The sequence below is a fragment of the Cheilinus undulatus genome, linkage group 6 (genome assembly GCF_018320785.1).
Source record: "Cheilinus undulatus linkage group 6, ASM1832078v1, whole genome shotgun sequence".
NCBI lineage: Eukaryota > Metazoa > Chordata > Actinopteri > Labriformes > Labridae > Cheilinus > Cheilinus undulatus.
Window position 1 is genome coordinate 7,907,096 of NC_054870.1, and position 72,089 is coordinate 7,979,184.

General features: G+C 38.9%; 2 protein-coding genes across 4 annotated transcripts in view; both read right to left on the reverse strand.

The window, feature by feature from the left end:
• Window positions 1-13,152: 13,152 nt before the first annotated feature.
• rel (v-rel avian reticuloendotheliosis viral oncogene homolog) lies at window positions 13,153-46,621 on the reverse strand. Its single transcript, XM_041789659.1, has 11 exons — window positions 46,525-46,621; window positions 46,229-46,273; window positions 40,314-40,453; window positions 40,033-40,181; window positions 37,626-37,717; window positions 25,561-25,701; window positions 21,157-21,261; window positions 20,768-20,986; window positions 20,284-20,349; window positions 19,876-19,950; window positions 13,153-18,074 (listed from the first exon to the last, which is right to left on the reverse strand). The coding sequence occupies exons 1-11, from the start codon at window positions 46,604-46,606 to the stop codon at window positions 17,179-17,181; spliced, it is 2,010 nt and encodes a 669-aa protein (XP_041645593.1). The 5' UTR covers window positions 46,607-46,621; the 3' UTR covers window positions 13,153-17,178.
• A 3,372-nt stretch (window positions 46,622-49,993) lies between these two features.
• Window positions 49,994-72,089, reverse strand: part of papolg (poly(A) polymerase gamma) — a 26,836-nt gene continuing 4,740 nt past the window's right edge. For all 3 annotated transcript variants that reach the window (XM_041789603.1, XM_041789600.1, XM_041789602.1), the window contains exons 5-24: window positions 69,446-69,555; window positions 68,586-68,639; window positions 68,265-68,376; window positions 64,276-64,365; window positions 64,020-64,158; window positions 63,840-63,912; window positions 62,541-62,661; window positions 62,031-62,115; window positions 61,784-61,837; window positions 61,479-61,598; window positions 58,658-58,767; window positions 58,176-58,297; window positions 57,938-58,095; window positions 57,572-57,801; window positions 55,401-55,606; window positions 55,200-55,268; window positions 55,067-55,126; window positions 54,625-54,728; window positions 54,417-54,517; window positions 49,994-51,873 (exon numbers count right to left, since the gene is read on the reverse strand). In XM_041789603.1, coding sequence (XP_041645537.1) covers window positions 51,698-51,873; window positions 54,417-54,517; window positions 54,625-54,728; window positions 55,067-55,126; window positions 55,200-55,268; window positions 55,401-55,606; window positions 57,572-57,801; window positions 57,938-58,095; window positions 58,176-58,297; window positions 58,658-58,767; window positions 61,479-61,598; window positions 61,784-61,837; window positions 62,031-62,115; window positions 62,541-62,661; window positions 63,840-63,912; window positions 64,020-64,158; window positions 64,276-64,365; window positions 68,265-68,376; window positions 68,586-68,639; window positions 69,446-69,555 — 2,294 coding nt within the window. In that variant the 3' untranslated portion in view covers window positions 49,994-51,697. The remainder of the gene's footprint in view (window positions 51,874-54,416; window positions 54,518-54,624; window positions 54,729-55,066; window positions 55,127-55,199; window positions 55,269-55,400; window positions 55,607-57,571; window positions 57,802-57,937; window positions 58,096-58,175; window positions 58,298-58,657; window positions 58,768-61,478; window positions 61,599-61,783; window positions 61,838-62,030; window positions 62,116-62,540; window positions 62,662-63,839; window positions 63,913-64,019; window positions 64,159-64,275; window positions 64,366-68,264; window positions 68,377-68,585; window positions 68,640-69,445; window positions 69,556-72,089) is intronic.

The following is a 72,089-nucleotide window of genomic DNA, read 5'->3' on the forward strand; positions in this document are numbered from 1 at the left end:
AATCAGATCAGGCGATAATTCTGTAGGCTTATTTCTACAGTCTATGGTGTAGCCTACATATCAGTCAGTGTGCTGCTGTCGAAGACCAGAGCTAAGAAGACTTTGCCTGTAATTTATTTTAAGTCGGTTTGTAAGCACAAATCTGGTTTCAGATATATATTTTTTTGTAAACCTTATTTTGAATCTAGTTTCAGTAAACTCAATTTTTTTTTAAGTTTACTTTTAGTAATTTAGTTCGTTATAGTTTACAAAAATAACATTTTTATATAATTATAAATAAAGACATCGAGGTGTGTTTGGAGTTACAAAAAATATATCTTTGCTTGTATCGTGTCCAAATCGGTTCAAATCATCTCAAAAATCCAGTAGGGTTTTCCCTCCAAACTTGATTAGTAGAGTCTTATTTAATTACACATACTTCATTCTGACCAGCAGAGGACGCTGTCAGCCATAAGGATCAAAAAGTTTGCACTATAGCAGATTAATGGGGAATTTCCCTCATCTGATAAACTCCGCGGTTAAACAATCACGTTTCTATATTTGTGATTTTAAACTGACGTAACTCTGACAGCACGTGTTTACATTCCGTGATTTAGTCAGGGACACTAACTCTGTTTTGAGTTTTAGTCTTTATAATGCCAAAGTGTGCTGTCTACTTTGGCTCCATGGTGTTAAATCACATTTATTCATCACCTGCCTATTGCGAGGTGCATTAGACTATTTCACTACCAGCTGTCAATCAGTCAGTCAAAACATCGAACAAAATAAAGTAGGGTAAAAGATCTAAAAAAACAACACACCATGGCGCCATCTAAGGAAATTTATGAACAGATAAGATACAAAGGAAGTCATTGACATCTGTCTGGAAACTCCTCCAATGTGGCTGAATTAAAATAACCCCGAGAAGAAGAGTGGGCCAGAATCCTCCACAGCGACGTAAAACACTCATTGCCAGTTAGCACAAACATGGTGGCACAATCAGTTATGTTTTTTTTTTTTTTTACATGGGGTCAGGTAAGTTTGGAGGGGGCTTCCCCCTTAATAAATGATATAACTATGTAAAAACTGCTTTTGTATTTACTAAGGTTAACTTTGTCTAATAGAAGAGTCTATTTGATTATCAACATATACATGTGACAAATATGCAATGAATAAATAAAAAGGAGGTCAGTGCTTTTTCACTGTTCTGAACATCACGTTGCTGTGAGGAGAGCAGCGCGTGTGTGGTTTTAGGAGGGAGTCCTGTGATGTTATGTGAGGTGTTGAATACGGGGTCGTGCAGGTGGGAGACGACAGAAGAAGCCACAAAGTGATGCCGCTGTATCTATGTGTATGTGTGACATGCTTTGTAGCTATGAGTGGGCAGAGTTTATGATCTGTTTGACCTTTAAAGCTGTGGAGGATCCGTTAATTTAGATATGTGATCTAATGTATACTTTTATTGCCCATCAAACCTGAGGCTCATGTTCACACATGTCCATCACAGCAGGAGACAATCCCTGTCAGATGAGGGGGGTTAGGATAGCAGGACAAAGAAAAGAGGCTGACACGATGATGACATTTTTGTCTTTATCTCAATGGGTGGAAAGTAACTAACTACATTTACTCATATTACTGTGATTTAGCTTTTTCTGTACTTGCTCTTTTTAGATTATTTTTTTAGTATCAGTAATTTCACTTCTACTCAAGTATATTTTGGGGGAAGTATTGTGTTTCACTACATTTTTAAAAGGATCTATTACTGAGTTAAAAAAAAAAGTCTAAATGGGAAGGTCCATGCTTTCTGTCAAAGAAATGAAACTGGTCAGTAGTTTGGCTTTGGCTGCACTTGAAATCAGCAGGGCATAGTGAGAGTGATTCCCCATTACATCCAAAAACAGCTGTTTCATTTCAATTTATTGTACAGGTAAGACTCAACCTCAACAGCCTGGCTGGGGATTAATATTCTCTTGTTGTTACTTCACATCAAGGAAAGATTATATTTTAATGTATAACCTATGGTGGCCTGAAAGTGCAATATTAAATTACAACATCTGAAACACTTTTACAAAGCATGAAACAAATTTGCATTAAGAAATAATTGTTTTATTTCATAAAAAACTGAACTGGCAAAACCCTTTTACAAATGACATAATAAATTAACATTAAAAAAAAAAAGTCTGAAAAACGTGTAACATGTAACTAATTTAAAAATAAAAAAAACTAGGTTTGGAATAATTAATTTACTTTCTCAAAACAAACCTACAAAATAAGGAAACACTCTCACATTAGCTGAGACATATTTGCAAGTTGTTTACACTTTTACAACTTTTTTTTAACTTTATTTTTTTTAAACAAACAATGGTATTTTACAGAAAGGTAATGTGCTGGAAGTCATCCAAAATTCAAGTTTTGTAAAGCCTTTAAGAGTTTTGAATTTTATACCAGACTTCGTAAATTTATTACGAGTTTTTTTAAAAGTGTTTTAGACTTTGTAATTTCATATCAGACTTTGTACATTTGTTTAAAGTTTTGTAACAGTATTTAAGACTTTGTAATTTGGTATCGAGCTTTGTAAAATTGTTTCAGTTTTTTAAAAATGTTTCAGACTTTTTGGTTTTGTATTAAATTTTGTAAAATAGTTTCAAGTATGTAAAAGTGTTTCACAACTTGTAATTTTGTACTGAATTGATAAAATATATATTTCATGTTTTGTAAAGGTGTTTCAAAATTTTAATTTTATACCAGACTTTGTAAATTGGTTTTAAGTTTGAAAATGTTTTCAGGCTTTATAAATTGTATTGGATTTTGTAAATATGTTTAAATTTTTGTAAAAGTGTTTTAGACATTGTCATTTTGTTTTGGTTTAGTTTCGAGGTTTTGAAAGTGTTTCAGACTTTGTAATTTTATATCACAACTTCTGAAAAACTTTTAACATATTTTATGAACTTTTTAATTGTTTCAAGATTTTTTATTTCAGACATTGTAATTTTTTTTATTGCACTTTCAGGCCACTGAACAATCAGCACACAGTCAAATGTTGTCTTAAATGCTGAACTGAAGTCTGCATAGATGGTATTAACCTACCCTTTAATATGATTTTAGCAAATGCTATTAAATTACTGTTCTCTCACTATTGATGCATCTCTGAACAACGTAAAGAAGCTTTTTTTTTCACATTGATGTTGCAGTCTAAATCTGGTCTAAGGCCATAAGCGTTGTACAGCTTAGCAGCGCAGCCTAGCCTGTGAGCCCCTGCTGAGGGCAACAAAACCCTGCACACAAATACACACTCACAGACCTGTGTACATTTTTGTGGATCTTGTGCGGTAGAAGTGTTGCAATAGTCACATGTGAGTAGACAGCCAACTGAGAGGTACTCTTTGGTTGTTACTGATGACTGACGTGTATTTGTTACCACTTAAAGCAAAAAACCCTCCTTATAAATCATTATTGATTAAGTCAACGCATGCAAATTAATCAACCTATCTGCAGATCTTTGCATTTATTTACATCATCATTTTGTAAATCATGTTTCAATCATTAAAACTCCAGAGTCGACCATGTTGGGGGAGTCGGTGAATGTCAGTGGAAACACGTCATTCTTTATGTTGATGGCATTTGCTTCACAGCTTTGAAGTAGATTGGGTTAACTTGGGTAGACCTAACAGGACAAGGGATGCTGTAAACAGTTATGTTGTGTTCAATCTGTGGTAAAGGGACAGTTTGAGCAAAAAAACAAAAAAAATGTAAGGCTAAATTTTCTTCCTTTTTCAGTGCCAAATACAGCTCAGAAATCAATTTGCTGGCTCTAAGGAATCCTTGTAACGCCATATCTGTGTGATAAATAAATAAAAAGAAAATTAAAACATGACATGTTTAACTTTATGAGGTTTTGTTATAAATGATCTATTCGTGTTTCGCTGGATTGTCCAGAAAGTCTCTCTCACTCTCTCTGTCTCTCTCTCTCTCCCTCCCTCTCTCTCTCTCTCTCTTTCTCTCTCTCTCTCTGTGGCAGACAGGAAGTTGAAGTCATAAACAAAAATGGAAGTATGTGTACAGAGACAATGTCTGTGGAGCCGATTCTACAGTTTTTCTTGAAGAGTGTGTAAACTATTGTGTGTAGAACTACACAAAACTGCAGTGTGTTGTTCTGTTGTCTAATGTGTGTTTTGGTGTGTAAATGTGTTGACAGCAGCAACAACACACTCAATCGTAAATGAATGATGTTTGACGGTGAAAATGAGGAAATATCTGTTTAAAAAGTTTGGCACAAACATTTTGATTTTTATCTTTTTTTTAACCCTTTCCTTTTCTGGTTTTAATGATGCCATTTTTATTCTTTGATTATGATCATAAAACCTATTTACCAGTAAAAACATTAAAGATTTAAAGGGACATTTACTATTCTGGGCCGCACCAAGGTGCGGTTGTAAATGCTATCACCTCACAGCCAGAAAGTTCCTGGTTTGAATCCCCAACAGGGCATTTCTGTGTGGAGTCTGAGTGTTTTCCTGTGCATGCATGGGTTCTCTCAGGGTTCTCCAGCTTCCTCCCACAGACCAAAGACATGCTCGTTAGGTTATGTGGCAACTCCACTGCCTGTAGGTATGAGTTTGACTGTGAATGTTTGTCTTCATTGTCAGCCTTGTGATTGGTTAACAGCCAGTTCAGGGTGTGCCTCACGTTTCACCCAGTGGCAGCTGTTGGATAAATGAATTTTTACTGTAATTCCCGAGGGGGAATTGGCTTGTACAATTACAACAGGAATGTCATTTGACATGAACGTCACCATTCTTTGTCAGAAAACAAACACAGAACTAAAGTTTAAAATGAGAAGAAAACAGGAGAAGCAAGCTAAAGACACAGGCTGAAAGGTAATTTATACATAGTCCATATTTACAGGTAAAATACAGAGTAGCAATTAATAGTGTATAACCACACAAATAAACATTATAAATATGATAAAGTAAAAGAATTATATTAATATGTTTGCTGTTAGTGAAGTTATAAACATACAGTTTATCATAAAGAGAGATAAGGGAGTAGAAACTTAAAAGTTATTAAATAACTTGTGCAAATGAGTGATCATTTATAGTTATAATGGGGCTGTCTTCTCTGGGGTATAAGTTTGCACATTTTTACTAATATGATCATTAAAACTTAAAGACACTTGGTGCCATGGACTTTCGTTAAGAAAAAAACATGTACAATCCTATTTTCTTGGGGATTTATCTGTAAAACAACCAATATTGATCTTGATTTTTCACAGCAATGTGTCAGTGTTTTTAACATGTCGGTCTTCAGGCTCAGCTTTTCTTAGACACAGGTGGGGGGGACTCTGAGGACAAAAAGGTTTGGGAACCACTGCAATAGGGTATATTTTCTAATATACAATATAGAACATCTGAGTATACATACATAGAAGTACATAAACTTACCAACCACTTCATTAGGTACACCTGTCCAACAGCATATTGATATAAATATCTGTTCAGCTGATCACATGGCTGCTATCAGTACATTCAGGCATGTAGACATGGTCCTAACAGTCTGCTGGAGTACAAACTGAGAGTCAGAATGGGGAGGAAAGATGATTAAAGTCAGTTGTTCCCAACCTTTTTTCCTAAGCCCCCACTACCTGCATCTGAAAAAGCTTAGCCCCTCCCCAGACCCACTTGGAAACAGTACACATCAATTTGAATTGTTTTCTTAAACAAAATCCAAACATAACAGGCTTGCAGACATTTATATTTGGAAAAAGATCTATGTATAAACCATCCATTGTTATGACAATGTATTAGTGACACGCTAGAATAAAATAAATAAAGATGATCTGCTAACTTTTAAGAAAAAACTCAAAATCCTTGATCTTTAAAAGTCAGTAATTTAGGAGAAAAACTTGATAATTCAACTTCAAAAGTCCGAAGTGTAATGTAAAAAAATTAAATCCAACCACTATTTTCAGTCTGGTTTCTTGTAGATTTTTTACTTTCAAATGTTGTAAATTTATGATTAAAAAAACTTGACATGTTCGAGATTTCAATGTCAAATTTTAAGACTATTTAAACTCCGTGAAATACTGAGTTTGTTTTCTTGAAAACATAGACTTTAAAACTTTAAATATTTCTAAATTTTCCTCTAAAATATTCCACTTTTTTGATCAGAAACAAACAGATCCTCTTAATTTTTATATCTTAAAGGGTGGCCCTGATAAACAGTTGTACATTATGTTCCTAATCATGATTAAAAACATACAGTATATTTTTAAGCACATCTAATTTTGGGGTGCCTGGACCCCAGGTTGGAAACCACTGATTAAAGTGACTTTGAACATGCTGGGGTTGTTGATAATCAAACAGGCTCTCCTGGTATTCGTGCCAAATTCCGACCCTGCAATCCACTCAGTTCAGCTAAATTCAATTCAATTCAATTCAATTCAGTTCAATTCAGTTAAATTCAATTCAATTCATTTCAATTCAATTCAATTCAATTCAATTCAATTCATTCAATTCAGTTCAGTTCAGTTCAATTCAATTCAATTCAATTCAATTCAATTCAGTTCAGTTCAATTCAATTCAATTCAATTCAATTCAGCTCAATTCAGTTCAGTCCAGTTCAGTTCAGTTCAATTCAATTCAATTCAATTCAATTCAATTCAATTCGATTCATTTCAATTCAATTCAGTTCAATTCAGTTCAGTTCAATTCAATTCAATTCAATTCAATTCAATTCAATTCAGCCCAATTCAGTTCAGTCCAATTCAATTCAATTCAATTCAGTTCAATTCAATTCAATTCAATTCAATTCAATTCAATTCAGTTCAATTCAGTTAAATTCAATTCAATTCATTTCAATTCAATTCAATTCAATTCAATTCAATTCATTCAATTCAGTTCAGTTCAGTTCAATTCAATTCAATTCAATTCAATTCAATTCAGTTCAGTTCAATTCAATTCAATTCAATTCAGCTCAATTCAGTTCAGTCCAGTTCAGTTCAGTTCAGTTCAATTCAATTCAATTCAGTTCAATTCAATTCAATTCATTTCAATTCAATTCAGTTCAATTCTGCTCAGTTCAATTCAATTCAATTCAATTCAATTCAGCCAAATTCAGTTCAGTCCAATTCAATTCAATTCAATTCAATTCAATTCAGTTCAGTTCAGTTCAATTCAATTCAATTCAATTCAATTCAATTCAGTTCAGTTCAGTTCAATTCAATTCAATTCAATTCAGCTCAATTCAGTTCAGTTCAATTCAATTCAATTCAATTCAATTCAATTCAATTCAGTTCAATTCAGTTCAGTTCAATTCAATTCAATTCAGCCCAATTCAGTTCATTCCAATTCAGTTCAATTCAGTTCAATTCAGTTCAGTTCAATTCAGTTCAATTCAATTCAATTCAATTCAGTTCAGTCCAGTTCAATTCATTTCAATTCAATTCAGTTCAATTCAGTTCAGTTCAATTCAATTCAATTCAATTCAGTTCAGTCCAGTTCAGTTCAGTCCAGTTCAATTCAATTCAATTCAATTCAGTTCAGTCCAGTTCAGTTCAGTTCAATTCAATTCAGTTCAATTCAATTCAATTCAATTCAATTCAGCTCAATTCAGTTCAGTCCAGTTCAGTTCAGTTCAGTTCAGTTCAATTCAATTCAATTCAGTTCAGTTCAGTTCAGTTCAGTTCAATTCAGTCCAGTTTAGTTCAGTTCAATTCAATTCAATTCAATTCAATTCAATTCAATTCAATTCAATTCAATTCAGCTCAATTCAGTTCAGTCCAGTTCAGTTCAGTTCAGTTCAATTCAATTCAATTCAATTCAGTTCAGTTCAGTTCAGTTCAATTCAATTCAATTCAGTTCAGTTCAGTTCAGTTCAGTTCAATTCAGTTCAGTTCAGTTCAGTTCAATTCAATTCAATTCAATTCAATTCAGTTCAGTTCAGTTCAGTTCAATTCAGTCCAGTTTAGTTCAGTTCAATTCAATTCAATTCAATTCAATTCAATTCAATTCAATTCAGCTCAATTCAGTTCAGTCCAGTTCAGTTCAGTTCAGTTCAGTTCAGTTCAATTCAATTCAATTCAGTTCAGTTCAGTTCAGTTCAATTCAATTCAATTCAATTCAGTTCAGTTCAGTTCAGTTCAATTCAGTTCAATAAGCTTCATTAGAATTGACTGTATGTATTTGCATTGCCAAAGCAGTGTTTAAATAGATGATGAATTAGTAGTTTTTACAAGAGAAAATGAAACAGACATACAATATGGTAACTGGTATAAAAAGATATCTAAGTTTAACTTCACCAAATGGAACATTTTCACTTTAAAGATAAGTAGGAAAAAATCATGGTTTAAAAGTTGTGTTTTTTTTTTTTTAAGCAGAAATTGTGATTCAACAGACCAGGGTGCCTCATTCCAGTCTTCTGTGGTCCAGTTTTGGTGAGCCTGAATGAAGTGAAGCCTCAGTTTCAGTTTCAGGAGGGCCAGCCTGTGCACGCTAACAAATTGCTGTACGAGGAAATTTCACCGATAAGATCCTGTAATGTTTAAATACAGGACAATCCTGTAAAATAACGGTTTGGAACAGTATTTTACTGTATCACTGCTTCAAGGAAAGAAAACAGTAATTTCATGTATTTTTTGCATTACATTTTGGGAACAAGAAGGTGAGAGCACATGCTCAGAAGGAGAGTGCAGTTAGCAGCATTGTTATCCTACTCCATCCTGATAATAAACAGGTGAGTGCCTAACTGCATTGCTAGTTAGAATAGGCAAAAACCATCACTTACTAAGTTTGAGGTCATTTGTAAGATTAGCATTAGCTTGATTTTGACATGACACACAAGCACCGCAGGCACACAGAGTGAGTAAATTTTTTGCCAGCTAACTTTGGCTTGATCTTAACAGTTGCTAAAAACTGAATTCAGATAATTCATTTAATGCATTGTTGCTTTTGTTCCAATGTTGTTCTTTCCCTTTACAGAATCCTTAGAGTTCCTGTCCAGCAAGGAAATTCAGAGTGAGCTACAGTAAAAATGTCTCTAGTCCAGGATATCCTACAGTACCTCCAATAATGTTTCCATGCCAGATCTGTGGACATCAGAGTAGTACTGAAGTGGCCTATGGGAAACTTAAGTTTATAGTGATGCATTTTTTTTACAACCAAATTTTTTAATTTTTATTGTTTGTGTTACAATCTTCTTAGACAGCAACGCTTGAACTAGACTGCTGTTGTCAGTCCTAAACCAACTTATTTTTGTTTTGTTATTTTAGTGTTTTAAGTAGAATTGAAGTTTTAAGCTATTCTCTGTGTTATGAGGAAGTTTGATGACCTAAGAACCATCAAACTCATTAAAAACCCAATATATAAACAAACTAAAAATTTGCCAGTTTTTGTTAAACCTTGAAAAGTTGACCTTTTTGCAGAAGGTTTTGGCACAACAGCAGTGATACTTAACACATACCTGTGTGCATGTTCAATTTTAATAAAGAGGCATAGTTTGAGAAGACACTTTGAAGTTTTATTATTTGTCTTGACATTTTAAGTTGCATATTTATCACATTAAAACATGGTGTTTATAACATGACATGCAAGGAGTAATTTATCAAATCACTGGGTTTAGAAAAATAAATATAAATTGTCAATTTTGCTAGAAAGAAATTAATTAACAGCAAGTGTAATATTTTGCTACAATTCACAGTAAAAATCTGTAAATATACCTTTTAAGAAAAAGTGTAAATAAAGGGTAAAAAACTGTTAATCTTTTTCAACAGTATTTTCCTGTTAAGGTTTAAAATAACAGCTTTTTGCTGTATTTATAAAAAACAGTGACTATATGTAAATTTCAGCTACAGCAACATACCGTTAATTTTACAGTAACTTCCTGGCAACCCTATCGCCAGTTGTTTACTGTTATTTGATGGGGGGAATTTCTAAGACTGTGTGGTCACTGTCAGGCTCTGCAGACAAGGTTGGTTGGGCTGCTGAGAAACCAAATGAAAGGGCCCTCCCCAGTTGTGGTTTATTGAAAATATCAGTGGATGTATCTTGGGTCAGTAGTACTGTACGGGTGTCCTGGAGAACAGTTACTTCATTTTGGAGCTGACTGTGTTTTGGAGCTGTTATTGGGTTCTGATGTTGACATTATTTATATGTGCCAGGATTTAAATCACTTTTTACCCCCTTTTTTCTACTTTGTTTTGCCAACTTTTTTGCTGCTTTTAATCAATTTTTGGTACTTTTAACTCCTTTTCATGATTCAATGTTGTTTTGCCACTTTTAACCCAAGATTGTAAGTTTTTGCCAATTTTTAACCCTTTTTCAATATTTATCTATCAATTTTTCCAACTTTTCTATCACTTGTAACCCCCTTTTGACTACTTTATCTGGCCATTTTTTCAACTTTTTTTTTGCACTATTTTTAACTATTTTTTTTGCCAGATTTGGTTCATTCTTTCACTCTTTTTTTTGCCATTTTTGCCACTTTCTGCCCATTTTTTAACCATATTTTCCAATATTTTTTTGCCAGCTTTCTGTTAATATTTTGTTTTCATTCTTAAAGAATTCTCCATTCCTTTACATAATTTTCTGGCATTCTTACATTTGCATACATCATGGCCTAGCTATGAAGTCTGACATGACTTTTCCTCAGTAGTTTGTCTAGTGTGCTCATCCACATTGCGAACATTACCATGAAGGGTAACTGGGTTTTAAAAAAGGGGGTTTATTTTTTCAAAAAGGCGTTATTTTACCAAAGCAGTATTAAAAAGAACTGATTTTCCATTTCACTGAAAAGAGTGGTTTTTATTTGGGTTTAATATAAAATGTGGTTACCTCAGAGTAACTTTACAATGGACCATGATTTTACTGACCTTCAAGGGCCCCACATTTGGCTGGGCCCCATGAAGCTCCCTTTTTTATCCCACATTATGGACGGCCTTGGTAATGCTGCATCCAGCAGCAAGGAATTTTTACTCAGAGAGCTGCCACTCACTGGATATGTTCTGTTTTGGACCGTTCTCTGTAAACCCTAGAGATGGTTGTGCTTGAAAATCCCAGTTTGTTCAGCAGTTTGTGAGATACTTAAACCAGCCTGTCTGGCATTAAGCAACTGTGGCACGTTCAAAGTCACTTAAATCACCTCAAAAGGGGGTTTCCCATTCTCTCTGACCTGGTAATTCTCTCTCTGCTCTGAAATGTCTATCCAATAACACCTGTAATTAAAGCGAGTTGCAGGAAGCCTTCAGGTGTGTGAGCAGGGAGAAAGTGTGTGGGGAGGGAGGGAAGGTTCTCTACTGGCACTAGAAGTGGATTTAGATGAAGTTTGAACTGTTAGGAGATGAGCTGCAGGAGGCGGAAGGGGGAGGTAACAGCATTCATTCATTCATTTATTCACTCAATTCATTCATTTATTCATTACAGCGCGTGATAATGCTCCGTCTACAAGGAGCTGTGAGTAGCAAAGGGGAGTGAGTAGATGTGGGTCGGGTTATGGGTGGAGCCAATAGGATGGGTTTTACTGGAAAGAGGTGGTTAAACAGGTCCAACTCTGCTTTTCCTGGAAGTGATGAGGAAACACTGCGGCTCATTCTAGTACATAAGATACACAAACGCAGAGAGAGCTCTGTTGGTGAAGTGATTAGATGTAACTCCTCAGTGAACTATAAACTCAATCAGATTATTCTTATTTGTTAACTAATAAGTTATAAAAAGGTTTCACCCCTTGGATATTTTACCGTTTTAACAATGTCATAAATCAGTCATGGCCAGTATAATGTAACTTGTTTTGACAGAAAAAAAATCAAAGTAAATACAGATTTCTGTAAAGTAATGTCAGTTGAATAAAAGTATTTAAGGTAAAGATATTGCATTAATTTTCACTCCCTTTAAAGTGACTAACCTAATTCAACAGAGGTCCAGCCAATTGGTGCTAGTAGTCTCACAGTTATTTAAATGGGGATCACCTCAGTGTAGCAAATGCGTCTCAAGTGATTTTAGTATAAAAACACCTGTGTCTGGAAGTCCAGTCACTGGTTTATCAGTGTTCCTGGCTACCATTACACCATGAAGACAAAAGAACACGCCGAGCAACTCAGAGAGAAAGTTATTAAAAAGTATAAGTCAGGGGATGGATACAAAAACATTAAGAAATGGAAGGAATATGGCAACATGTGTAAATCCTCACAAGAGAGACCACCAAGACCCCTATGACTACTCTGAAGGAGTTAAAGTTTCAGCAGCAGAGATAAGAGAGACTCTGCATACTACAACTGTTACCTGGGTTCTTCACCAGTCAAAGCTTTATGGGAGATTAATTAATTAATTGACATTACTTTTCAGAAATGTGTTTTCGCTTTGACATTAAAGTGTTTTTTTTTCGGTCAGAAAAAAATTATAGTGATTATGATTTATTTATAAAACCAATGAAATGGTCAAACATCCAAAAGGGTCACTACTTTTTATAGGCACTGCAACTGATCAGTAAACATGGGTCAAGTATTTGTAACTAAATTTCAGTGTGAAGAGTTACTATACTGTTTGAAAATCAACCCTGGAAATGACTCTAGATCAGGGTTTGTTAACATACTGTTAGCCACATGCTAAACATCTACTAGGCTAAATGCTGTACATCGAAATATGAAAATGAACCTGAACAAGAAGTGAAGCCTGAAAATTTGTTGCCCACTAAAAGTGCTGCATTTACAATTGCTCCCAGATAAAATATATGTGGTTGTTACACACTAGACACACAATAATAACTACGACTTTCAGCATTAATGCACTGATCTCAATTGAGTTCCATAATAGGTGTATTATTATTTTTTTAATCACAACTAACTGCATGATTTATTATCCCTTTCAGCACACTTTTGTTAGGCCGCTGCACCATCTCCCCACAGCCACAGTGTTAAAGCAGTCACCTGCACCTTGGGTTATGAAACATTTACCTTTTTAACACCTTCCTTATTTCCTTTTCAATCCATAAGTTCCTTTTTAAAATTCATGTCATAATATTGGATCCACCAAAGTTTCAAATTTTTTTTCAAAATAAAAGCAGGTCTGTTTCCAAATGCCCAAAACGAGGGGGATTAAGTAACTACAGATATTCTGATATTAGTCCAGTTTGAAAAATTAAATCATTTGACAGCCCCGATGATAGCAAAATAATAAAATATATGAATAAAACAGACTCTGTTTATTAAGAAATAATTGTATTGTAGTCCAAAAAAATACAAATCTTACAATGAAGTCATCAAAATAAAAAATCACTTTAAAGCAAAGAACATGTACAAAGTAAAAAGAGGACACATTAGGGTGATTTAGGAGACAGGTGTGGAACCTATCAGATGCCCTCTGTCAAGCTAAAATAAAACATTTCTTATTCTTACAACATCTGGTTTAAGTACTGTGATTAGCATGTGATCAGTGATATGACATAGTCATTACCAAGGGAACACTCATTGTATTTCCTCTCACTTCCTCTAGGAAAGTTTCAGACCCCACCACATTAAGAGTGTTTCAGAAAGTTTCACTCAGAGCTGAGGCTGACACACATACAGAGAACAGCTAAATGACAGAGAGACCTCTGCTGAAACAACATAAAACACAACAATATGTACCAAGTCTTTACAAAGAAATAAAGAAAGATTCATAAAAGTTCTTTTTACATGCGGGAATGTAAAAATCATCCCCCCCTCCCCCTGCAGAAAATGTTGACAAAGGTTGTCAAGACATACCTGACTTTGACATAATTATAATAAAAAATAAACAGTATTGAGGGGGTTTGACACATCAGCAACAAAAGTAAAATTCCAATACACCCAATATTGGGTTTTTATTCTAATCAACAAAAATTGCAGGTAAAGTCGTGCATACTATGAAATATGCACATTTTTTTATGGAAATGTCTCCAATGTTGTTGCGCAGTTTAATCAGTGAAGTTTGATGGATAAGCTTTTCTCCTACACACTTGTCTGATGAAGCAGATATAGATTCTCTAAGGTCCCCAACTGTTTGATACTATTGATCATTAAAATAACAGGGAATGCGTCATTTCTAAAAAATGGGATATCCAAAAGATTCAAAGTTTTAGACACCTTATTGACAATCTTAATGTTGACAGTGAACAAGCTTCACCTGAGAAACAAGGGAAAAAAATACATTCACTTCTTAGAAACCAGCTGCACATTTCATAATTGTCAAGTGACCTGATTCGTATCGCAAACAGAAACCAGCTGGACTCATGAGCTCAATCTGACTGGCTCACCTGAAGATAAGACCAGTGAGTTAAAGCAGCAGCTGGACAGCAAACACACCTGCCAGTCAGCAGGAGGGGCTGAAACAGTTCACTTTAGAGAATCATGATATGAATTTTTCTGTGAAAGTGAAGTCATGTTACAGGCTAACTATGCCCATCTCTGCCTGTGATATCTCATTTTTTAAGATTGGAAATAAACTTGCTTTTAAGTTGCATCTACATTTATGACTGTGTCATATCCTCCGTATGCATTTGGAGCAAAGTGGCAACCTCTACAGAAGTTTAAAAAAAGCCTGCACTTTCCTCTTTAAGCTTGACACAGAAGCCCTGAAGTCACATATTCAAAAATGCACATTGTTACAGCAGAAAAAAAAACATTATTACAGCCTGGTTTAAAAAATACATTGGCTGGATAGCTCATTTCTTGATCAACACATGGCTGAATTCTCTTTATAACTCATCATAAGAGCTATGCATAATTAGAGGCGTGGCTTATCTGTAGTAGCTGTCATCTCTAACACGGTCTATTTCTAGGTGTGCCAAAGGCTAGTTTGGGATAACAATTCCAGTAAGGAAACCTACACCAACCAAAAAGCCTGGGTGACATCACTCAGACTACGTCCATGTTTTATACTGACCATGATTTGGCTGTACATTCCTTTAAAATGTAGTTTCAAGCTACAGTTTACGCATGAAAAGTAGGAGGCAGTGTCTTGAACCACACACTCATTTCCCTACCCCCTATCCACTACACAGTGAGCTGTCTATATTAGAATATGGCGGACTCAAGTGCACAAAACAAAAACTATTTCAGATACTACTCCAGCCACGGACTATGAGGCCATCAACAACGGCTTATAGACATCCATGACGACAGCTGGGAATCAAAACTAACAGTATGAGTGCACTACATAGGGTCTAACAATACTCACTCAGCACCACAAAATGTCATATTCCCTAACGATGCACTACACGGTTCACTACTAGGGACACAGCAAGACGCTCTACAGCAGTGGTAAAAAACTTTAAAGACAAACAGATGGACCAAGACTGCAATTATCCACATATGTATGATGTGCCATCTCTACTGCACAGAGAAAACCGCGTCTGTAAATATCTGGGATGGAGCAGTTCTGTTTAAGAAGTCAACATGGATACTCGACAAAACAATGAAAATCAGATCATTGTTTCAGTTTATTAAGGATCATGTAAATTGATGGGCTGACACCTTCCAGTTGGTTGGTTGATTAATTGGTCAGTATGCTCTCATCCAGCCAAGACCCTGCTCATCAGTTGGCCACACTGAGAGATGTGCAACAGGAGAGACGAGCAATACAGTGCTGGGCAATCCAGGTAGAGAGGTGCACAAAGGGATGTAGAATATGTCATATATTCTGATTTTTTTTACAGCTATAACTAACTCAGAAACAACATAGCTGAAACTTGACTGATGCAGGATTATGTACGATTGGCGCTGCTGAGTGTCCCTGCTGCCCTCCATCAAAGAATCAACTCCTAAGGTCTTTTTAATTCACAGGTAAGCAAATACAAGTAATAAGTCCCTTTATCATCTCATGTACATGTTAGTGTGAATGTCTGTTACAGACAGACACGGAGCAGGAGAGAGAAAGACAATGTCTTCTGGTTGTTAAATCCCAGCTAAGAGACTTTTTCCCTTCACCTCAATAAATAAACGCTGCAGGTTTTCTGACGTGCTGTATGATGCTAAATAGTTTTTGTTGATCACAGAAATTATCTGATTAAAGCTTGTTATGTTAATTTTTAAAGATCATGTGGTCTACCAGAGGAAGCTGTCACAGATTAAACTGATGTTGAGATAAAGGTAAAGTTTTCTGTCTCTCTTCCTCTCTTTTTTTTTACGTGAACAACCAATCAATTGGTCTGTGTGTGGGAGTCATTTTGATTGACCACTTTTTTCTTTGCTTGACTACAGGCCCAGTAAAGTGGAGACTTTTCATTTGATACACATCTGACGTGTATATTTGAAATTATAATGAAAAACTAGACAAAGAATGCTTCAAACGGACTGTTCTTTTAAGCAGCTCAAATGAAGACATCTATGGATACATGCAGCTGAAAGTCACTGGTTAACACGGTTGCTTATCACACCGTAATACTGGGACAGTTGCATCCGTGCACGAAGGAAAATGTTGGAGAAACAGAGTGTAGTCGCTGCTGACAGTGTGTTCAATACACTGGTCATCAGTTTGAGCTGATCTGATGTCACTATTGACTATAGATGCTAATTTTAGCTTAATTCTAACATAATTGTAACCTCCTGGAGTGTCATCCTTTTTGTAGTTTACATCTCACACATCAGGTGCATGTAATTAGCCTGGGCTCTCTGGTTTTGCCTCTACAAGTATCCTCTAGTAACATATTTGGTATCTCAAAGTATATTTACAACTATGCTTATGACAGGTAGTTGCATTCAAGGCTAAAAAGCAAGTATATCTCCAACCTAAAATTAATTCTGATGTTAACATGAAACCAGTACAGCTGATAGTACAGGTATAAAACAGGTATAGTAATTGTTCTTCTGTTTAACTGGGTTGAGAGCCTCACAACAGCTTAAGGATGGCCTGTAAGCATTGTAAGGAAGATCCATTAAAGCAGGTATAACAAGATGGGAACTGTTCATCATCCTGGTGTGATGTTCATTTAGATGAGCTCTCAGGATAGAACAAGATGTCATCAGTGTACAAGTGACAGGAGATGGTGCAGATCCACTGAGGAGAGTCTTATCACGTGTTTGAAAAAGAAGTGATCCATAAAAAGTAGTCCCACCTACAGCTCTGTGCTCTGATGTAAAATCTCAGTGCTACCCCACTGAGTCTGCAGACTGCAGTTTATGAGCAGGACTGGAGAGGCCAGGTGTCTCCCCCCTACAGGACTAAATAAGACAGGCATGATCCTTGTCAGCTGATCTCAGTGAGTCTGTCGGCTAGATCTGATGTAGTCGGCCAGAGTTGGGTAGTGACTGTCAGGGCTGCTTTTGATTTGCTGTGTGTTGACGCTGCAGTCTCGTCTCATTGGCTCCAGGTTGGAGCCGTTGCTGATCGGTCGGGGCAGCAGGTTGGTGTAGGTGTTTCCTGGGTTTTCTCTTGGGGGTTGAAGAAGTGGTGCAGGAGTTTCTGGGACTTGTGGTTCCTGTTTTAAATGGAAAGTGGTCTGAGACTCTGCCCCCACAAGGCCCTTGAGAAACTCTTCCCCCTCCATCCCATCCAAGAACAAGTTTAACCCCTGGGACCCCCCTCCACCTCCTGGTACTGAGCCATTAAATGGGCTCTGGGTGGGATTGAGGTGGTTGAATGTGGGCCATGGAGACTGTAAACCATGGCTCTGGTTCAGATTCTGGTTCTGATTCTGGTTCAGGCTCTGGTTCTGGTTCCGGTGTTCTGGATTGATCCCCATTCTCTGGTGCTGCAAGGGGAACAGGGTCTGGGTCTCAGGTTGGCCCAGTGTGGGTACCTGTGGGGTCGAGTCAAGGCATTGCAGATCATTCATGGAAAGCTCAGGGAGGATGGTGGTCTCAAAGCCATGCTGTACTCTGTTGGGAAATCCTGGTCCTCGACCTGGCTGAGATCTAGAAGGGTCAGGACGGGACAGGTGGTTCATGGCACCTGATGGGTTAATGGTGACTGTTTCCATGGAGATGTGGGGGTTGGGATTGGTCCACTGATGGCTAACAGGTACAGTAGGAGGCTGCGATGACATCATGACACTCTGATTGGCCGGCTGGTACTGCTGGTTGAACACAGGCTGTTGGGTCATCACTGGGGCGTGCTGCTGCTGCTGCCTCAGGTACAGACCGCTGAGCTCAGCTGAGGGAACAAACACACCTCAGTGTTATTATAGAGTACAGTCATTCTGATCAATGCCCTGCAGGTGTGGAAAAGTTGTGAATTATGATCTGGTGTAAAGTCCACACTAAACTTGACATGTGGACTCATTGGAGTGTACCTTACACTGTGTCATTGTTTGGTTAACACACAGACATTGGGTTCATCGTAACTAGTAGAGTATGGCATCCAAACTAGAGAGTAAACTGGCACTCAAATGGGAGCTAGCCACTGTAGCTCACATTAAAGAGCAGTGTCGTAGCACAGGTGTGTTTGTGGATGGTTCATCATTACTCGGGTTGATAGTATATTACCATTTCAATTGAAAGTGTGTTTATCACAAAATTAAGATTTTTTTTTAATATGTTAAAGGGTCTCAGCTAACTCAGTACAAGACTCTTGTCTCCACCTCATCCAAGAGTAACTGGATGCAGCCGAGGACCTCTAACCTTGCAAAGCAGATGGATATGCCCGTTTCCGTGTTTCTCACTGGCGAATCCATCTTGCAAAGCTCCTGTCTGAACCGTTTGGGCCCGGTTAGAAAGTGACAGGACCAATCAGCGATGAGGGGCAAGTACTTTTGGGTGCAGTGGAGTCGTGACGTAAGCAAGCAGCAACAATAGGCTGGTGCAATTATGGCAGAATACATTAGTGTGGACGCTGCTAAAGCGCCAGTTTTATCAGAACTTGATGACATCTTTTCATTAAAAGAGGAACAGAGAACAGCAGAGTGTTGTTTTCTTTTCAAAAACAACCAAAGTCTTGTACTGACATGTCTACAGTAGCCATGGTTCGCGTTATTTAGTTCTGTCTCTATGGAGTTTATTCCTTTGGTAGGACCCAGCTCGGCAGTGGCTATATCACGTGTTCTGTTGCTCTGATTGGCCCGTAAAGATGTGACAGACACAATGTTCATCCAAACACCCTCAGAGTTTTTTTTTTTCAAAGGCTCTGCCCTTTACCAAATGCTGTCTATGACAGGTTTTCTGCGTCAGGTTAGAGGACCTCCACTTAACACCTAATACCGGAAGTCACTTGAACTGAACGTCTTCTTTGTTGTTTTCTCTGTGGCGCCACCATATTAAAAGAGGCAGGTCTGCCACATATGGTTTTCGGGTTAACAAGCACGATAACATTACATTAATTTTAATGACTCAATTTATGATCCAAATTCATGTATCACTACAGACATAATATACGACAGGAGATTGGCTGGTTGGCAGAACGTCAACGTCGCTGCCATACATCATTCAATACGGCGCTTGTCTGACTTCCGGTATGAAGTGGAGGTCCTTGGCTGCATCCAGGTCCCTCTCCCTTCATCTGGTTAGACAACACTAGGAGGTCTAAAACAAGAGCAAAAAGCCATCAAAAGCTTCTCTTAGTAGAGATGATTTTGCTCGTCTCCTAATAGGCCCTGGCATGAATTTTAGCCGGTGACAACCTCTGCCGTTCAAACACAATGGTAGCGCTAGCCTGTACAGCTCATTAGCACTGGCCCTTAATGAATGTGACCGAAAGAACTTTTGTCCAATACCCTTTGGGAATGTTTTGAAGTCTTGCCCTTACCAAAAACTTTGTATGGGAGGTTACCCAGATGAATGTGAAAAATAAGCATGCAATGCATCTATGAAACCGTCTATCTGGTGTCAGGTTAAAAAATGAGTGGAATTATAAAAAATGGAGATTAATTGCATTAACTAAAGCAATTCTGAGAAAAAAATCTTTATCGTTTGACCTTATCATCATTAAACATTCAGGGACATAAACTTAAATCAGTTACCTTTTCTTATGTGACCCATGGTGCTCTGAGGGACCGCCTTGGGTCTGTTCATGGACAGACCAGCGAATGGACCACCTAGGGGAAAGACAAAAACATTCACAAACTTTAAGTATTTGTGAACAGTATTGTATCACTAGCCTGACCAAACCTTAGTTTTTAATTTCCAGAAACTGCAGGCAAACTTCGGCACACAGTCAAATTACACAAAAACACTGGCAACATTTATGTATGGAAAAAATGTCAGTGCTATTGTGCAATGTAGTTTTCTTGCAGTGTTTGACAGATTTATTCTTCTTCTACACAAGCGTTTAATGAATCAGATATAGTTTTCTTTTAGGTTTTGATATTTTTTATATAATAACAATAACTAAAATAATAAAGACTGTCTCATTTTTTGTTATCACTTACCTGACAGTCCTGATATCCTCATCAGGTTCTCTCTCCTGCGTTTCTTTTCATTGTAGCCATAAGGATCTAAAAACAAAAACATGTTCACAAACATTGCAAAATGAAGCCAATGCAAAAGGGCAAAAACCTGCAGCTCCTTAAATATAAACTTGAGTCACATGCACACCTTATTAGAAAATGCCGATTGCAACATCAGAAATAATCCTGTTTACAGTCTGGTTCATAAACAGTTTTGACTGGAGTAGTTATGTCTTTGTGGGCACATACTGTTTGGGTGTTAAATAAGGATATATCGAATTAAGCATGGCTGATGTAACGACATGCCAGGAGCTCCACTCCATCCTGTCATTAGGCTGATCTACATTTAGTTTGAGATGGTGTTTTCATTATGACAGACACTATGGATTGACCTCAAGAGCTCTTCTCAGATACCAAAAGGCTGACTTGTTTGGTCTCCTTCACATAGAAGGAGATGTCTGCTCACCTTTGTCGTCTGGCAGGTATCTGAAGTCCATGGGTTCACTGACCTCCTGGTCAGAGGGTCGACGTAGCTGCATGTGCACCGTGACTGACTCAACGATGGAGGTGTTGTAGTAGGGCGGAGTCTTGAAGACGATGGCGACCTGACGGTGGACGTCAGCCTGAGAGAAGGAGCCTTTGGCCTCCCAGCCATCAGAGGAGAAGAATCTGACCTCGATGTCGTCTAGAGGGAGCGATGATGGAAAACAATAGTGGAGAACTGACTGAACATGCAAAGAGACTATGCTACAGATATGAACCAGAAATGAAGATGAATGAAGAGAAAACAGCTGTCAGCTGACAGTCCGGTGGGGTTTAATGCTGATCATTTCAGAGAACAGAGATGGTACGAACCTTTCTGGACTTTGTCACATAGTAAGAAGATCTCATCTCCTCCTTTAACGCTGCCACTGTTCCTGTTGACTCGACAGATCCTCAGCTCAGCTGTGTTTGGAGCTCCTGAGGACACACAACAAGATGGGAGCAATGCTGTAAATCTAATACACCAGACCTTACGCATTAAGAACTGACCATGTTACAATAATAATGACTTTCATCTGTCTCAAGGCAATTTCATGCATTCATGCTCTAAATTTCAAGAGCAGAGTCGGACTATCAAAAGACTACGAAATAGTCTTATCTTTTAGATGAAAATCAAACATCAGGGGTGTTTAGGCCAAGCTCATTAATAATCAGATACTTTAACATTGTAGACAGTCAATAGCATTATCTGCAGCAGTAAACAGGTAGTTAGTAAGCAAATAGGGCTGCTGAATGAACTGAATATGGACCAGTTAGCTCCAGTGAACAGATGATAAGTTAAAAATAGGTCATGTCTTCTAGCTAGTAGCGCTAACTCAGCTAAGGTTGTCAAAATTTTAGATACAACAAAAATAAGAGCAATACCAGCTGTTTACGTCAGTGGTTCTCAACTGGTTGAGCCACGGGACCCACCATCAACTCCTCAAGGAGAATTGAGACCTAAATTTTCAGGAATTTTTTGGTCAGTCAGATGTATTTAATAAAAAGTAGTAGAGCTTGGGCTTAAGACAGTACAAAAGGTGTAATAAAACAAAGAAATCGGACCAAGCATGCATGTTTTTTAGAGTCTAATAGACAATTTGGCAATTTTTTGTTCCCAAGCACACATCTGTGACCCACTGAAAAGGTTTTTCGCGACCCACTTTGTAGTCCCAACCCACCAGTTGCGAACCACTGGTCTAAGTGATACACTACTGATACACTAAGGATATTGTAATGATCAATGGTATCATAAAGCAACACAATTTTAAAACAACTTCGAACTGCATAATCTAAATTCATTTCATGAGACAGGCGTGAAAGGGAGGAATGAATACATCTAAAATTGTATGCAAACATGTATAAAAACAGCAATCAAGGGGTTAACATAAAAAATAAAAATGCATTAAAATGTTTAAAACATCTGAGTGAAACATCATTAAGCCAAAAGAAGCACAATCCTGTTCATGTGAAAGCAGAGCTGCAAACACCAAACCTAAAGGGAGATCAAATTCAGTCTCTGTTAAGGAAGTCATTGTATCAACCACAATACTGTTAAGATTAGGCCTGTCAAACAACTTAAAATTTATACTGTCATCAATCTCAGAATTTACAGAGTTAATCCTGATTAATCTCACCTTCCTGTCACATTTAAAAATCCAACTATTTTGCATTCAAAACCTTTTGTTTCATTTAGTTTTTGGTACTATCTTAAACTAAGGCTAATTGACTTCCTGTTTGAGTAAAGCTCTGCTTTTTTTTCAAAAGAAAATAAGGAACTTTGGGTAGATCAGAGATTATGACATGATGTTAACCTCAGAAAAAAGGAACATGTTATGATTGAAAAGCAAAACAAAAGCCAAATGCTTGATAACACAAGGTGTCAGTTGACTTTTGACCCATCCACTCTGCTGTCTTTTCAAAGTGAAATTAGATTTTAAGGGGCAGTGGTGAACTTATTTCACATTACTGTGGCTGCAGGCGACGTTGCAGTGGCTCAACCAAATCATGCTGAAAGGGACGATAAATCATGTGATTGATATGATGTGAAAAAAATAATGAACTTTTATGGACCTTAATTGTGATGAATGCAGTAATAATGACAGCCTTAGTTAAAAAAGATTTAATATCTGCTTGATTAGTGTTAAAAATGTTGCACATTGTCTAAAGGTAGGATAAGAAAAAACATCTTTTTATTTATTTAGTCAATATAAGATTGGAAAGTGTCTTTATTTGATCTGGTTTGCGTGGTGATGTGATTCTTGAGTATTTCAGACCTGGCTCAGTTTTATTCTGAGTGAAGGCGTCCACCACACTCACATGACTGCTGTCAGAAGAGGAAGTGCTCCATGGTAACCGTGTTGTCGGAGGGTTAGTGTGTTTATAGCACTTCCTCTTTCTGTCTATGTGTGAACACTAAACTACTTCTTCAAGTGCAACACGGTTACTGACTCAAGAGCTGTCTTAATACCAGAATTTCAACTTTGATATTACTCTGGTAAAAATCAAATGTTACTAATATATGTCCTATGACACAGCAGCAGGTTCAGAAGCTTTCAAAAGCTGCATGCAAACTGCACACTGCCCAAATTGCAGATATTGTACAATTCAAACACTCCACTGAAATTTACTTGCAGTTTTTAACAGATTATTTCCAATACATACCGGTCATATGAAACTGATGTTCTTTGAATTTTAGTACTTTTTATACATTGAATGCACAACTTGAACAAGGAAGCAACATTAATTTTGACAACCTTAACTGTGACTGTGACTTTAAATCTATGTCAGGGAACATTTTCCAGTTCCTGGATATAGAAGTACAACTTTTGCATTGCTGTTGCCAACATTGGTCAGAAACAAAGTTTGATTTCTTGCAAGGTTTTGTTGATTTTGCAGTCTTTTATCAGCTCTCCTGCAATTTGTTGTTGGATTTATTCCTCTCTGCACACCTGTCTTAGCCATTAAATGTATAGTTTTTGTTTAAGTGTCAGTCCTTTTAGATACCATTGATGATCAAAATAACAGAAATTGTATCAGCCTTAACACACACATAGAAAAGGTGTCGTAACAAACTCTTTCGACAGGTGTGTCCTGCTCAAAATTGTGTAACACTGTTTCATTATTACAGCTTAATTTCAGAGGCAGGATTTAGTATTTCTTGACTATTTCAAGAAACAGTGACGTAAATATTGACAAAGTGTCAGCTTTAAAGAACATAACGTCTCCCACCTCTGCAGCCTGACCTACTGTCAGACGCTTACATGTCAGTGTCAGAATGTTTTCACCTTTTGATAGTGACAAACAGGAACTGATGATCATTTTATTTGTAAATGAGAACAACTTTTCTACTTTCAACATGTCAGACTAGCTGCTGTGGTATCAAACAGGTTTTCATTGATGAATTTTTAGTACAACTTTATTAAAGTTTGAAATCATGTTGTTATGGCAACCCTAGTGTTTAGGTAGCATGCTGGGAATACACAGGTCTATCTCAAAAAAAAAAAAAAAAAATCAAATTAAAGTCCAGTTTTTCCCTTGATTTACTTCAGAAAGTTAACATTTTATAAATTCTACATCCATCTTATACGGCCTGAAATATCTGAAGACATTTTTTTGCTTTAATCTTGATGATTACAGCTTACAGCTCATAAAAATTAAAAGTCTACTATGTCAAAATATTAGAACATTATGGAAAAATCCAATTTATCAAGGTTTTCTCAGCCTTCACTCTCTCACTCTGGTTCAGTACACACAACCACAATCATGGGGAAGACTGCTGATTTGACTTTTGTCCAGAGGAAAATCACTGACACCCTTCACAAGGAGGGTAAGCCACAGAAGGTCGCGGCTGAAAGGTCAGGCTGTTCTCAGAGTGCTTTATCATAGCAAATGCATGGAAAGCTGACTGAAAGAGAAAGAGTGGTAAGAAAAGGTGAACAAGTGACAGGGATGAGCTCAGCCTTCAGAGGATTGTCACACAAAGCCGATTCAAGAACTTAGGGGAGCTTCACAAAGGAGTGAGGCTGAAGTCAGTGGATCAAGAGCCACCACACACAGATGTGTCCTGGAAATGGGCTACAAGTGTTGCGTTCTTAGTGCCAAGTCACTCCTGAAACACAGATGTTAGAAGTGTCTCACCTGGGCTAGGGAGAAAAAGAACTGGACAGACTAACTGGCTCCATACCATATTGTATATACATAGTAATTTGTGCAAAAGGAGCTCCAACCAATTACTGAGGGATAAATGAGCATAATTTTCCAGAAGGTCAAGATTTCTGTATTATAAATCCTTTGTAAGGCTAATGTTTTGTGATATTCTAATATTTTGAGATAGTGGATTTTTTTATTTTGGTAACCTGTAATCATCAAGATTACGAAGATGTTTGAGATGAATCTAGTATAAATAGAAGTTTCACTTCTTTAACTAAATTGCAGGGAAAAAAAAAAAACTTTTTCATGATACTTTATATTTTTAGATGCAGCTGTGTTAGGGGTGCCATCAGTTTACCATGACAGGTTCATGACACTCCTGATTGTCATCGATGTTTCTTTGCAGCATGTTAGCAGCAGCATTAGCGTCGTGTTATTAGCAAGGTGTAAAAGACTCACAGTTGTTATAGATGTGTTACCAGTGTGTTAATAGAGTTTCATCAGACTGGTGAAAGTCCAGTAACACATTCAATCCAAACACATTACTTGTTTTTGGCAGTGTGTTAGCAGCAAAAGTAGACTCACGGTTGTCGTAGATGGGGTTTGTGACGATTGGGTTCAGAGCTCTGGTGAACTGTCCGTTCTCATCCTGTAGGAAAACCTGGATACACAGCCGCACCACGTTCAGGTCGTACTCCTCGATCTGTAGTAGCTGCTCCTGTGGTACTAAACAGACATACAAAAACAAATGTCAGTATCTGATGAAAGGAGACATTATCAACCAGGGATGTTCTGATACCAACCCAAGACAGCTCATGTCACGTCTCTTTTAATCTCTCTACACTGGCTTCCAGTTGCAGCTCGCATTAAATTCAAAACTCTAATCATTGCTTACAAAGCAGTAACCAAAACTGCTCCTGTTTACCTGGAGTCCCTCATCCAGGTCTACACTCCTTCTTGCCCACTACGCTCAGCAAGCGAAAGGCGCCTGGTACTTCCAGAGCATCAGGCTCCTAAGTCACTAGCTCGACTCTTCTCCTCTGTTGTCCCTAAATGGTGGAATGAATTACCCAACTCCATTCGATCTACAGACTCCCACTAAAGCTAAAGACCCAGCTCTTTATAAAAACACTATGCACTTAGCTAGACTATTCTCTACTGTTGTCCCCAGTGATTGAATGAGTCTCCCAACTACAGTTGGCTCGCACTGTCCTGCTCTACTTCGGGGATTTCTTTGCCAAGCTCTTTGTGAATGACCCAGCACTTGGCACTTGGTAATCAGTTGTTGTGAACTCTAATGGATGGCGATGAGAGATCTCACATTCTGCTTGATTCATTGTTGGTGTTTATTAAAAACAAAACAAAACAAAACAAAACAAAACAAAAAAACATAGATTTTAGGTGCTTTGCCTTAAACACTGCACAGCTGCACTTCCGTCCAAATGGACCTGAAGCACTTTGTGGCACTTACTGATGTTGTTTCTTCTCAACTAGATCTTTGCTTGTATTATTCTTGCTCTCAAATGTACGTTGCTTTGGATAAAAGCGTCTGCTTAATGACGTTGTAAATTACATTGTAGCATTGTACCATTTTTTCCTTCCTGATACGATTCCGATACCAAGGTGTTGGGTATCGGCTGATACAGAGTACTGATCTAAAACCAGTGTGAACTTTCTGGACTGACTGTGCAGACTAGCAAATTATTTTAGACCTACAGCGCTTAACAAATTTATTAGACCACCTGTCATATTTGTCTCAAAGAACATCCAGCATCATGAAGCGCTTTAATGTGGACTCTTTCATTTTCAGTGAGCTCTCCACGTTTTACCATTTTGAACAGGAATGAGGAATTTCAAACTGAATTCACCCAAATTTGAGCCGGCTCACTGGGCTTCTCTGAGAAGTCAGAAATGAATCAAGCATGACATTCAACCACTAAAACTCATTTTTCTGTTCAGGAATGCAAGTTCAGTTTTTTGATAAATCAGTACATTTGAAAATTCATGCATAACAATAATAATCATATTTTAGCATTAAAAATTTCATTTGGGTTAAAGAGCTTCTACATATTGGTGCATTAACCATTGCAGAAACATAAAAAATATATATATTTTGGTAATTACCAATGCTGTTAATTTAGGGCAGCTGTGGCTCCATTATGCTCTATTAAGGCAGCATGAGGCGATTACAGAACAGTCTGCTAACAGACCCTCACAGAAGGAAAACAATATGGCAGTTAGCATTCGAGCCAGCGGTAATAAATTATTGTATTTTGATCAAAACGGATAGAAAGACATTCAGTATGAGGTTTACTGGTGTGGATTTAATCATTAAAGTCCCCAAAAGTCACATGAGTTCCAGGCTCACTGAAAAAAGATTTAAAGGCATCTATAGCATCAATGGGAAGGCACAACTGCTAGTTTCAAGAGGAACAACAAGAAAGAGGCATCAATGTGTGGTTAAAAAAGTTATTTGACTTTTGATAAACGGTATCTCTTTTTGTCGTGTACAACAACATCAGTCTGGAAGGCATTTTAATGATCACATTCAGAGAAAAACTGTCATGCAGCCTCCATTCTTTGCTGTTGCAGTGGGTCTTTTGGTTCTTCTTTGCTGCTCTAATAACGGTAGCCCGTTTGTGCGGTGCTTTCCAACAGTGGAGAAGAAAGGATTTCTGGTTTAGAGCGCTAACATTTAGCATGGCTAAACAAAGCAAAATATAAAGGAAAACCACAAACTGATACCAATACTTGCATTTTAAGCAGTATCAGATGTATCTCAGACTCTGGTATCCAAATAGGAAGAACCCTATAATAATAATAATACAATTACACAGCAGGTGTCAGGCCCTTAAAGAGTCATTTTGCCTCAGTAAAAACTGTTTCAGGATGAACTTCTCCATCTGCAGTGGTTTCGGTTTTTTGCACAACAGTTTGCAGCAGAGCAGCAAAATAAATCAAGATATATTTATTGCACAAATCCATCCTTTTTAACCCCACTGTTACAAACGTGGATAAAAAATCAAAAAATTAGGACACTTTGAAACTCATGGATAAAAAAAATTAAGTCTGCACTTCATGCATTCACTCAGCATATGAACATTTGAACACCATGTGCAGCTGCAGCAAGGGTTTTAATTTTCCAGTTTTTATTTTTAATGACTCACATTTACATCATTTGACAACTTAAACTGAGATATTGAGTTCTGATCACCTGCTACCCCTAAGATGAACAGCCCTAGTATGGCATACAGTCAATATCAAATAGATATTTTATACAGACTGAATTATTAACTGAATTATTTGGCCAGGACATTCTTGTGAATGAAATTTTTAATCTCAATGAGGTTTTCCTGGTTAAATAAAGTCAAATAAATAACAGACAGCAAAGCATCAAAGAGTTTAACTTCACTTCAAAACTTTCTATAACTGCTGTGATCAATAAAAAAACATGCCATTAAAGCATGAATACACATATAGGGGGTTAATGATAAAAGATATTTCACATTTCACATAGAAATAAAGGCTTAAGTTCTCTGATGTTCTCATATTCGTCACATCTGTAGGTTGTCTCCAAACCTCAGCTCTGGATCAACGTGCACATATAGACTAACACGTCACAGATAAGATCCTCAGCCTACACTCACACTCACACATAAGCGTCAAACACTCATCCCCCTCACAGGCATCACGCGAGCACACACCTTAGACTGAGAGACGCCCACACAGACAGAGCGTCACACACACCAATTTTCACATCTGCCCACTTTCTCTTCCTCCACCTCTCATTTTCAATCTTTCGCCACTGTGACGCTCTGCAACGCCACCTCAGAGTGGAAAGAAGAATGTGTGTGCGTGTTCGAGCAGAAGGTGACCACGGTGCTCCTGACGTGTGTGAAAGTGGTGGGGAACGTCTCAGCACTCTTTATTTCAAGCATGTGGATGCAAACTGTTGGACCTGCACAGACACAATATTTCTTTCCCCCCTCTGTCTGCAGCGTTTCAAGGTGTAATTCAGAAAGCTGTAGCTCCAGTGCTGCATCAATTTGCTTTTTTGAGTCTGATTTGGAGAGATGCAATCTCAACCTTTCCTCTGCTCAGAGCTGAGGAAAACTGAATGTGCTCAGTTCTGTATGCATTTTGATGATGAGCCAGCAGGGACGAGGAAACAATACATCTTATTCTGAGGCCAGACTTTAAAAAAAGTGTTTCATGGTTTCAACAAAGCTTTCCCTCTGAAAGGAGCAAAAAAAAGATGGCTTGGGTGTGCACATGTAGAGATATAAAAACAAAGACCCCTTGAGCCTTCCAAAGAAAAATAAAACAATCCCATCATTGTCATGGTAACAGCTCCAGATTGTCTCCACACATGTGGATGAAGTGAGAGGCTGTGAAAGGACCCTGCATATTAAGACATATTGATCTCAATGGAATGACATATTGCACTTTATATTTTTGTGGTGCAAAGAAACACACTAGATTTCTACATTTTGAGAAAATCTAAGAAAGAAATTCACATGTAAGTTGCCAAGTTTATGCAATGCATTCTGGGTAATGATGTCATCGACTGCTCTGTTTTTCTTCAAACATATTTTGAACTATACTCACCTTGATCTTCATTCCAGTAACTTCCTCCTTAACATCCTCTTCACTAGAACTGCACTTAAGTTAAAGATTAAAAGGTTTTAGGGAAGGTGGTCCATACAACAGAGAACAGTGCAGCTGTATGACATCACTCCCCAGAGTGCATTGCACAAAAATGGCATGTATGGTGCTAAGGATTCATCAATGGGTCTGTTATGCTGTAACCTGGGCCTGGGGGGGGCAGACAGACTCAAGCTCAACACGAATCGACACGTCTGTCACTCAACAGTTAAGGTCAAGCTTGATGGCATTTCTTGTGTAAGGGCCTTTTCATCCCTGGTAACATGCAAAGACACTGTTGGAGGTTTCTGGGCCCTTGGGAAATCCACAGCAGGACCGGGGGCTCATGGAAACCCTACCAGCCACCCACATGGTACCCTGGGGCATGCTTACTTGCCATATTCACTTCCTACTGTGCCCTAAAGGAGTGGACTTTTTTATTTTTTAACAGATTATTTTATATCTTTTATTTTCACGCCTCTTTTAATATTCAAGGCCATCCAGAGCACAACCTGGGTTGTGTCAATCCTCCTTGTGGAAATTGTTTCCTGATCACCGGAAAGTTTGGTCAACGCTTTTAACGCTGCAGAGTAGTTACAGACGTTATTTACCAGCTGTTTCCCCATTTTGGGAGTGTGTGGGGATTGTGGACAGGCCAGGGGCAAATATTTTTGCTAGAAAAGCCTGAAAAAGTGTATTTTGGGTAATATGTGACCTTTAAGACTTTAAATCTTATTTATTGAAAGCATTCACTTCATACAGAGCCATGCTGATAAACTGATACTTTTATTTTTATGCTTGCATAATCATATGATGTGCTAAATACATTGTTAATAAATAATATAAATGACTTATTTAAAACTACATGAGAAGTGTGCAGCTTGCTTTCTTGTCTGTTATCAGATCAGTTAATTCTGATGAGTCACTCTTATTATTCATAAATATTACATCATCTATTTGTGCATGCAATATGACAAACATCTAAGTTAAGGACACACATTTCTAGACTCAGAGTGTGTCTTTAATGAGAGGGGGGTCAGTGTGAGAACGGTGTGTTATGTGGGTGTGCAGAGGAAGCTAAACCACAAAACAGAGTCTCCACTCTGACTCATATTTTAACTGGAGCATCACAAACACACAGCGCTCATACAGCATGCACACACGAGTATATCAGTCGGTGCCTCAGCTTGTGTGTTTGGTCTGATTTCTATCTGTTTCATCATGTTTACGTCATTTAAACATGCTAGAGGTTAGAGGTCTTTATCTATGTCAGAAAAGTCTGAACTTTTTTCACTGAAGGCCACATGCAGAAAAATATCTGAATTACTGGGCCACTGTAACCTAACCTTATAGATATACAGTATATGTTGTATATAATGCAACAACTTATGCATGAAAAAAGTAAACAAATGCTTGTCAGATGTTTGTTTAAAGAATTAACAGCACTACTGCCAAGTGTCAGGATTTAAAAATTACAAAACAGTCAAACACAAGCCTCATGTTCAATTGTGGGCCATGTTTTATTTTATTTTATTTTCAGAATTTGGTAAGGGTGAAGTGGGGCACTTTGCCCCTGGGCAGTAGTTTGGACACCTCTGATTTATGTCAGTGGTACTCAAAGTAGGGGTCGGACTCCCTGGGGGGTTGCAAGACACTGAGTGGGGGTTACAAGATGCCTTCAAAAAACAAGAATATTTTCGAATGGTTTTCAGATGTACATTTTTCAGAAATATATGCATACATTTAGTTCAATTGGAAAAAACCATAGCCATTTGGTGAGATTTATGCTGAAATCAAAGAAATGTTTAAGGCTGTGATTCTAAACTGGTGGGTTGGGACCAAAAGTGGGTCGTGAAGCCCTTTTTCAGTGGGCCATGGATGTGTACCGGGGAAAAAAATTGTGCCAAATTGTCTATGAGACTCTAAAAAACATGCAAGTTTGTCCTATTTCTTTGATTTGTTACACTTTTTGTACTGCCTTAGGCCCAAGCTCTACTACTTTTTATTAAATACATCTGATAGACTAAAAAAACATCCCAAAATTTGGGTTGCGATTCTCCTTGAGAAGTTGATGGTGGATCCAATGATTTAACCAAGAACCACTGGTTTAAGGAATCCCTAAATTCAGGTCTGGATATGATTGGCACCGCAGCATTCAGTTATGCCTTAAGCACCCTTAGTGACTAGGGGGCCACCTGTTACTTTGGGGGCCAAAGGCTGAAAAGTTTGGGTACCCCTGATCTATGTGATAAAGCACCAAATCCTAGCAAAATTATCTTCAGACTCTCCACTAAAGAGCAGGAGTAGAGTGTAGTCTTTGTTATATTTACTAAAGAGGCCAACATGAATTCACCACGACATAGAAAACTTCCCTTAACAAGCAGAACCTTGATCAGAACCACGCTCAGAGGAGAACAGACATCTGCTAAAACTGGATGGACAGAGAAAAACTGGAGAATGAGCTTGTCTGAGATTTTCAGTCGGATTTTTGTCGTTACATGTTTTCCCAATAAGTTCAAATATACAACTCTTTACTGCCCCCAAATCTTAAACATACAAGAAAATTCAACCATAACATTCTTAACATGTCAGGACATGATGTAACAAAGATGATGGAGAAACCCAAGCCTGCAGACGTAACACTATAAAAGCAGTTTTCTCCTTTATATCAATGCTAATAGGAAATATTCACAATATGAATAGTGGTAAAGAACGTGGTGGTCAAATAAAAAGATGACTTTCTGCATCAATGATCACAGCCAGCTGCTCACTGGTTATGAGAACTACGGTAATCATTACCAACCACTTGCTTCCAGGGAAGTCCTCCTGAATATTTCCAGATGTGTTCACACATCAATACAGCTATGATTTTGCAAACACAAACATACAGACCTCATTACTGAGGTCAGTGTGTATTACTCCTGTGCTGTGATGGTGGTGGGGCAGCTGAGTTTCACAGCAGTGATGAGAAGGGGTCACACCTGTTTCGGTGCTGTTACCATGACAACCCGCAACCTGACCTAATATCTTTTTTATTTATCATTTATTAGTTTATTTGACAAGGGCCATGAAAAACACAACTGTCAAGCCAGAGTTAGCTGCAAAGCTAGTGATCTAATAAACTCTAATAATCTAAAGTTTATAATCTGGAGACCACCAAGCTGACCTGAATCAACAACACATTGGTGTGCTTTGTGGTGTTCAGTGTGACCTCACAGAGTATGGGGCTGCAGATACAACAAGGCTGCACCATCATGCACGTGCAAATGCAGGTCTACCTATTTAAAGACCCTGGAAAGTGGAGTCCAAAGTTTTTGTCTTAACACATTAGATACAATCTTAAATCACAGAGCAGTTCATCTCAGTCCAGGCTGTTGTTAGCTGATGTCAATGCCTTTGTTAAAAGTTAACAGTCAGTTAAATGCTGTTTTTCTTCATTGTGAGGTAAATTAACCAAATCTATCAGCTACAGTGGTCTATGGATCATTTAAAGTACCATAACAGAGATATTAGCCAGAAAACAGACTTTGTCTCTTCTCCGGAAGAGCCAGGCAGCTGGGCTCTGATCATAAGGTCACTGTAAGGTCAAGGGGCAGGCTAATGGCTTATATGCTTTTCTCTATTCAGATTGTAACATCTTTTAACCCCTTAAAGCCAGAAAATAATAGCCGCAAAATTCTCATTTTTTGTAACTGAAATGTTTATTCAAACCTCTGATGAAATAAAAAAAAAAAGAAAAATTGCCATAAAGTTTCACATATAGTTTTTTTTGTATCATATCTGATACACTAGGTATTTTTGACAACTGATAATCTACTGGAGGGCATTTAATTTATCTGATTATATTCAAAAGGTTAACCCTTTGGGTGCCAGATTTTTTTTGAGAAAATATTCAATTTTGATATCATGATTTCAAAAGGCTGTAGCTTGCAAGTGGTTAGAGATAGAGGCATACTGTAAATGAGAAAAACCTTCAGTATGACCCAAAGTTTGTGATGGGAGTAAATTCACGCATCTAATTTTCATATTTTGACATCACCAGGCGGCCTCTGCCGCCATTGGCTGTGCGTTTTCCCCCACTGCTTATAACATGGCTGTCCCTATCTCCGCGGTGTTTTTCATTTCCTACCTACCTCCGCCACTATTTGCGGTGTTCTCACCCCTAATACCCCCACCATGTCCCCTCCTCGACATTTGCTAATTACTCACTTCCCAGCCACAGTGAGGCAAAGCATCGGCCTCGATATGTGCTGCTTGTGGACTATCATGGCGCACGGACTCCCTGTTGCTGCTTACAGACGCACCGTCAGTTTCACCAGACGACTGAACGTCATGCCAGAGGGTGAATATTCCTCCCGCCATTCGCTCTCTTTCTCCCTGTTACGCTCCGTCTACAACCACTACTGCCGCTTCCTCGTCTTCTCAACTGGGGGTGCATCTCTCAAAACTCTCTCTCTCCAAAAATTTGAATAGAAACACATCCACAAATGCTGCTTGGATTGAAATTACTCATGTCTGCCATCTCCTGGTGTAAAGTAGTAACGACATTAGGCACCATAGTTGCAGCTATAGCCTGTTTAATTCAGCAATATTGCCTGACGCAATTTTGCGACTTTGGTGCTTAAAACGTCAAGTAATTTACTGATCATGTTGATTAGATAGAGGTCTTATAAAAGTGTGTCAAATATGATACAGTAGGCTTTATTAAATCTGAGAGGACCGTATTTCTCCTGAGTAGGCGTGGCTTCATCTCATCCAACAGACACGCCCACACTATCCTGGAGCAGATTTTACTGCGTCATTGTTCATTAATTTGGAAGCTTAACTTTATAAACTTAGAGATGCTTTATTTGACTGAAATTTGAACTAGGGGTTCATAACACAGTGACCTGTCATACAAGATTTATTTTGACTTTACAGGGTCTTTAACAAAAGATGTATACCCATGTAACCATGCACGTCACTGACAAATTCACACATCTGGACTTACAGCAGACACAAAGGTAACTGGCCTCACTTTTGGATGCAGACGTCCTTAAAAATTCAAAGAAAATAACAAACCATAAGAAGATCACAGATTAAGCCATGGGAAAGGGAGCTTATTATGGATTGAGAAGAAAATAAGGGAGCAATAAAAAAGATAAATATTGATAACACGAGGTGCGTATGACTTTTGACTTGTCCTCTGAGCTGTCTGTAAGTCTTTCAAACGGGAATGAGACACTGAGGAGCAGTGGTAGACTTATTTCACATCACTGTGCCTGCAGGGAGACAATGCAGTGGCTTGACCAAAGTGTGCTGAAAGGCCCAATAAAGCATGTGAATAATGCAAGTTAAAAAATAATGTGAAAACATTTAAAAATATTTGACCCTTCTTGAGCAGTCTTAGCTCTGAGCAGACGTTAGCTAGTGAAGTTGTGTAAGCGAAAATGCTGCTTTTCCTGTTGTGTAACAGAGTGATTTAGATCAAACCCATTAGATTAAAGATGCAGTAAAAATGAAGGTCTGAATCAGACCACTTTATGGATCTGTAAATCTGTTATCATCGTCTCAGAGAGCTGGGGAACCCCCGTACCCTCCCTTGCCCCCCTTAATGAATCCTGCATTCCCTGGCTCTCACGTGGTGTCCTGCTCTCTGCTCAGCGAGAACTGAGAAGCAGGAATGAGGAAGTATGTGAGCGCCTGTTTGTACACGAGGACAACGTCTCTCTGCACACAAACACTCTGGTATAAACCAAAAGACCAGAGAGAGAAAAAGCCCTCAGCTCAGACTGATGAGAACTGGGTCAATAAGTATTGAGGACCTTTCTCTGGAACTTGTTGACATGTTTTACTGAAAAAATGAAACAAACACCTTTAGAGCTTTACATACACCTGCCCTGTTCACTGGAACACACTCTTTGTATGCAGGAAACTAATCTAACACATCAAACAATGCTCTGCTCGATCAGACACACCTTAGCTATACTTCACACAGACACAGAGAGCTGCTAATTATTACTAACATGTAAATAAAAGGATGCTAATATGTGACTGAATGTAAAAGCTGGAGCTCAGAATTGGTGGATAGTTTATCAGTACAATAAAGCAAACAGCAAGACAAAATATTTGACTCATATTTACATGAAAAAATCTCGGATGTCAAGCTCTGTGACTGAATAAGCTGAGGAGACATAGACAGCTATCAGCTCTCACTTGTCACTCAAAGAGGGCACAGTCCTAATGATAGCCTTGATAGCATTCAAACAGGTTTGTTATGTACTAATCCAGTCTGAGCTTTTCAAACTTCTTGATACTTTGAGTTTTAAAAACGATGCAGTCTCTGAAGTCCCGAAGTTTTAAAGAGCCTGTGAACAAGTGGGTGAAGCTGGAGATGAGGAGGGGAAAATCTTGCTCCTCTGCAGCTTTACCCACATTGCCAAAACATTTGCAAATTTAGTACAGAGTGCAAGAGTTTCTCTGCAACTTTTCAGTGATTAAACCTAAAATCACTAAATATTGAGTGTCTAGCGTGTCCTAACAGAATGCAAGCATCAGATGTTGCTTCACCTCATGCTGTATCAGATCCCCGCCGTCCTCTTCTCATCTGTTCAATATTGACCTTTGTGCTCTTTAAATTTTCTGCTGTGTTATTCCTGTTGGACACTCTCTATCTTGTTGAGCTCCCTTGTTCCTTTTGCTCCTAAACCATGTCTTTATGAGTTTTGAAGAACAATACAAAAGACATGTCATGTTATAATGTTGCATTGCATTGCATAGACACTGTTGTAGGAAACAATGGAATTAAGATGATTTTGTTGCTAAAGTCAGGCATACACTGTGCACATTTTAAGCCAATTCCAACACTAATTTTGAGCCGCATGACTCACTTGGAAATCGGGCTTGTTTCACACATCCATCTGGGAAACTTTCAATACTAAGCGTTTGGGAAAGGGCAGAGGATTTGAAAAAAACTCGGAGTGTGATTGGATGAATGTTCTGTGACATTTTTAAAGGCCAATCAGAGCAACAAAACACGTGGCGTAGCTGCTATCGAGGTGCGCACGCACAGCTACCGAGGAATAATGCAAATAATGTCGTTTTTGAAAATAAAACAACTCACTGCTGTTCTTTGTTCCTCTTTTAACACAGAAATGTCGTCAAGTTCTGATAAAACTGGCGCTTTAGCAGCATCCAGGCTAAGCTCTTATGCCAAAATTGCACCGGCCTCTTGTTGCAGCTTGCTTACGTCATGACTCCGCCGCGCCTAAGAGTACTGCCCCTCGTCGCTGATTGGTTCTTAGCTTCTTTAGCGACACTAGCTGTGTAATCAACGTTACAACATCAGCTAATGTGGCTGAGTAAGCTATAGCAAACATAGCTAATGCTAGCTTATGTAGGTGCTTTATGAGCTTAGCTTTAGCTACATTAGCTATTTATCTATGTTAGCTGCGTAGATATGTCATCTACATTGCTTTCCCAGCTAACAAAGCTACATGAGCTACACTTGCTGTGTTAGAATGTTTGAATGGAAGATGAGCTGTAAAGACACTGTTTACAGAGCTTTATTAAACATTTTGAAATTATTTTTTGCAGGTCAGGTTTTTGGCTTTTAGCTTCTGTTATCTCTACCATTACCTTAACCCTAACTAACCCTAAACAGAAGTTTAATCGTATGTTATTTTGATTCTTGAGCATGTATTTCAGGTTGGACAAACACGGTGTCTCACATGAGAGTGGCCGTAAGAGACCAAAACAGTTCTTTGTATCAGGCTATAAACATGTGCATCTGTGCTTTAAAGTTGAATATTTTAACATAAGTCTCCACGGGGATCAACTCACTGCAGGAGACAGTCTCTAGAAGACACCAGAGGAGCTGGAGTGTAGACAGCATGGTTGAATTTCTCCAGTTTGGAGCCTTTTCATTGGATACTCATATACTTCAGTGTTGCCCGCTGGTCACTTGCATTAAGCAGCACAACCCAAAACTAAAAGAGTCAAAATTGTAGACTGGGATGTAGACTCACCATTGAAGGGGTTGATCTGCCTCGCCATCCTCTGAATGATGGCGTTCTTCACCTCCCTCCTCCTAACACACTGAATCCCCAAGTTCTGAAAACTACAGAAGAAGAAAAATTATCACTTGACTGTCAACAAAATGCACACCAACAAATACACTTGAAAAAGTTGTGGTCTTCCACATCTTCATGTCTGACAGACTTGTTAAAAGTTTCGAGAAACTCAGTGAGAAAAATAATCTGAATTTACTGCAACCAGGAGTTATAATTACATGCACACATACACACCAAACACACTTGGATGATGTCACTTGGGGATTTCCCATAATACCATCCACATCACAGACATGATCTGACAAATATTCTGTGTCTGTCTGTCAGGGTTGTGTGGGTGGGTGTATGTCTGTGGGTATTTTTCAATGATATTTTATATCTCTGAATGTACACCACTGGTTTTTATGTTGTTTATTGTGTTGTTTGTTTTTTGTTTTGTTGATGATTTATTCCTTTTTGTGTTCTTTGTAATGTTGTTTTGTTGATATTTCTTTGTTTTTGATCTTCTTTTGTTGATTCTGTAGTTGTTTTTGTGCCATTGTTTATGTTTTTACACTTTATGGACAAAAGTATTTGGACACCTGACCATTACACCAGCTGGGATTGTAATGATTGTATTCAAATACATGTATTTCAATATGGAGTTGCCCCCCCCCCCCCCCTCCCTTTTGCAGCTATAACAGTCTCCACTCTTCTTAGAAGGCTTTCCACAACATTTCAGGGTTTTTCTCTGGGAATTTACAGCCATTCATTCTGCCAGGCACTGATGTTGGGCGAGAAGGTCTGGCTTGCAATCTCAGTTCCAGCTCATCCCAAAGAATTGGCCTTGGCCTTGGTGATGTTAGGCTTATATAGAAACCCATTCATGAAGCTCCTGCTACACAGTTTAAGGTGGCTTTCACATTAGGGACCCGGTCCCGGATCCGAGTGCACTTGAGCCCAAAGTCCGGTTCGTTTCGGTAGTGTGAATGCAAACGAACCGTGCCTGGGTACCGGGCCTGGGCCCACTTGGGGAGGTGGTCTTGGGCGCGATTCAAGTGGACTCTGGCATGGTTCGGATGAGATGTGAATGCAACTGCACTCAGATATGGCACAGATTGTTGTATCAGCTTTATGACATCATTGAAAAAACTAAACTTCTTTAAACAGCACGGCAGTTTGTTCACATTTTTCCTCAGTAAAGGGCGGAAATCATCAGAATCCAGTCAATAAATGGTCTGCTGTGCTGACAGGCAGGCTGACAAGAAGTCACACTTAGTGGGTGGGCTGTTAGGTTGATCCAAAGTTCGGTTGAGACCGCGATTTCAATATGGAAGCATCCACGGATTGGCTTCAAAAGTCGTTTTACTCCGCCTATTGTAAGCAGACGACTGGCGTCACACGGGGTTTGTCCAATTCTTTCTACAGTCTATGGTCAAAACAAAAACAATCTTCTTCTTCTTTCTCCTCCTTTGCGGGGTTGTAAACCAGCTACGTGCATACCGCCACCTGCTGTTTCACACCGAGTAAATACAGAAGTGCGCCTGGGCACGGTTCGATATTGCTAGTGTGAAAGCAAGCCTGCAGGGGAAGGGGGAGGAATCGCGCCATGGCGCGGTTCGAATCAACTGGGCCTAATGTGAAATCACCCAGTGCTAACATTACTGCTACTGGAAGTTCAGAACTCTTCAGCTAAGGAATCAGCAGAGTGGTGGCGCCTTAGTAGTCGTTGACCATGCTCTGTGATTTTACATGGTCTTCCACCTCATGGCTCAGTTGCTGTTATTCCTAAACACTTCCACTTTCTAATAATATCGCTAACAGTTGACTGTGGAATATCCAACAGGTATGAAAATCCAAAAACGTCTCTTTGCAAAGGTAGCCTCTTTGTTTTTGCATAATCATTGGTTTATTCTGTGTCATTTGTGGTACTGTTTTATTTTTGTTGTTGTTTAGTTGTAAGCTGTTTTGTCAAGATGAATTGTTACTGTTGCTGTTGTTTTGTGTAAATATTAGTTTGCTTATTGTTTGGTTGTTGGACAAGGGCGGTTCAAGGGGGTGGCCAGAAGTGACCCTGACTTTTGATTGGTCCCCCCCAGTGGTCAACCGAAAATCCTACATTATGATTGGCTGTGTGCTTTTTCAGAGGACATACTTGCACTGTGATCACCTAAGTCAAAAACCACTATCGTTGCGTTGTTAGTGTGTGGTTGTCATTTAATCAGAGACCTGAGATGATGCTACCTGGATGTTTAGTCGTTGCGTTGCTATTGTTTTAATTTCTTTGATGCTGTCCTGATGTTGAGTAGTTATTATCTTTGTTTGGGTGTGCAGTATGCTGTTGTTTTATTTGTATTATTGTCAGCTGTTGTGTCAGACTTACGCGATGACTCGCCGATCTGGTCCAAACTCGGCCTCATAGAATCCGTCTCTGCAGTCTTTACCCACAAGGTCATGAGGATGAGGACGGTAAGGCTCATTTTTAGTCACCAGGTACACCTTCACCTTTCCTTTACCGCTGTAGTTCAGGATCTGAGGTGTTGAGGAGTAATGCGTTATTTTAAAAGACACTGCTATTTTTCTCTCCTGTTAATACAGATTTCCTATAAGTATAATGTTCATTTCAGTAAAGTATAGGTGTATGCATGCTGATGACTTCCTTACCTGCAGACTTGGGTAGGTGCGGTTGTTGTCGCTGCTCTTCTCTCCTGGGATGCTGCCTGCTGAGCGTCCTTCACATTTGTACCTGAAGCGCATTCCTCTCTGCTTCGGCTGCTCGAAGATCTGCACTGATGGTTCACACACTGCAGGGGGTTGGAAACAGGGAGAACATACAGTGAGGGCAGGAGGAAACAGACGGTGAAGACCTCCTGTGAGGAACATGGACTAAGCAATGAAACTCGTGGATGGTATTGTGTCTCAGGGCTCTTCGGATCACTGAAATCAATCTCAGACACCTGTGATAATTATTTTGCCAGGAGCCCAATTAAAGGAAAACTACTTAAGAAGGACATTCCACATTATGAAGCAGGCCACAGGTTTCAGCATTATAGGAAAGAGAAAGAATCTCTGCTGCTAAAAAGCATCAAATAGTGCAATGCCTTGGACAAGGAATGAAAACATGAGATATTTCATGAAAACTTAAGCGTGATCATCGTACTGTGAATAAATTTGTGGCTGATTCAGAGCACAGATGGGTTTGTGCAGATAAAGGCATAATGAGGAAGGTTTCTGATAGACAAATACATCAGATTAAGAGAGCAGATGCTAAAAGCTGGTATTTGAAGCTGCTGGTGCCTCGAGAGGCAGAAACTCTCCAAAAACTCACAAGTTCAATGGATGCAAGAATAGTGAAGGTGATATCGAAGAAGGGCTCCTATGTTAACATGTAACTTTGCCTGTTAAGATGTTTTTGATTTAAAAAGCTTTAGACTTCAGTAAATATGACCTCCTAAAGCTTCAAATTCAACAAATGACCAATTGCAGTTCTTAAGAACCTATAAAATTCTTTGAAACTCTGTTGTGCATAATAATGTGGAACAGAGCACTTGAGTTTTTTAATTTTTTTAAAAAAAGGAGGTTTGTTCAATAAAATTTGAATTATGCTCTAATGGTTGATGACTTATTTAGGACAATCAGAGAAACATGGTGTGCACACACTGGACTAAGATAAGGTTCTGTGCCAAGTTAAGGTACACATAGTATTTTTTTGATAACTGAATGCCTTTAATTAGGCAGCCCAAATTTTAAAAAACACTTTTTTTATTTTAATGATCAGAGTATAAATTCAGCTATCAATTTATTCATATTTTATATCAACTGATAAAAAATGTACAAAGTAACTGTCAATCATGCAGTAGTTGAACAGGTAAACCAGGTAAACCCTAACTTTAATTTTTACTTTTTCTACCAAAAAATGTTACCTTTGGCAATTACTGTCGTTATATCTGTCTGAAAATGTTGACAGTGTTGGTGTGCAGTTTGGAGAGCACCTGCAATCTTCACTGGATTTATTGCTCTTAAACAACGTGTCTCATTAATTTAAAGTATTTTATTACTTTTTGTTTAAATTAATCATTAAAATGACAGAGACAGAATCATTTTCAAACATTTGGTATCAAAGGAATAAAAAGAGAGAGACATTATGACAACCTGTTCATATTTAAGAGTTCACATCTGTTTTGTTTGTTTGCATGTTGGAGATAAAGTTTGTGTCAAAGAGGAATAAAGGAGCTGAGCATGCATGTAAGTGAAAGCTTCTCTTTTACAATTCATGTACGTATAGCTGTGTCCAGGTTAAAAACTGAGTCCTCTGAGCAAACAGGAAACATGGTAAATGCTCATTTCTCCTTTTTGTCTTTAATTATAAACTCAGCCTAACTTCCTCTTTTACTTCTGCATCTCTCCTCCCTGCTACATGTTGCGCTTTTTCTCAATCATTTGGAAGATTTTTCGAAACACTCCCTAAACACTAATGCAATTGTTACAACAGTTTTAAGGTATACTAAAACTCTGTTGCATTTTTGCAAAAGGAAGTAAGTCATCCAGAACATTTCAGTAACTGTATGTTTCAAAACTAATATGAGCCCCATCAGAGATGCCAACAAAAGGCATTTTATCACTTAGAGAACGCTGTGTCAAGCCAATGCAGAAATATTACTTTGTTTTTACTGCATGCTGAATTAATTACTGAAATGCCTGCCTTTCTGGTTTTAAGTACATTTCAGAGCAAATGCTCCAAAAATCAGCTGTAAGAATTCTGACAAAGACATTAAAAGAGCACACATTATGCTGAGTTACACCTGTATGTTTTTAGAGTTGATTTTAAGATTATATTACTGGTTTATTAGTCTTGCCCACTCTTATATATCAATTTTAGCTTTTGCAATATGAGCCCAGTAGAGCCCACGCTGCAGGAATAACTACTGAATGGTTTCTTAACAATGCCCAAAGTCCAAACCAACAGTACAAACATATTACCGACTGCTGACCTGACAAACGTCGAGAAGACAATCAGTCACACCCTTCACAAGGAGGGTAAGCCACATAAGGTCACTGCTGAAAGGTCAGGCTGTTCTCAGAGGCTGTATCATAGCATAATCACGGAAAGTTGATGCGAGAGGAAAAGTGTGGCAAGAAAAGGTGCACAAGTGACAGGGATGAGCTCAGCCTTCAGAGGATTGTCAAACAAAGCAGATTCAAGAACTTAAGACAGCTTCAAAAGGAGTGGACCGAGGTAATAATAGCCACAGTAGGTAGTAGTAGGTAGTAATAATAATTATAATAATAATAACTTTATTTGTATAGGACTTTTAAAAACATGGGTTTACAAAGTGCTTTGGCATGTGCAGAAGCAAGTACAAAAACAAAGCAACAACCCAGACAGAAGACAAGAAGAACGTGACATGTAGACAGATAATAATTCATCTACATCGAAAAAGAGCGACAATATAGATCAAAACCTAGATGACCTGTGATGCCATGCAAACTAAGACATCACAGACATCAATCAGAGTGCGGACATGAACCATACTGCACAACGTGAACATCATCAGGATGCAGGCAAGTCACAGACATCAGTACCATAAATGATAGGAACCCAGGCAACGCAGGAACCCAGCTACACAGGCTGAGACCGAGAGGACCAAGATTAAAGACATAAGAAATTAAAAGAGAAACAGTAAAATGTAAATAAGAGGGCAAAAAGAGATAATAAAACAGGATAAAACAACCTCTAAAACTGTAAAAGCAGTAAAATTGATAAATATTATAACAGAGGTAAACAAAAGGGGAAGCAATGAAGACATAAAATCAATAAAGTGAGGAAGACAGTAATGATTAAAAACAGCCAGGGGGCAATGAAATAAAATGAGGTTGACAGGGAGTAAAGGTGAGATTAAGAGGAAATTAAACTAAAATACGTAAGAATCTGTGAGAAGATAAAAACTAAATATGAGGAAGACGACATCACATAAAAGCCAGTCTATAAAATGAGTTTTAAGAAGTGATTTAAAAGATGTCAATGACTCTGCATGCCTTATCTCCTCGGGCAGGTTGTTCCAAAGTTGAGGGGCTCTGATGGAGAAGGCCCTGTCACCCTTAGATTTGAGTCTCGACTTTGGAACGACCAGGAGGTTCCCACCCGAGGATCTGAGGCTGCAGGCTGGGACATAGGGGATTAAAAGGTCTATGATATAATCTGGAGCCAGACCCTTCAGTGCCTTAAAAGTAACAAGTAAAATCTTAAAATAAATTCTAAAACTAATGGGTAGCCAGTGTAAAGGTGCTAAAATCGGGGTGATGTGATGTTGTCTGTTAAAACCGGTTAGAAGCCTAGCTGCTGCATTTTGAACCAGTTGAAGGCGAGAGAGGGATTTTTGGCTGAGACCTGACAGGAGAGAGTTGCAATAGTCCAGACGGGAAAAAATGAGTGCGGGGATTACCTTTTCCATATCTGACTGGTGGAGAAATGGTTTTATTTTGGCAATTGTGCGTAAATGAAAAAAGCATGACTGTATAACTTAATTGATGTGTGTTGTGAAGGTGAGGTTGGAGTCAAATACTACTCCTAGATTTCTAGATGTTGATTTAATATTTGAAGACAATGGACCAAGGCTGTTTCTAATTGTATTGGGAGAGTTTGGAATATTGAAAAGAATGATTTCGGATTTGGAATTACTGAGTTGTAGGAAGTTTTGTGCCATCCAGAAGTTAATATCATTTAGTAGTCTCACAATTAATGAGATGGGGATCACACTGGTGCAGTGAACGAATCTCATGTAATAGTAGTTAAAGACACCTGTGTCTGGGGCGCAGGTGGCCGAGTGGTTGAGGCGTACCCATGTACATGGATGGCCCGCGGCCTGAGGCCCTTTACCACGTCTTTCCCCCGCTCTCGTCCCTGTTTCTGACTCTATCCACTATACTCCTCTATCAAATAAAGGCACAAAAATGCCCAAATATACACCTTTAAAAAATCAAGACAGACACCTGTGTCTGACAGGTCCAATCACTGGATTATCAGCATTCCTGGCTACCATTACACCATGAAGACAAAAGAAAACTCACAAACTGAGTGATCGTGCAAGAAGAAGAAGACTAGTAAGAGAGGCCACGAGACACCTATGACTACTCTGAAGGAGTTACAAGCTTCAGCGGCTGAGATGGAAGAGACTCTGAATACAGCAACAGTAACCCTGGTATTAAATCTCCACTAGAGTTCACCAAAAGGCATGTGGGAGACTCCATGATCAGGTGGAAGAAAGTTCTGTGGTCTGATGACTAAAATGGTGCTTTTTGGCTATCAGACAAGACACCAAACACTGCACATCACTATTAACACACCATCCCCTCTATGAAGCACAACGGTGGCAGCATCATGCTGTGGGGATGCTTCTCAGCAGCCAGCTCTGGAAGGCTTGTAAAGGTAGAGGGTAAAATGGACGTGGTAAAATATGGGAAAATCCTGGAGGACAATCCTCTTTTGTCTGAGACAATGACCCGAAGCATACGGCAGATAAATTTGTAAATATCAGCAGGATGTTTCATATTTGCTGATATTATCTTTTTAAAGTAACACCATGTTAATAATAGTTCACATCCCTAAAGGCCTGTGGCCATTTCGTTAAAGCAGAACCTCTTCAAATCAGGCTATACTTTTACAATATCAGTGACTCTTTGCCTTCTTCCTCTTCCTCTGTTCTGTCCTCTCCTACCACCACGTACTCTTACGCCCCTATTTCCTCTTCAACAAGCATGAAGCTGCTGTTCAGGTTCCTCCATTTTCAGAAACGGTAGCAATGGGAACCATCTTTATTTTGACTACTAGCCCATTATTGTCAGCCAGTGTATCTTTGGCCAGTGCACTGCAGCAGACATGACAAACACTCCATGTCAGAGGTATTCAAAGGTGTACTAACTTTAATGTCAGACAGAATTTGATAAGTGAAAGGAGAATTTTGCAGGTTATGCTAAAAGAGATGATTATAATATGCCAATAATAATATAATTAGAGTGAAATTTTTGCAGTTTTGCTGAGATTTTTTTCTTACTCTTTTGCATAGATGCACCAAAAAACATGATCACTTTGAATGAATGGCAAAGCAGCATACTTGGCTGTAAATTAGAGTTTATATAGAGTGAGCATTTTCATGCTGCAGGTCAGTGAGGTATCTTTAGATGAGCTGACCAGTGTTCAAACAAAGAGTCTGAAATACAGACTTGTGAACGCATCTGAATGTTTGAACAGAGACTGAGAGAGTTTACAGAGAAACACACTGAACAGCAGGTTTGAAAGAGAGGAACTAAAACTGATACACCACACAGTGACACAAGCACAGAGACGTCACGCATATCAAACAGGTCCTTTCACATATCTGACATTATTCTGAGGCCGTAATGATGCTCAGCCAAACCTGCCCAAATATGAGTGCAGCTCACACCTCCACACCCACATACACCCCCAAACACACACTCACAGACAGCTTTAGGAGAAAAAAGAGGAAGTGAAGAGGCTGCGGTGCGTTCACTGCCTGTAGGACGTGTGCAGACAGGCAGCTGTGGTGTGTTTGAGTACTTACTGAGGCTTGGATCCTCGAGCATGGACGGCAGCAGGACTGAGGACACTGGGAGAGATTTAACCAGTCATTATGAGCATTTATATCGACTATAACACCTTTTTAAGCTGGTTCAGGAGTGATAAATAATTCTGACTTTCAATCAACACAGCACTGAGGAGGAAGTATGCAGGTTCATGTAAAAGATTTAGTGAGGAACTAATGCTGCTGTTCATGCAGACAGACGAATAACACAGTCTTAAAACGTTTATAAGTTCACTCATGATCATTAACAGATAGATTAAAGTGTTTGTACTCACCGTCCATGATGCTGAGTCTCTGTTTTACTGTCTCTCTCTCTGTGTCTCCCTGCAGAGGCTGGCTCTGAATGACTGACAACATAGGAGCACCCAAATGTGTTAGAGCACTGTCATGGGGAATTCCCCTCTGATCCCGCCCCTTTTCATTGAACTGACCAATGAGAGGCAGTCTTACTTGTGAAATGCCTGCCCCCTGCCGTACGGAGAGGAGGACACAGGAGAAAGTAAAAGAGGACATGGAAGACGGCAGAGAAAATGACGTGTGCAAGAAGAATTAAACTCTTATGATAAATCAATTTACAACATCCTAGTTCATTTTTATATCCAGCTTGGTTCATTTTAAATCCTAAATCAGTGATACTCACGGTGAGGGTCTTAAGGCACATATAGTTCTTTTTTGTCTGACTTGGAAATAATTAAAGCAGAAAATATATTTAAAAATAGATAGTTTGTTTTCCACACTTATACAGTAGGCTTTAACTTGTATTGCATTAGTTTTTGTCTTTATATTTCCATCAGATTTTTTGCAAAAAAGGACATAAAAGATACATTGTATTGATTCAACGTAGCAGTTGTGTGATGAAGCAGATTTCTAATTCAACATAAAAAAGATATTTTTTGCCCATCATATAATTATTTTTGTCAGCTCTGTCAGATGTACTAAAATATATTCAATTGTATTTTATGAATTCAATATTCAGTTATCTTTCACTGGTATTCAGCAATATTTCTAAGTAAAATGTATTATTTTAACTTATTTAATTTTTCACTCATCTGATGTTTCTCATCTCTGAATTTCATATCAGTTTTATCAGTTTCAAAACATATTAACTATATTAATCTTTTCTAAAATATTGCATACAGATTATCTATTATTGTAACAAACAGGCAGAATAAAATCAACAGTGGATTATGCATTTTTGTAAAAAAATATATAAACTTAAAACAAAAAGTAAGGCAATTTGTGTTTGGTACATTATTTCTTTGTTGTAACAATGCTTCTTGGTAAGAAATCTTATACTGATTGAAAGCCTGTTTATCACCCTTTTAAATGATGCCACATTTGTAAGGATCATGCATTTGTGGGATGAGCAGCAGAGCTGAGTATGTGGGTTGCGCCCATGAAAAATGTGCGGAATCTTCTCTGCCAGTGACAAACAGCTTGTTCTGCTGTTGCTATTGACTCTTATTTTGAGCTTCTGGTACCTCCAGGTGCTGCCAATCAGGTGCCTGATTGGCAGCATCTGTGAGCATGGGCCCTGCTACAGTGGTCAGTAGATGTCTGCTATAAGAATCAGCATGCCACGTTTGACTGATCTGGATGGGGCCCGTTGGTCAGGCAACTTCAAGCCGGTGTTCAGCAAAACCAAGTTTCTGTATTGTTTGGAGTGAACCCTAGTACTATCTCCAGACTGAAGGCCAAGTTCCATATAACGGGGAATGTCAGAGACAGGCCGCGAAGCAGGCGTCCCAAGAAGACAACACCCCAAGAATACTGTTTTTTCACCCTGTCAGCAAGAACTCTATCCTCCAAGATGACAACACTCGCCCCCACAGAGCGGGTTTATCAGAGACTAACTCCAGAATTTGAGAGTGGAGAGGATGGAATGGCCTGCCAGCAGTCCTGACCTTAACCCCATTGAACACTTGTGGGATCAGCTTGGGTGTGCTGTTCATGCCAGAGTGACCAACACAACCACGTTGGCTGACTTGTGACAAATGCTGGTTGAAGAATGGAATGCCATCCCACAGCAGTGTGTGACCAGGCTGGTGACCAGCATGAGGAGGAGGAGCTATGGTTCTTCCACACACTACTGAGGCTCCTGTTTGTTGAAAGAAAAAATTGTTAAATTGTCAATATGTCTTGTTTCTTCAAACTTCAATTATTCAGTCCACCTAACACCAAACAAGAGTCAATGGCAGAATCAGCTGTTTGTTATTGGCAGAGAAGATTCCGCACATTTTTCATGGGTGCAACCCACATACTCAGCTCTGCTGCTCATCCCACAAATGCATGATCCTTACAAATGTGGCATCATTTAAAAGGGTAATAAACAGGCTTTCCAACGGTATAAGATTTATTACCAAGAAACATTGTTACAACAAAGAAATAATGTACCAAACACAAATTGCCTTACTTTTTGTTTGAAGTTTATAAACACACACACACCATTTATTAGGTACACCTTGCTAGTATTGGAACTGCTTACATTTTTTTGTTGCATAGCTTCAACAAGGTGTTGGAAACATTCCTCAGAAATTTTGGTTTGTATTGCTACATTTATCGGCTGCACATCAATGATGTGAGTCTCCTGTTCCACTGCATCCCACAGGTGCTCTACTGGATTGAGATCTGGTGTCTGTGGAGGCCATTGCAGTACAGTGAAGTCATTGTCATGTTCAGGTAACCAGTTTGAGATGATTTGAGCTTTGTGACATGGTGCATTATTCCACTGGAAGTAACCATCAGAGGATGGGCACACTGTGGTCATAAAGGGATGGACATGGTCAGCAACAGTACTCAAGAAGGTTGTGGTGTGGTGAGTTTCTTTTTCAAAGGCTCTGCCCTTTCCCAATCACTGAGTTGTTTTCCAGATGGATGTGTGAAACAAACAACAAATCCATCTGGTGTGCCAGGTTAATATGTAACCTGATAAAATGTAAATAAACTATAGATTATCCAAACACTTAAGTCTGTGGCAGGACATGTAGTTTACCATGGGCAGAGTACACATTATAAATGCAAATAATTGTCATCAATCATGTTTTGTTGAGTGTTGGATGGCCAACTTTGTGACTGGATCTAGGGAATAGGTTCAAGCAGCAAGAATGTTTCATTCCTAGTCATTAATAATCACTAATTCACGTCTCCCTTTTCCAGCTCTGGTCATCAGCTGGTGTCACTTAAGTTCTGAGCCAATCCCTTTCTGCCACCACCTCTCTTGATCCAATCATCCTGCTGCTGTCATATTTTAAAATGTGTTCTCCTCTCCTCAGGAGACTGTTTCAGTGTGACTGCCACAACTTCCTCCACCCCAGCCACCTCATTGTTGTCCAGCTCCAGCTCCTTCATGCATCCCTTCATCCTCACAGGTAAGTCATCTTATCAGCATCTGAGCGAAGCTCCTCAGAGGTCCTTCCACCAGGGTCCAGACTCCACAGAGGGGTTATCTCATCCTGTCGTCAGCCTCACTGCCTCTTCCAAGTTCATAAAGACATACAGTGTCACTGTTTCAAACAGTGTCAGACTTATAAAATAAATCAATGTTAAACTTGCAGCATTGACTCTGCTGAGTGAAATGATTAAAATGGCAATTATGCAGTTTTGGAATGTGGTAGGTAAAGTATCCAACATGTTGATGACCTTGCTAAATTGAAAATGTCATGCATATAAAAACCTCTTCTAAAATATAAGGAGGAAAATACCCACCAGTGCATGTGAATGAAATAAATCAGACAGAGCAGCAGGTATTTTTTGGGGTTTAATGGTGTACAGACTCATTAAAGGAGGTGATAAACACATAGAAAAATACCCTTTGAATACAGTTTAGAAACAAACATCTACATGTCTGTCCGTCTGTCAGAAACACAGAGAGATGAAGAGTTCATTCAAAGAGACCTACCTGCTATGATGCTATTAAAAAAAATCTCACATGGTACAAATATGTCAATATAAATAAAGTGATAAGAAAACCCCGGGCATGAAGAAGAATACGTCTCTGAAAAAAACTCTTCTCTGTACATTTAGTCTCTAATGAAGAGGAGGACGAGGAGGTGGAGCCTCAGCATCACATGGAATCCTACACTTGCTGCAGAAACATGCCCCCTCACCTGTGAAACCCCCCCTGATGAAGTTTAGGAACCTCCACAGGAGGTGCAGAGGGTCAACAAACAAACACATGGACTACTCTCTTTTCAGTCACACACAACCAGGCATGCATACAGTCAGCAACACACACAGGCTGCACCTAATGATTTTAACATCACCAATCAGTCTGGATCCGTTATCTATATATTCTGTTTACAACATGCCAGAGGGCGCTCTAGGATCTCTGAGGTCAGAGCACATCTGCACATTAATCTCCACGCTTTGTTTTTAACAACATAAAAAGAAAAGTTACACATAAGAATGTTGGACCATTTTTATCTATTTGTTACTAAATTATTTGGCAAGTCAAGTTTTCAGTCACTGAATGTTGCAGCTCAAATATCCAGACACAAACACACACACACTCAAAGCCTCCATCCATGTGTTCTCAGAGCATCCTGCAGAGTCAAACAGGCTTTATGGTGAACATTAGGGGGGTTAACTTCAGGTGATCTGATAATCTTTAGAGTAGGTTCAAACAAACCAGAACAGCAGAAACCTTGAACAAACCATGAGATGAACACCTGCAGCTTATTAGGATCAATAATCTGATGTTCTGCATTAATCGTGAACACTGAGGAGCTTCACACCTGTCCATTGTGTGTCCTCTTGTTGCGAGTTCACCTGAGCAGGTATGACGTCCTCCTCCTCCTCCTCTCTCTGCAGTCCTCTGAGGGTCCATGTGAGCGTGTCAGAAATCCTCCTGAAACTGAATCAAACCTTTACAGTGTTTACAAAAAGATCCAAGGATCACACCGTTTCTTTTTTTTCTTTTTTGGACAGCGATAGAGAAAAAAAAAAAAAAATCAATTTTTTAAACTTTTTTTCTTTTTAGATAAAACTACAATAAATGTTCAAAAGACTCAACAGTGATCTTTTGCTTCTTTTTAAGACAAAGTTATGTACATCAACATTTACTGTACAGGTTTGTGTTCAGGAGAAACAAAGAGTCTAAGTGTGTGCACAAACCGTCCAGAAAGGTCTTTTTAAAACGTGTTCAGTGGAAAAAGGAACTGAAACAAAAACGTCTCCGTTTGTATGTTTGAACTGAGAGGAGACGGCGACTCTGACTGGTAAAAAGGTCCTGCAGGGAGCTAACACAGCTAACCGCGCTAACGGAGCTAACTGAGCCAGCCAAGGAGACATTTTCTGTGTCTGTGGGAGGTAATATCCACCGTCTGAAGGCCCTGCCTCTCTCTGTATAATCCAGTTTGTAAGCCTTGCCCTTCTCTGAATGATCCAGTCTGTAAGACCTGCCCCCCGTCTCTGTATAGTCCTGTCTGTTTTTTCTGTTATCTTTTTTTTTTAGGCAATGTGGATCCGGGCCTTCTCGGTCTCCTTCAGCCTCTTGGCCTGCTCCTCCAGCGAAGGGGAGTGGGGTCTCTTAGCGGCGGCTCCGTTTAGAGGGTCTGCCCCTCGGCTCACTAACGTGGGGATGGAGCTGCCAACAGGGGGCGCCACGTGTTTGGATGTAGCATGTTCTACAAAGAGGAAGAAAAACAGGATTGACTTACTAACTTTGTCACATATTGGTTACTATTTTTGTTTACAGGACCAGATACAGCACCAGATACAGCACCAGATACAACCATGATTACAGCAGATAGTGTTTACATGTTATCAGGCTGATGGAGCTCTGCTGTTACTCTGCTTCACATAAAAGCCAGTTCAGACCAAAGATTCACAACAAGATGAGTTAATCTTCTGACTACTTGGTATGGGCTGCTCCATAACTTTCTGGAAGCCTGCAGGTTTGCAAACTGCTGCAAATGAAGAAGGCCATGCATCGTTTTCATGGCAACGACTCTGAGTGACTACATTGAAAGTGACTTCCTTCTTCAGCTACTGTTTAATCTGCCTACAACAAGGACATTCTGCCCATGTCGAGTTTTTAATGTATCTTGACAATACCAAAAACTCTTAGTCGCTGACGTTTTTCTGATGAAACATTTTTAAGGCTGTCCATCGTTTAAACTGAAGGGAAAAATGAGGATGTCCCTGCATGCCAGCCTTTTCACATAGCCAGAGGCACAGACCTTTTCTATTTGGCACACATGGCCCATCAAAGAAGTTATTAAATCTATTAGAAAATGACTCCTGTCATAGCCGGTGGGCTCTATCAGTTACTGAACATGCATCGCTATCTGGCTGCTGACGGCATGCTCAGAGGCCGGAGGTGTTTGGGCTCATCAGTCATAGACAGCTACAACTGCTGTTTAAGATTTTTGGGGTGCTTTTTCCTTTACTATGATAGGGTAGCTGGAGAGAGACACCCAACATGGAGGGAGAGAGTGGGGGAAGACATGCATCAAACAGCACTGAGACCAGGAATAGATCCCACAACAAGTGTGTTGGGACTATAGCCTCTGTATATCTGTATGTAGGCGCCTGCTCTACCCACTTAGATAATCCAATGCCCCTTTGTGCAGAGTTTTAAGTGGTGAGTAGGTTTTAGAAACTGTAGAGAAAATCTCTCAGTTTTAGATCCATTAAATACTTTTATCCTATGAATTATGAGCCATGGCAAATACTCATCGGCACACAGAGACTGAGCCATTATTCAGCTAATATCTAGCTTATAACGTTCTCTTTATATTCAGTCAGATTTTTTACAAAAAGACTGACAACCCTCAGTATTAAGAGATTATACAGGTAAACTTTCCAGAATTAAGAGTTCTGAGTTAAAATATATTTAACCTAAATAAAGTCTGTAATATAACTTTATCCTAATTATTTTTACTACCTTACGAGTTAAATCAGTCAGAGGCAGTTAGCTTTTGACACATATCGCTAAAGTGTGCCGTAATGGTCAGAAATCTAGCAGAAGTGCATACAGTGCAGCTTTTTAACGACCTGTGTATTGGCTATGGTCATTAACTTTCTACATATTGGTATTAAAAATAGACCTATAACAGCAAATGACACCTTAAATGGCACAGCTATAGCTTCTTGCTTGAAGTCAGAGATTGTGCCCTGCTGTCATTGTGGTAAAAATTACATGAAAAGTAATGCTGTGTTCATCGTCCCTCTTTACTGCCATTAAAAAAATGCATAACCTTAAAGATTGCTGTTTGTAGAAAGTGTAAGTTGTGAAAAGGGTTATTTATAATTGAATACTAGTAACTTCATCTTTTCTTATTATATCAAACATATTAAAGTTAAAATGACAGATTAAATGGTATTATGGAATTTTTACGACCGTCTGTCAAAACGACAGCAAAAATTCTAGTGCATCCTCTCCTCTGTCACTAATTCTATTCAATCTCTTAGCATTAGCTTTTCTAGTGTCACACATAATGCTGATGTGTGCAGCTGATGGAGGGCACAGAAGAGTTTATCAGGTTGAGGTTTCCATGTGAAAAGTTTAGTATTAAAAAAGCAAGACACAATAATTTCCAAAACTCACAGCATAATTTCACCTTTTGGCATGAACCTAGCTGCAACTGTCCTCCAGGACGTTCTAAAACAGAAGTTACGTCGTGAATCTTTGGTCTGAATTTGGCCTAACACTGTGGACTGGAGACGAGGTCATCATGTTAATTACAAACTGAGAGGACCTGCTTTCAATGTTTGTTTGGTGAACTCTTTAGTCAAAAAACGCCTTCAAGTTATCTGCTCTAAGTTCAAGATGAAGGCGGGAGAAAAACATCTATCTTTCTGGTTTAATGCTACCTTGACTTCTGCATTTTAAAGAAATAAAAAAAACTGCAAATGTTCCAAAGAAATTCAAGTTAAAAATTGTGATACCTTTATGCTGTCTCCTGAGCTTTATCACGTAAAGCATGATAAGGTTTTAAGTAAATATAAACTACCAAGAGATAGTTTCTGTAAGAGAAAAGAAATGCAGACTCTCTGCACGTTTCTTATGAAAACAGAACATCAAAAGCAAATCCCGCTACTGAGTTTATGTGTCTAACAAGGCTCTGGATAAAGTACAAGTCAGTTTATTTTGTCATGTACTTATTATCATTTAGTAAATAAAAATAGTCAACAACACTCTGAATGACATCCATGAAAAACTCACTGGAGCCGATGACAGGAATGGACATGCCTTTCTCCTCTGCTGGTGGGGGCGTCTCTGTTGGGGGGGTTGTCTCAAACACTGGGGGTTTGGGAGGGGTGATACTGTAACACAGATTTTACACCAATTTAAAATATTGTAACACGGTTTATTAATGCTGTTGAAACATGACAAAATGACACACAGTGTGTTTATGTGAGTGCAGACTGACTTGTGTCGGTTCAGAGCCAGTTTGATGGAGTTTTTCACCACTCGACAGCTGTTACTGGCCGGGAGAGGAGAGGAGGCGTCAGGCAGCTCCATGCTGGGCAGTCTCTGAATAACACACAACACATCTGATTTATTTCCTTTGATCTAAGGGGTTTTATATCTGCGAAGTCCATATTAATGTCAAGTACTATTAGACAAGAAAGCAATAAAGTCGCCATTACGTTCTTTATTTTGTTTTCCATGTTAAAATCATAGTCACACACTATATATAAAGTTATGAAATGTCAGTTATGAATTCACAACAACAACAGAACAAGTCTTTACTTTCTGTCATTGAAATCATGGTCATCAGAGAAAGGGAACTTAGTTTTCAAACAATTCAAATAGAATATCTGAGACCCTGAGGAGTAATGGAGGCTGATGGAGGTGAGTAAGGAGGTTACCTGTGTTCTGGAGGTGTCAATGGTTGGAATGGGTTTAGCCTTTGATCCAGAGAGGGGGGTCTGGTGGACACATAACATGTTAATAATGTTTCACATGTGCACAAATTAAAAACAGTGAGTTAATAGCACTTACTGTATTGTTCCCTTCTGTGTCAGAGGGAGGATACGGCTCTTTGAATGTGCAGTCATCGCTGGATACAGCCTGCAACACAGAAAGTCATTAAACAGTTATGCCAAAATAAAACCAATATATTTTATGTAATGCAGTGACTCCAAGAGGACTTTTTTACTGTTATCTTACACTAAACATATAGATACTGTGTGCTGTACTGACCTCTGAGGAGTCTCTGGGTCTCTTGGCAGGGTCCTCCTCTGAAGGGGAGTGTGGTCTTTTAGCAGCGGCTCCATTAAGCGAGTCCTCCAAACCGTTGGCTTCGTCTCGAGGGCTGCTGGCAGCGTTGGGCTTGACGTCTCCACTCAGTACAGAGCTGATGGAGCTGCTGGAGGGAGGAGAGGGGGGCCTCACTTTGACGTGAGTCTCTACAGAGAGAGAGAAGGGCATCAGGATGAGCACAATTCAGTTGACCGAGCAATAGGAAACAGTGCCAACACACAATTTAAAACACAGGTTAAATATAATATTTCACATGGGAAGTGAGGCATGATTAAAGTTTTTCAGTAGTTGAGATGCTGAGCTCTGAATGTAAATCTGTCTCTGCTTTGTTATTTTCTTGTTCTCTCTTCCCTTTACTAACAATAATAACATCATGCCCCCCTCTAGTGGTTACTCTTTGCTAATACAACTGACAGTTCCTGCTTCAATGCATTAATTCTGAAGAGCGGGGCAATACCAAAAAAAACTGAGATGAAAACCAAGAATCAATTTCCTGTATGCTTAAAAGCTTTCATGTTAGAGAATCAGAATAAAAAGTCTGCTCCTCCAACAAATAACATAGGTATACCCCAAGGCTCAATATCAGGCCAATTGATTTTATTAATGATTTGTCTGAAAGTCGTCTGGGGGCTTGTTGTCACCTGATACAGTAATATAAATTTCAGCAAAGACAACAAACAAGGTAATTGAGAGATTATTATCATATATGAATGGGGTATCTAAATGAAAAAAAAAAAGACGCTGTGAGCTTTTATACCAAACACCAATTCACTCAGCAAAACTCAGTAAAAGTACTGGGAGAAGAACACGAGATGGTAAACGGATTTAATTGTTTTGTTTAGTTTTTTGATTATTGGTGATGAAGTGTGCATACATACAGTAACAAGAAAACAGAACAAAAACAGACAACCAAAAATCAATCAAACCAACAAAACAAATATACAAACCAACAAAACAAATATACAAACCAACAAACAGACAAACAAACAAACAAACAAACGGAAAAAAGGACAATGAAAAACAAGAACAGACATTAATTTGTGGTGTGGTAAGGTGCCCTGGCTTATACATATTATTCCAATTTTGTAGGTTAAGAGTAAAGGGGATGATATAAAGTACAAAGAAATTATAGTTGTCCTAAAATTGGAAAAACAAAAAAAAAGGGGCGGGCTTAATAGACTGCTAATTAAATCAGGAATAATAATTAAAAAAACAAACAAACAATAACAACGATAGTAGACACAAATAGTAAATCAAATAATGAATAAAATAAAATAAATTCATAATAATATCAATTATGTATACTTGTGTACACGTATACCTACATACATACACCATGCATATACATACACGCACACACACGCGTATCCATACATACTTGCACATACGCATTCACACACCACCACACACATTTCACATTTAACAAAGTTGTTTTGATTTTTACATAATTTTGAGCCAAGAATGGACCAAGGGTGGGTTATGTCTCGTGGGTGAGGCATAGAGTGGCTAGCAATGGCCCACAGACCTCCATTGATGTGGTGGCTGAGCCCACTCAGGGCCCAGTTGGAATATTAATATTAGGCTCACTCCCAGAGAACCATTGATTTTCTAATTATTTTAAAATAGCTTGGCTGCCCCCCTGACCCTTGAGGAGGGGGTCTGGCCAACTCGTGGGAGTTGCCTGTTGGTCAGGGTCCTATTTACATAGGACGGGGGCTAAGGGGGAGTATGGGGGTGATGTAAGGCCTCCATGGCCAGGTCCTGCCCAACAGGGGCCGCCATCCCGCTGCAGGCAGGCCAAGAACCAACAAGTAGCCATTGTCAAAACCCCTCCCAGACCAACACACCCACCACAAAATCCAGTCAAGTCTGCCCGCCACCCTGGTGGGTAGTGTTAAGATGAAAAGAGAACAAATAAAAGAAGGTAATGGCTAGTTGTTTTAAGTAAAAGTAAAACAACACATTTTTAATAAAAATTTTTAAACAAATGAAGCTTTTTTTTTTCCAGCCAGAATTGTACTATGCAATTTGCATTGTCCCCATCAAATAAATTTTGTAAATTAAAAATAAATGAATATCTTAATTTTTTGTCTTTGAGACAAAAGACTCACTTGAACAGATAACAGGGATGGACATGCCCTGGTCCTGAGCAGCTGGAGATGCAGCAGGACCCGATGCTGCAGCAGTGGGTGTGGGACCTGGAGCAGGACTGGGTGTTTTAGCTGGAGCAGCAGTGGGAGCAGCTGTGGGAGCAGTGGTGGGAGCAGCGGTGGGAGCAGCGGTGGGTGCAGCGGTGGGTGCAGGGGAACCCTCCACAAACAGCTGTTTGGGAGGACTGACACTGGAGAGCAAACAGAAAACATTAAAGCTTTAAGCCTTTTCAATATTAATAAACACGATGTGTTAAAGAAAAATGGGGTATTTATTACAACAGAGCATCAAATTAAAATGCAAAGACTCAGGTAAGTGTATTTTACCTGTCTTCTGTGTCAGATGTAGGTTTGGCAGGTTTGGTGGTGGGAGAGCTGAACGGGGTCCCTAAGTCTGTGTCTCTGGAACTGTCCAGGTGAGAGCTGTCCAGAGAGATCCGCTTCGAGCTGCCCCCATTAGAGCTGCGGTTCAGCTCTGCTATGCTCTGAGAAAAACAAACAAACATGTTAAAACGATAAGATACCACCTGCTGAAATATGAAAGTCTTTGACAAAGACCTCTCACCCTCTTCTTTTTCTGCACCAGCTCAGGAGGAAGGTACTGATGGAGTTGCTTCTTCTTTACGTGTGTCGCTTCAATCTTCATCCCCTCCTTCAACATGTTGATGTTGTTGGCCTGTCTGTACACTGCACGCATACAACAGAGGTTATAGACGGCATGCAGCATGTCAGAGGTTTAGATACTGGTGCTTCACGCAGTTACAATATTCCCACACACAGAACAGGCGGCTTGTTTAGCATCCCTGAAAAAATGTAGAATCACTCCTGAATGGTTTAAACTATCATGTTTTGAGAAGTGGGGGATGCAAGATTTCCAGCTTTCCAATGGTACAAAAAAATCTCATTCAAACTAAGACATTTTTCTGTGAATGATGTTCACACAGGCTGCAGATGCAGTCTATGACAGTATAATATCTAATGTTTTGTGCAGCTGTTTTACTCCTATAGCTCAGTCCAATCAGCAGGGGGCGCTATGCGGTGACTGACCTGTGTCTGTGAAGGACTGGATGTCATAGGTCAGGTCAATGTTGACGCTCTCAGCATTCTCCACCTTCTTGAAGCTGATCCCGATGAACCACATGGACACAAAGTCGTTCCTATTACACCATCAAAACTACAGTTAGCTCAGGATTATTTGGAAGGAAGGCCATGGCAAAGAGCAAAAAGCAAGCGATAAATAAACAAGTCCTTTTTAAAAAAATATATCTTTTCTTGCACATATTTTTTCCTTCTTGTTGACTTCTAAGTTCACTACTTCAAAGTTTTGATCCAAAACTTTAATATTTTATCTTATACATGCAACAAAATTAATTCTGAAACAAGAGTATGACAGAATCGTCATAATTAACATTAAATATTTCAGCACATTTAATGTAATTTAGATGAGACATAACAGTTGAAATCTCTCCCTTTGATCTCCTGCAGAACATACCAGCAACTCAAACTTGAATGGTTTAGAGCAGTGGTTCTCAAATGGTGTGGCAAGGCACACTAGTGTGCCTTAAGGCAAGTCTTGGTGTGCCATGGAAATTTGTACTATATGTTATTACTACAACTTTATAAACAGGCCTGCCAGCAGATCTGGCTAGACCCCTGAAATCTCCCTAAAGAATGAGCCCTCCCCAGTTGTGATTTATTGATGATATCAGTGTATGTGTGTTGGATCGGTAGCATTGGTGCTATGATCCTGGCTAACAGTTACCTCATTAAGAGCTAAAAAGCATAAGAAGCTATTACTGGGTTGGAATTGGTGATGAAAGGATTCATGCTATTTTTAAACCAGGTAAACCAATTTTTCTACCCACTTTTGCCACTTCTTTTGACAACTAAAAACATGTTGCTGCCTTTTAGCATTGTTGCCAATTCTTATCACTACTTTTGACCCATTTTTTTCCACTTTTTTGGAATGTTTTACCACATTTAACCCATTGTTGCCACCTTTTGCCCACTTCTGCCACCCCCAGTCAGACTGGGCCCCAGCAACCTCTTCCCTTTATCCCCCCTCATGGGCAACCTTGACTGTTATATTATTTAAAAAAGTCTACTTTGTGTTGATATGAATATGGTGTGCCTTGAGATTCTGGCTTAAACTCAGGTGTCCCTTGGGCGAAAAAAGTTTGAAAACCACTGGTTTACAGTATTTTGGCCACCTGCATATCATATAGTCTGGATGTATGAAACTCTATGAGAGTCTTATGGCCTAAGTTTTCAGGTCAAAAAAAAAAAAAAAATTGATGAGTAAGGAAGAATCACAACCCCGATTAATGCCAAAAATATACACATATGAAAAGCTTTATTTTACAGAAAACAGGATGTCAACTAGGTTGACTTTAAATGCTGTTGTCATGTTGTCCAGCAGAGGGTACTCCATAGTTTAAACTCGAGCATTGCTCGCTGTAAATGTAGAACAAAACAGCTGAACTAACCTTAATTTAAAGATTCAAAAAAGGAATGTACAATCTGTATACAGGGCTCATGATTTTCTGCATTTAAAGTGTTTTGAGTCCTGCTTGTAGTACATTTGCCATCTGAGCTGTATTGGCCAATCACATATCAATAGGCTTCAGTGCGTACAGAGAGTGGTGAAAGCCAATCAGCATTTATTTTCCCTAACTTTTAAAAACAAATTAGAATTAACTGATCAAACCTCCATTAAAAAACATTTTAAAGTTTTTTTTACTTCTCTATTAAACAGATGAGTGCTGGGCAATTAACCGAAAATGACATTAAATCACAATGTGGCCTGCTGCCATTTCCAAATTGCAGCAGGTGCAATGTTCCTTTGACCTGAAACTTGAGTCAAAATACAATCTTTAAACTTTTTTTGCAGCAGAGATGTTAAGCCTGACATATCATGGACTCGTTCAGGTGACATTTTTTAGAATAGTCTACAAAAAATCCTGTTCTTTTCATGTTTGCATTTTTTCTTATCAAAATAAGAAGGACAAAAGCCTTTCAATCGAACAATTCATATCCACTTTGCAATACAAGTCAAAATCATCAGAATTCAATATTTTAAAAGATTTGTTCAGTCCTTATTTAGGAATAAAAGAAAGTTAAGGAATAATTGCATATCAAATCGCAATTGCAATGCTGGGGAAAAAAACACAAAAACGCAATAGATTTTCCAAAATCGTTCAGCTCTAAAACAGACCACACAAAGCTTGACATTTTGTCGTTTTTTTAATCTGCAAATGTTGAAGTTATTTGTGCAAACTTTATAACTTGATTCTCCTTAATGGTGAATAAATCACAGGGAAATTGCAATTTTTCCCCCTGGCTTGTACCACTGAAGTGAGCCAGAGTGAAGCTGCTGTATAACTTGCAATCTGCTGTTAAACTGAGACTCAAAGAATGAGTAGGAATGCTATAAAGAAATACTGCTGTATTGTTGCAGAGGTAAAAACCACATTGAAAGGAAACTCTTGCCTGGAAGATGTTTAATCCTAACTTTGACAAAATCATGGAGAAATTCACATCTTTTCCCAGAGGCATAGATCATCTATCAGGCAATGACAGACCATCACTGTGCTGTTCCAAGGTTCCAGCTTAGCAGATACTGGTCTGTTTGTATTTTTTTTTTCAAACATTCCTCAATAAGGTGCATTGTGTTGGGATGCAGATTTCACAGAATCACACAGATTTGGTTTAATTTTATTGAAATCAGACCGTCAGATTTGAAGTAAGTGATTCTATTTTTCCCCAAATTCAGTTCAAGCATCGCACGGAGTGTCAATCTGTTGTTTCACTGATGAGCAGGTTTTGTTTCTCTCTGATCTGTCTGACTGTGAGGATGAAGGGGACTCACTCGTTGCGGTTTTCTTTGGACCCGGGGAAGGACTGAGGGTTGACGTGAGCCAGTGTGATGTACTCGTTCCTCTCCAGATTTCCAACCAGAACTCTGATCTTTGACTCCACCAACCCGATCCTGACACATACAGCACACCATCAAAATACTACACTACAAACTCCTTCTGTTGGTCTAATAATCTTATGTCTTTATTACACTGTGTTCTACTTCCCACTCATGTAAAACTACAGGTTAAACAAAACAAATTCACATCATGAACTCACACTAATGTAAACAGACAGAAGTGGTCTTGTAACACTCACCATTCCAAGTGGTTTTCTTCTGTAGATGCGCTGGCAGTCAGGACGATGTAATGCCTGCAGTATAAACACACAAAGTACACAACTGTGGGCAAACAACTCCACTAACACCATGAAACATGATAGCTGAGATTTAAATATTTGTACAACATAAAACAAAGGGCATAAACATATGATAAAAATAATGTGAGCTCTGAGCTAAAAACAATAAACTATATCAGATCTGGTTCAACTTAACTTTAACACTTACTTGTACTTTTGGAAAAAGTTTGGAGGTTCAAAAAGTTTTGGCCACTCAGCTTTTCCCTGAAGAATCTCATCTGTGACGCTGAGGCCTGAAAGAACACAGACACATATATCACACACACATACAAGCAGCTGGAGACAGAGTCTAAGTGGCATTAATGTCTAAATGAGCAACCGAATGAAAATTTCATCAACATCTACAGTAGATCTGTTTATTCTGCAGCAGTGAAACAGACTGTAAAGAGGTAAAAATGCTTGTTTAGCCAAGTCTGGGGCTTATTTGACAGGTTGTGCGTCCATCTGTCTGGGCTCTTCTCATGTCTGGCAACCGTATACCTCACAGAGGCATATTACAGTTAGGCAGCAGTTTTATTCTGCAGTGTAGTCTTTTTGGTTTTCTATAACTGCTTTTTGTGATTAAAAAAAAATCTTTCTCTTTAACAAAAGGTTAATCTCTGTAGGGATCCTTTCAGTAAAGTTGTCAGACTTTTCAAGAACAAAAATTAAGTTTTACCATATTTGAACTCCTCGCTCATGATGGTGCGTGTTGACGTGGAGACGTTGTATGTGGAATTCTGCTGGGGATAGGCAGGTGTGATGATGGGCATGAGGTGGTATCTGTCAGAGGGGTTTACCTAAAAGAGAAAAAGCCATGTTTTACTAACATGTCACTTACATTTACAAACAATATAGACCAAACAACATTCAGAACCTCAAGGACAGTGTCCTGAACTTGGACTTCCTTCACAGTTGTCCATTTTAAATATGTCTAAATCTTACAGATCTGCTGAGTTATGTAGCTGCTAGGGATGAGACCAGATGCACTAGTTTAACATCGTTATCAGCAGATACAGATAAGGAAAAAATGACAAGCCCCCCCCTTTGAAAATGTCACGTTTAAAGTATTTCCCAAGTACTGTTAACAGAGCAAGCGGCCTTTTTGCAGCTTTTTCAAACATCCTAGTTTTATTTTGGATGCTTAAATTATTTTACTTTGTACACAGAAACAAAATCATCTCACAAAAACAAAAACGAACAGTCAAAACTATTAGCCCCTGATGCTAATAGTCAATAGTGTCTCCTTTTAGCTGGATAACAGCCTGCTGTTTACAAACATCCAAACTATAAGTTCTTATCTGTTGTGTCCAACCAATTATATGCAGGCATATGCCCTCTAATTATTTTTACAGGGCATATAAAGTGACTTGTTGGACAAAGTGATCTGATTTAAGGGTCAAATGTGAGAGAAATATTGACATAATAGAGCTTAACTGAAAGAGGTATTAAAAACATCATTATTTGCTTTGGCTAAATTCATATTTAATCAGTAATGTCCATAATTTTCCCAATCAGTGCATTTCTATCAACTGCATTGCATTTTTAGACCAGTCATTTCTGTGTTTGATAACAGTGGTCTATGTAAAGAAGACCTTTGACTACTCTGTAAATCCTCATCCGGGGGAGATAAGGACTTGCAATGGAGAAAGATAAATACCAGGGTCACATCAGGACAGAATAATTGCTCATACAATCTGGGTATATAACACTAACAACAGACCCTGGCAGTGCCTCTTGGGGCATTTAGGTATCAGTAGCAGAAGGTCTAAGGCAAATTGCACCCTGCAAACCGCTTTGCTGTCAGTGCGGTTCGCTTGGAGGTGGGGCTGTCTCTGCTCATGGAAAAGCCAGCATGGCTTGGTTTGGCTCGGCACGGCCACAAGTGACAATTAGAAAGCCCCATCTGTGTCTGCACAGATACACAGAAAAATAAAATTAAAAGTTTCATACAGATACTGTAATTGGTGACACTCACTCTGGGGTCCCATACAGGTAGATTCAGGTTACTGTCCTCAGGTTGTTTCAGTAACACAGGATTTGGCCACTCCCTGTGTCAACAAGACACACATGGAGAAAAATATGTTTAAAATAAAATACAAACAGGTCTCAGACACTGACATCATCTGTTTAAAGTAAGGTTTGATTAAATTCTGACCATTTGGAAAAGACCAGGAAGAATTTGTGGACGAGCGTAGCAGCAACAGCGTTGGGGTAGAGCTGACAGGTCCGAGCCACCAGCATCGCCCAAGACACACCGCCAAGAAACCCAAGCATGTTGGAATAGATCCCCCGGCCTGCAAACACATAAGCATCAGTATAAACAATGGAGGAACAATGTCAGCTCCAAAAACATACAGATGTTTTAAAAAGTAAATGTACGTAAATAATAACTAACAGTTGAGTTGACTTACGTTTGGCCCACAGTTTGATCGCTCTAAGCGTCAGTCTGAAATTTTCTTTGTTTGGCACCAGATACAAAATTTCATCAGTCACTCGACAACCTGGACAAAAGACAAAAGAAACGTAAACCACTGACGCCATTTTCACAAATGTCAGGGGCTTTCCTGCATTCAAAACTTGGAGATGGATAACTCCACCTAATCTCAGGAGGCAGGACATTAAGTTAAAAAAAATGATTTGAAATATTAATGTAGTATTTCTGCTAATAGTCAACTTGTTTTAAAATAAATATCACTGTTAAAATGTACCTGATGATCACTAAAATAGTGTTCTTCAAGCACCTAAATAGTGCACCAAAACAAAAAGTTCACTATCGACTCAGACAGGGGGTGAAAACACACAAACAGGATATACAGTCGCTAGAAAAAGTATGTGAACCCTTTGAGATTTCTTGGATTTCTGTATAAATTGGTCATCAAATGTGTTCCGATCTTCATCTAAGTCACAACAATAGACAAACACAGTCTGCTTAAACTAATACCGTGCAAAAAATGATATGTTTTTATGTTTTTATTGATCAAGCCATTTAAACACTCACAGTGCAGGGTGGAAAAAGTATGTGAACCCCTAGGCTGACTTCACCAAGAGCTAATTGGAGCCAGGAGTCAGTCAACCTGGAGTCCAATCAATGTGATGAGATTGGATGTGTTGGTTAAAGCTGCCCTGCCCTATAAAAAACACACACCAGTGTTGAATTTGCTGTTCTCAAGAAGCATTGCCTGATGTGAACCATGCCTGGCACAAAAGAGCTCTCAGAAGACCTACGATCAAGAATTGTTGACTTGCATGAAGCTGGAAAGGGTTACAAAAGTATCTCTAAAAGCCTTGATGTTCATGTGTCCACGGTAAGACAGACTGTCTACACACGGAGAAAGTTCAGCACTGTTGCTACTCTCCCTAGGCGTGGTCATCCTGTAAAGATGACTGCAAGAGCACAGCGCAGAATGCTTAATGAGGTGAAGAAGAATCCTAGAGTGTCAGCTAAAGACTTACAGGAGTCTCTGGCACATGCTAACATTTGTGTTGACAAATCTACAATAAGTAAAACATTAAACAAGAATGGAGTTCATGGGAGGACACCACGGAGGAAGCCACTGCTGTCCAAAAAACACATTGCTGCACATTTGAAGTTTACAAAAGAGCGCCTGGATGTTCCACAGCACTACTGGCAAAATAGTCTGTCCATAGATGAAACCAAAACTGAGTTTTTTGGAAGGAACACACAACGCTATGTGTGGAGAAAAAAAGGCACAGCACACCAACATCAAAACCTCATCCCAACTGTGAAACATGGTGAAGGGGCCATCATGGTTTGGGGCTGCTTTGCTGCCTCAGGGCCTGGACAGATTGCTGTCATTGACGGAAAAATGAACTCCCAATTTTATCAAGACATTTTACAGGAAAACTTAAGACCACCTGTCCACCAACTGAAGCTCAACAGAGGATGGGTGATGCAACAGGACAACGACCCAAAGCATAGAAGTAAATCAACAACAGAATGGCTTCAACAGAAGAAAATATGCCTTCTGGAGTGGCCCAGTCAGAGTCCTGACCTCAACCTGATTGAGATGCTGTGACATGACCTCAAGAGAGCCATGCACACCAGACATCCCGAGAATATTGCTGAACTGAAACAGTTTTGTAAAGAGGAATGGTCCAAAATTCCTCCTGACCGTTGTGCAGGTCTGATCTGCAACTACAGGAAATGTTTGGTTGAGGCTATTGCTGCCAAAGGAGGGTCAACCAGTCATTAGCCTAGGGGTTCACATACTTTTCCCCCCTGCACTGTGAATGTTTACATGTTTTGTTCAATAAAAACATGAAAACATATCATTTTTTGTGCAGTATTAGTTTAAGCAGACTGTGTTTGTCTATTGTTGTGAATTAGCTGAAGATCGGAACACATTTGATGACCAATTTATGCAGAAATCCAAGAAATCTCAAAGGGTTCACATAATTTTTCTAGCGACTGTGAATACAAGCATAGGGCAGTGTTATAGGATTTACAGAAAGGTTCAATAGAAAACCAGGTTAACCCTCCGAGCCCTAAGCTATTTTTAACAGATGTGTTTCACCTGGACCTTTAGACTTAAAGGCCTTTAAAACATCAACTCTGTGGTGCACAGTCAAGCTCTAAAAATCATTTTCTTCAGGACAATATGGACTTTAAGAATATGTGTATGTGTGCTGCAGCAATGTCACTTGAATTTTTAAAAAATGTTATGGGACTGAGAACAAAAGAAAAAACTAACTGCAACCTAAAACTTAAAAGGTTTAAAGATTTTCAGAAACATTAATGACTGAGGTTTTTTTGCATTTGTTCTCCCATCTCTTTGGCACCAAAGAAATAAGAAATACTCATTCAGTGACAAAAACCTTCGAAATATTTACTTAAAAAAACTTTAGCTTTTGTGAATTTGAGTCATTATCTACAGCAGTTCCTGTCTGCAGTGACTCTGAGGGACAAACTGCAGCCTTTCTGTGCCCTTTTCTCTCTATCATGAGTCATCAAGGCTCTCTTCAATTTCAAAGTCTGTTCACATGTGCTTTTGGGCAAAGCATGACGTGGCTATGGAACAGATTGCCATTGGTAATCATAGCCCTGTCCCAAAGCATCCTATGACACAAACAGACAATATTGTGGCGGGCTAACCTGCTAGCTGCAGGAATGATAGAAAGAATTGATTATAAATGTATAAAAAGACATCCAATATTGGATACCGTTGTGGATTTAATGTTTAAAGAACCTGGGAAGTCAGCCAAGTTCCAGGCTTACTAGAAAATATTCTGGAAGAGCTATGAAGGCATCACCATTAAAACAGCATGGTGGAGGGCTTTCATTGGAAAAAACAAGTATGTGGCTATGATTTATGGTTCAAAAGTTATTTAACTTTGAATAACCCGTCTCTTCTGGTTGTAAATGGAAACAACGATCTCAGAGGGTATGTCTACTTTACCCAGAATGACCAAGTGTTTTACTGATTAATGCTCCCCTCGCATCTATGACTGTATTTTTAAATGGTATACAGGGCTCAACAGGATTGTTTGTAACAATATAGTTTATGCTGAGGTTGATTTGAAAAAAATGTATGAAGAGATTTATAAGACATTACACTGCAGATTATTTTTTAGCATCTCTATTTGTGAAGTGCAAGTCAAAAGTTGTATCTGGTTAAACTTTTTCCCTCTAAAGTAATACAGTCAAGAATTATGCTGTTGTTCAACAATAAGAAATAATTTTTGTCTCTGGCCTGTGTGAGAAACATTATCATTGTCATCAGCCAAATTGTTATTTTGAACATCAATATTGTAATTGTCCCTGATTTTCACAACTGGTGCCTCACCAGATGGAAGTATCAGGCACCTTCCACTGGCAGAGCATAGCTGGTGAGAAGGAAGAGGGGTTTCACTGGTAAATGGGAGCAGTTTTAATTCCTGCTTTGTAAGCAATCAGAGGATTTTATGCAATAAACTTAGCACCCCTCTTACTTGCTTGAAAAAAAAATCCTGAATGTTGCCTGCTGCTTTCTCACATCTGCTCAATCAGACTTCATTCACAAACTATCAGGTGGCTGGCAGGAGAAGCTGAAGAGTAAGTCTAAGTAAAAATGTGACTGTTGTATTAAATATGCAGCTTACTCAGAAAACTACAAGTGTTTTTTTCAGCAGAATTTACAAGTGTGCAAACAGCTTCAAAGAAAGTGTCTGATACATTAATTCCCTGAAAGGGGCTTAGGTTTGACTTAGCTCTTAAGAGAATAAGGGCTTCAAATATTCTTACTATTTTCACAGACTATAACAATATCAGGTACAAAGGGGAAAGGCAGAGAAATCCATACTTGTCTGGATTATTAAACTCTGAAGCATTGGCTGTTTTAGTAATCAAATATCAATCCGTAAAAGTTAATTTATCTGATCTAGGAGAATAAACGTGATGTACCGTTGAGGGAGCGGATGCAGCGAATGTCCAGGTTCCTGAGGATGGAGTCTCCTCTCAGGTCTAGGTTGTCTGGGATGGACTGTAAGGCCAGTCTGGCAAAGAGCAGGTCAATCTAACAAAAACGGTTGAAAACAGAAGAGAAATGAGACAACCATCAGAGGAGTTTCCCCTGGAAACAAAGACATGCAAAGACATACAACTGATGAATGGCTGATGATTAATGAATTATTATTTTGTGGTATTTCAACACATCCACAGAAAAAAGGCCCCAATTATCTCTCCATAATGTGTTTCAGTAAAATGTAGCATAATGATACTGACCTCTATGCCATCAAATTTGAACTTTATCACAGGTACAAAAGCGTCCTCAACAGCCTGAAAGAAGCAGTACAGTATAAAACATTAGACAGTGTGTGTGTGTTTTTTTTGTTTCTTTTCTTGTTTGGGTTGTTTTTATGATAATTGTATATTTCTGTTGTCATCTGTGTAATTTTTGTTGCTTGGAAAATGAAAATAAAATGTAAAAAAAGAAAAAAAAACATTAGACACAGGCCTGAGACACTGAATGATATAATTACTGAATATATATCTGGCTTTGAGACTGTTATCATAACACTTCAGTGAGAGAAAAAACAGTCAAGAGTGTCACAAATGGATGTAAATCCATCTTAAAAAGTGTCCCACTTAAATTACTATTTGACAATTAAAAAAAAACACAAGGGTAGGCATAATTCTTTTTCATAAATATCACATGAAATCTATGACTATAAAGATATCACACTTAGACACCAAATACAGGGTTATTTCTTGTTTTTAAAAACCGGAAATGTAAACTCCTGCACGCGATCTTAATCACACAAATGCATGAGCATGTTGGTACAATTGAGAAAATGCTCTCCTCCTGTTTCAGGGAAATATCAAAACAATCACAGCTCTCCCACTCAACAAGAACAGCTAGTTTAATTTAAAATGGTTTATTAACACATATGAGATACATTTCATACACATGCCCTCACCACTTACTAGCACAACTGTCACTACAGGTACATGCCTCTTGATTTTATTATTTCTCACTCTGCCTCTCCAGCTCAAGTGCACTGAGACTGAGCTGTAGTGATTAAATCTAGCATCACTTAATTTATTAAATGACTATTACAACTGAGTTTTGATGACAGACTCACCCTGAGGTCTTTGATCTCTTCGTGCTGTTTCAACTTCTCAAAGAAAGACTGGAAAAAGTCACTTCTCTCTACATGTCGAGGAGCCACACACAAGGCATCGATATCAGCACCTGGAACAGACAAACACTTTCATGAGCGAGGGGACTAAACACAGCACACAACAGGCATTTTGTCTGACTGTACACAGATCCATGGCTTTCCAAAATCTGTGGCATGTCAAATGTTTACCTATTTTCAAACTATTAGGCACATGTCAAAGCAGATTAAAAACTAGAGCTAAACAACTTATTTTTTCACAATAACAATCGTAATCTGCACATGAGCATTTGTCACACTATGTTTTGCCCATTTTAGACTGGGTGCGTGTTTTCTGCATACGGCTGCCACAAATATCCGCCAAACCAGGACATCGCTGAAAGTAGCTACCACGTATCCAGTCATAACGAGAGACGGGCCAGATGCGATCCAATATCAGTATCAAGTCCGATATTCACATTATTTTTACACCAAAGATCGGACAAACGGCGTCGATCCACACCGCTGATCCAGATTCTGAAGTTTCCACTTGCCCATGATTGCAGCACAAGCAGACAAGGCAGACAGCAGCTCAGTCTGAGTTCAGTCGTCATATATCACTTAGACACCAAAGCGCAGTCAGATAACCTGAACATCACCCGTTTGTGTCCCACAGGGACAACAGGTGTGCTTGCTCCTCTCTAAGTTTGGTGTCTGTAATAATGCAACACAAAGAGATCCTACTGTCGGCCCTTCTGTGGCTTTAAAACAAGCTCCAGCGACCACCTAAACAACTGTTTAAAGGTGTTTTAAGTCATGACTTGCTTGTTTTAAGTCCACGATGATTCAAAGAAGCAGGCTGTGGCATTTAGCGAGGTAAGAGAAGCAAGCAGGAGAACACTGGCAGTGAGGCTGACTGTAAACATGGTGGCTGCCAAGTTAAATCTATGATAAATATAGGACTTCTGACAAATCCTCACAAGAAAAGTCCAGTTAGCATATCCTTCTCTTGCGTTTATTGTGAGTATTCACATCAGGAATTGTAGTGCTTTCAGTAGCAGCCAAGCTTTTGGCAATTTTTCTCATGTATTACCTCTACCGAAATAAACCCTTAACATATCATGCTAAGTTGAATCACTGTTTTTTTCCTTTTTACTTATTTAAAGAGTTAGCATATACTTTTGTAGATATTTCCACATATTTACTTTTTCTGCAGTGATGAACTTTTATCTTATTCATCTGCTACAGTAGCCTTGGACTGAAAAAAACAAAACAAAACAAAACAAAAAAACCCCAGTGGATTGGCCCATCTCTAGTCTGAACCAACTTTGAGTCACATGACCTGAAGCACATCTGGTTGCCACTTTTGTGTTGTGTGAGGCAAGCCAATACACTTATTCTTGACTAATCTACAAAAACAACAACAAAAATTACCACCACCTGGGTTAGTGTCCGTGGGGTGAGAGGGTTGTATTTTAATTGATTTTAAACAGTTTTCCTTCACCATTGCGTTCTTTCACTTTTGTTTTTTAATTATTTGTGTGTCAAGATCAATGTTACCATCTCGCCGGATGCAAAACACATCTACCAAAGTAGCCTGAAACCCTTAGGAGCTATTCATGTTGACTAAACATAGCTGTAAATACTGTCAGAAATTGGTTGATGACACTGAAGTACAGCAACGAGAAGAGTTTATTCAAATAATATAATCTATGAAGAAATGTCCCCCCACCTGCTCTTTCTCTGCTCTTCCTCCTCTACATTGTATGCATGTGTCAGATGCTGTCAGAGGTCATGACCCAGAAAGTGATAACAGTTGAAGGGGGTTTACATTTGAAATCCAAAAATGGCTTAAAAATATATCAACAAAAATACACTGCATTTATCTGGTAGTCTTCTTTAATAAAATAGCATCTATAATGCAGAAAGAATAATACGTCAAAGTCATTTTTGTCTGTCAAGGAATCCAGGTGTGCCAGAGGGCCCCATCGGACTGACACAACTCAAAATAAGCCACAAAGCCAGCAGAGTTGTGGTAATGTTCACTATGTCCTCAATTGTGCCGCCCCTGAGACCACTCTTCATGTAAACAAAGCCGTGTGTGTGTGTGTGTTGTATTATGAACTGATGATATATGTACCAGAGGTAGGCTGTACACAGGACAACCTGTGCATGGAGCAACAGGCTGGGGGGAACTGGGGTGGGGGGAAAACTGTGCTTCAGCATGGTACAAGGCACCTGGGCCTGATGTGAGTGTGCCCTGTCGAAACTGGCGAAAAGCTGATTTGAAGTGAATTCTGTTTATGAGGCACGGTGTGATCCAACAGTTTCACAAAGAGCATAGTACTGATCACACAGAGTTAATAGCTTTTGCAAACTTCACATTCTTGTTTCTAGTTGGGCCTTTAAACATATAGTGAAATATGTATGAGTATATATATATATATATATATATATATATATACATATACACACACACAAAAAACATTAAGGGATATGAAACCACAAGATAAATAAAATTAACCCAAAGAGTTTCTGATCAACATGCACATTTATGGCTGATCCCTCTCCAAAAAGAGAGAGAGCAGGAAGTCTGACAACTGCATCTTTAAGTACAGCTCCTTCTGTT

Bases quoted from the DNA above. Each gene is read 5' to 3' on its own strand.
- rel (XM_041789659.1), bottom strand. From the start codon at position 46,606: ATGTTGTCAGTCATTCAGAGCCAGCCTCTGCAGGGAGACACAGAGAGA. The intron at 37,718-40,032 runs GTAAGTCTGACA...CTTCTTCTGTAG, and splicing joins CCAGATCGGCGAGTCATCGC to TTTTCAGAACTTGGGGATTC. The intron at 20,350-20,767 runs GTGAGCAGACAT...TTTTGTTTTTAG, and splicing joins ATACCTGCCAGACGACAAAG to ATCCTTATGGCTACAATGAA.